General features: G+C 37.4%; 2 protein-coding genes across 2 annotated transcripts; both read left to right on the forward strand.

Annotated features, from left to right (window-relative positions):
* The first annotated feature begins 13,214 nt into the window (after positions 1-13,214).
* Positions 13,215-47,131, forward strand: LOC127104267 (uncharacterized). The gene is made up of 3 exons (XM_051041457.1): positions 13,215-13,971; positions 14,292-14,559; positions 46,477-47,131. The coding sequence occupies exons 1-3, from the start codon at positions 13,215-13,217 to the stop codon at positions 47,129-47,131; spliced, it is 1,680 nt and encodes a 559-aa protein (XP_050897414.1).
* An 11,869-nt stretch (positions 47,132-59,000) lies between these two features.
* On the forward strand, positions 59,001-59,780 carry LOC127104268 (uncharacterized). Its single transcript, XM_051041458.1, has one exon. It carries the CDS (start codon positions 59,001-59,003, stop codon positions 59,778-59,780), a length of 780 nt encoding a protein of 259 aa, XP_050897415.1.
* The last annotated feature ends 12,309 nt before the right edge of the window (positions 59,781-72,089 follow it).

Consider the following 72,089-nt stretch of genomic DNA (forward strand, 5'->3'; position numbering starts at 1 on the left):
GAGGTGGGACGACTAGATAGACCGGCTTATGTGTTTGCTGTCGACACATCGCCCGATGATGAAAAGCCGTGGTATTATGATATCAAGCGCTATCTGGAAACCCAAGAGTATCCCGATGGAACGTCTAAGAAAGACCGAAAGACTCTGAGGAGGTTGGCCATGGTATTCTATTTGAACAAAGATGTGGTTTTGTACAAGAGGAATTTTGATTGGGTTTTGCTTAGGTGTGTCGATGACAAAGAAGCAAGCCAATTGATGAAAGAGGTGCACGAGGGGTCGTTTGGTACCCATGCCAGTGGGAATGCAATGGTGAAAAAGTTGTTAAGAGCTGGTTATTACTGGATGACAATAGAGGCTCAATGTTTCAACTTCGTGCGAAAATGTCATAAATGCCAGATTTATGCTGATAAGGTGCATGTGCCTCCAAACCTGTTGAGTTTGATGTCATCTCCGTGGCCGTTTGCTATGTGGGGCATTGATATGATTGGAAAGATCGAGCCTACGGCTTCGAATGGGCACCGGTTCATATTAGTGGCTATTAATTACTTCACCAAGTGGGTGGAAGCGGCGTCTTATGCAAATGTGACGAAACAGGTCGTTGCCAGGTTCCTCAAGAGAGACATCATTTGCAGATATGGGGTTCCTGAAAGAATCATTACTGATAATGGTTCTAATCTCAACAACAAGATGATGAAAGAATTGTGCCGGGAGTTCAAGATCGAGCATCACAATTCTTCTCCTTATCGTCCAAAGATGAATGGGGCGGTCGAGGCGGCTAATAAGAATATTAAGAAGATTGTGCAGAAGATGGTCGTAACCTATAAGGATTGGCACGAGATGTTGCCATTTGCATTGCATGGGTATCGAACCTCGGTGCGTACATCTACTGGGGCAACGCCTTTCTCGCTTGTGTACGGGATGGAAGCCGTGCTAACGGTTGAGGTCCAGATTCCGTCGTTGAGAGTCCTGATGGACGTGAAACTGGAAGAGGCTGAGTGGATAAGGACTCGGTATGAAGAGTTGAGCCTGATTGAGGAAAAGAGGCTGGCGGCCATTTGTCATGGGCAGTTGTACCAGCAGCGAATGAAGCGTGCTTTTGACCGAAAGGTGCGACCTCGTGTATACCATGTAGGAGATATGGTGTTGAAAAGGATCCTTCCTCCTCAAAACGATCGTCGGGGGAAGTGGACACCTAATTATGAAGGTCCATTTGTGGTCAAGAAGGTTTTCTCTGGCGGAGCCTTGTTGTTGACGACCATGGATGACGAGGATTTTCCATCACCTGTGAATGCGGACGCAGTTAAAAAATACTTCGTATAAGAGACCCGTTGGACGAAAAGAATAAAATAGTCCAGGCAAAAATGGTCATCCCGGCGAACCAAAAAAGAAATGAATGAAAAGGTTCGGGCAAAAATTAGGGATAAAAAGAGAAAAAAACTGTACACCCGGCAAGTCGAAAACCCCATGAGGGCGACTTGGGCAAAAAAGGGTATCACAGTGGACTGAATACCCGAAAGGGCAATCCAGGAAAAAGAGGGAATGAAACGAACAACTGCGTCTAGCATGATCGTTTATACTGTGGATATGATACCGTGGATAATCCCCGGCAGAGATCGGTTGGAAGCGTCTTGTTCAGAAGGCAGAAAGCGCGGAGAGTCTTGAGGACATATGGGTTGTAACCGGGTTGGAACTCAATGAGATCACGAGTTCACATTGCCATTATGATAGATTTTCCTTTTGTGCGCAATTGCCTCCTTTTAGGGATTGCTTCATGTGTATTGCTCAGTTACGAGCCACCTTTTTCAATCAATAAAATGCATATTCAGTCAAATAATTTTGTTTTTTATTTTCATTATCGCTTTGATTGCAAAATCATCCGTTTATTTTGATAAAGAATCTTTGCATTTTGCGAACATACGGGTCCCTTCCAATGCATGTTTATAGGATTGAGAATTGAAATCTTATTCGGAAGGTTGAGTGATCTGGGTGTTGAAATTTTGGCACGCCTAGGGCACGTTTTTATCTAACGATCTCTTTTGCAGGTGCTCTTAGATATTTTCACTCACTTGCAGGTTGTGAGGTGAAGCTTTTTGACGAAAGGTTCCTTGAAGTCCGATCAGGGACAAGGAGTTGAAGAATGGTGTAAAGACGGCGAAGGAATTGCGACGATCCTAGAGGGTTAATCAAAAAGACTCTTCAAAGTCTGAAGAAGTGGAAAGTTGACACTATGGTTAGAGGGTGAATGTCGGTGTTCGACGAGTCGACGAGTGTTCCGTGTCAAATATTCCGTATCTCCCCAGCGGATTCGAGGTCGGTGTTTCCTCGGCAGCCAAGTCTGAAGGTTGTTGTTTCCCCTAGCAGGGTTGAGATTGTTATTTCCCCAGCAGGTCTGAAGATTGTTGTTTCCCCAGCGGAGGTTTGTGTTGGTAGCTGTTTCCCCAGCGAAGTCCCCAAGCGGATCGGGTTCAGTGGAGGTCATCCTTAGTAAGGGTTGTCCTTTCCCCAGCAGCGGTGTTATCCCAAGCAGGGTTGGAGATTGGAGCGATATCGAGTTCCTCGGCAGAGTTACTCGTGTCGTCCCGTGAGGGGGATACTTTTTATACATTCATCATTGAGAAAAGCATAGCATATTGCATAACTCATTGCGTAGCATTTCCATGGTTATGGAGCATTACGCTGTAAAAAATTCACGCATCAGCATATAAAGCATAAACTAGTCTCGAGCCGTGGTTACCGTTTGAGAATTGGTTTAGCTGGTTGATGAAGATGTTACTCTGAGGAGCTTAGCATCATGACGTTGGATCAACAACATTCCCCAGTAGCGCGATATTGGAGGAAGAGTTTCTGTCGGGCGGAGATGGAAATGAAGATCATATAAAAGCATAAGCTAGTCTCGAGTCGTGGTTACCGTTTGAGAATTGGTTTTGCTGGTTCATGAAGATGTTACTCTGAGGAGTTCAGCATCATGATTCTGAATCGACAGTATTCCCCAGTAGCGCGATATTGGAGGAAGAGTTTCCGTCGGGCGGAGATGAAAATGAAGATCGGAGAACGTTACGCGATCAGCGCGACAATCGGGGTTCAAATGGAGAAAAGGAAGTGCTGCGGCATTTTCTGGAGAACGGGGTTCAATTGGAGATGGAGATTGAAGATTGCATCCGGGATGAGGTCCTCAGGATTGTCTTCTGATCATATGTCACCTTAAACTTTGGCTCAGGCCAACAGAAGTCGTTATGGGTATCTTCTGAGGAAGAAATGCACATGTTACCTTCCTTTCGTGAAGGTGTACCCTCTGGTATGTCACCATCAGAGTGGTGTTTGGTGTTATTTCCGGCGTTGCCAACGGAATTAGCACGAGCAAATGGAGAGCAGGGTTCAAATGGAGAAAAGGAGACATGGGGTGTTTTCTGGAGAATGGGGTTCACAACAACGATCACAAGTTATCGTCAGGCGACTGGGGTTTAAATGGAGAACGGGGTTCATTGTTTAGCAGCAAGAGTGACATGAAGTTTTCGGGGTTCAAATGCGGTGATCAGGGATCATCCGCGCGAAAGAAAAAGTTTTGGGGTTCAGCTAAAAAACAAAAAAACAAAAAAGAATAATAATAATAATCCCCAGCGGATGCGGCATTCAGGCCGTGGTTATTCCTGTGTTACCATTTATTTTGGTATCCAGGTTAAACATTCTTTTTCGGTATTCAGGCCGACTCTCACCGTACCAGACGAAGATTTTTCTTTCAAGATCACTTCTTTTCCGATTCTGACAGGCATTGTTATTTAATTCCCAGCGGAGTGCAAATTGTTCGTCTGTTCTTTGGTATTCAATCACTCTTCACCCTGATCATCTGAAAGCCGAGGCTGTTCATATCGACAAGTTCACAGTGGATTGAATAGGGGCAGCTGTAACACCTCAAATTTGCCCTCCTCTTCTTGGGACTAGTTTGACACATTGCATTTCATATTTTAGGGCATTAGGCATGGCATAATGCATATCATATGGAAATAAGATAGTCATTCTCCAAAGTCTTTTCAAAGATGGAGAAGTTATATGATTCAAGCCTGAGGGTTTTTATGAATTGGTGATCAACCATCTGAGGGTTTGCACTTCAATTAGGGTTTTACTGGTTCTTCAAAGGTTGAGCATCATCTTGTTTGCAGGGATATATTACCATCATCATGGCTCTAGCATCATCAAGGGTTTCATGATTCATTCTCAAGTTCCTTTGGATTAGGGTTCTGACCTCTGGTCAACCCTAATCAATGCCAGTCTTCCAGCTAGGGTTTCTCAAGGAGATGAGGTATTTCCTTGGGATGAGGATCACATGGTTGTCATAAGGAGCTTACATGAGCTAGGGTTTCATTTTTGAGCAATTTCCCCAAGTGGTGGAGGCTCAAGCTGATCAGGGCATTTCAAGGTCATTTGTGGATCAGAAAGTCAACTGTGCAGTCAACTGAGGGTTATGAGGTGGGGAATGAGTTGAGACACCTCAATCATGTTCAAAAGAGGTCCATTTTTCATTCTAAACATTTATCTTAAAGATTTTGAAGTCATGGCAAAAGTTTCCAAAAATGGAAAGTGACCTGTAATTTCAAGTTTCCAAAAATGGCAAGTTTTTGGTTCACATTCAATTTGACTTTTCAAAATCAAATAAGCTTCAAATGGATTTTTGGTGAACATGAAATTTGAAGATCTTTCTCTCCCCTTTTCAAAAAGTCCAATTTCATGATCATCTGATGATTGGTTGGGAAGTTATGGCCAAATTATCACAAAGTATGCATGGAAGTTCAACATGGCATAACTTTTGATTCAAAACTCCAAATTGGTCCACTCTTTTTGCAAAATGCTTGTCATGACCAAAAGATTCCAAATCAACCCTTGCCATGCATGGAAGAAGCTCACATAATCACTTGTTCATACATGTGCATTTTGGAGGGAAATTTAATAATTCAAATTTGGATGATCATGCAAGCCAAATACCATTCAAATCTTGTTTATTAGTTGGTATTAAGTGAATTTGAAGCATAACATGGTACTGTTCACGTGCTATATGACCATGCAAGCTCATTTTTGCATTTTTGCATTTTACTTCAAAATCCACTAATCATGATTAACCAAGGCCTAAGTGGATTAGCATTGTGATTAATACCTCATATAAAAGCCAAACCCTAACTGTTTTTTCTCAGAACTTACTTTTCAGATCCAAAATCTCATTTTCCCTCCAAAATTCTCTCACTTTGATTTTCAATTTTTTCACATAATTCTTCAATATTCTTGCATAACCATGTTCAGCATGCTCCATTGAACAAGAATCAACCATTGGATTGGACAATTGAACTGGAATTCGAGCCATTCAAGCACATGAACATGTTAATGGATTTTTGAAATTCAGCTAGATCTAGGTGGTTTCAAGTGGTGATTTATGCTTAAAGCTTCAAGGCAAGGTTAAGGAAGAAGATCTGGAGATTGTGAGAGCCTAAGGACACGAATTCATCAACTGCCATTTCCAAGTAGGTTGAATTCGACCTCTCTTTTTTGCCAATTTCTTGTGATAATTGTGTAGATCTCACTTAGGTGATCATGCTAATATGTTTATATTTGAAAATGGATGAGAAATGAGCATGTGGTGATGAATTAAAGTTTTGATGTCAAATATGTTCTTGCTCGATCTGGAAAAGTTAGGAAGAATTAGGTGATTTGAATATGATATTTGAGATGTACGTGGAAAGATCTTTCGATTGGTATAAGCCTTGCCGGATTCTGCACTTTTGCACGGCGGCGCCACCGCCTGGTTGGTCGGAGAAGACGACCGGCGCCGCCGTCTGACACGTTAGGGTTTTAGTCCACTGTGGCGTCCACGTGCGTGCTGGCTTGGCTTTTCCATTGGTCCTATTTTGTTTGCCCGTGCCACGTTATGTTTGAATTGCTGTGTGTGCATGTTGAATCAGCAAATGAAACGCGGCGTTTCATTTAACTGAGTTAGATGCTGATGATGCGCTAACATGTCCGTACCATTGGCCTGCGTTTGGTTGACCTCGCTTGTGTGGCATTGACTGATGATGTGTGCGCCATGTCACTTAAGTGAAACGCAGCGTTTCACTTTGAGCGCTCTTGGAACCTGGCGTGCGTGAGTTCGATACCTGGCCATGGCATTTTCTGAATTAAGTTTGAATTTTCGTTCCTTTGTGCATGAGTTCGATTCCTGGTGGTGCACATGTTGAATTTTATTCAAATTTTCTTTTCCCTCCATATTTCTTTTATTATTTCATTTTATTTCTTCAACTTTAAAAAATCATAAAATATGGAAAAATGCTTCAAATTAATCCCAATTTTTTTTCACATTTTTGTTTTGATCTCTAGTTTTTTAAAGCATTTATTTCATGAATTGTTTGATTCTGGATTTTTAATTTGGAATTTTTTATTTGAACCATGTGCTAACTTTATATGTCATGATAAATGCTTTGTGAAATGCTCATCGTTTATCCAATTGATCTGAAATTTGGTGTGCTTGATCCTCACATGTGATATGATTTTTGAGCTTTGGTTTGGGATTTTTATCATAAGCTGTCACTGTTTTGGACACATGAAGATATGTTGTGACAATTTGTGTCACATTTTGGATGTAGCATTTGTGCATTTTTGTTCACCTATCATTTGAGCTTTTCCGGATCTAATTATTTGCACATTGCTTATTCATGACATGAGTAGCTTGCATAAAAAATCTCAAGGCCATTAGATGCATTTCCGTTTTGATTTGGATTTTCTAATTTGGATGTCCAATTTATGCACATTGTCTTGTCTTTGCTTTACATGGATCATTTGAGCTACTTGCCTTGTGATTTGATCTTGGTCCTTTTGAGGACATTTTATTGATTGTTTGAATGAGCAATATGCAAAAGATTGACTTCTGTTTTGATCATTTGACTTGATTTTGTACCTAGTCTTTGTACTAGTGTTTTGTACATAAACTAATTGTGCTTTGTGTTTCAGGTTTGGACATTTAGCATTGATGTTTGGGTTTGGTCTCATCTTGTGAGATGCAAATACCTTTGAGCACTAACTAGTGTTGTTTTGTAGGTCAATTGATGTGATGAACTTATTTGAGTGCTTGCATTTGTGCCTTGCATTGAGTTGTAAAATATTGGAAAGTTCCACTGTTTGTCTGTTGGTTTTCTGATTGAGATATTAACTGTGTAGTTTTTGTACAGGTACATTAGTTGCTTGCTAGCTTTGCTTTTGCTTAAGCTTTGGATTATGGTTGATACACCACTGAGGTAGTTTAGCCTTCTTACTCCATGTAGTCTGGAAGTCCTGTCACCTTTTTGGCAGGCATTTTGGCTGAAGTCCTCCTTAAGAGGCTCTGTTTGTGATTGTTTACATTTGTGCCAAAGATCTCTAAATGAGGCATGTTACTTGATAAGTCCTCCTAAGTGAAGAGGCAATTGACAGATAGAAGGGATTAGCAATCAATCCCCTGTTATTCAGTGAGTCGTTCTTTATGCTCGCACTACGTGCTGATGCTCTAGAACATGTACCCAAGATCTCTGTATAGAGTCAGTCAAGTGGAATAGGGTCCCTCTTTCTGGATCCCCACGCTTTCATTGTCATGAGCTCACCCAGACCAGGGTTAAGAGCATGAGGTCTCATCCTCCTTACCATTTTGATATGCTCACCCTAACTCTCAATGTTAGTGGTTAAGAGCTTCTGTTTACCCTTACAGTTTGGTTTGTTTGTCGAGGTTGATATGACCCCTCTTGACTAAAGCCTACCCATTGTTTGGGCCTCTTGTGTGGATATAGTGTGTGATACTTGTTCACTGGTGTTGATGTTTTTGAGCTGACTTGCTTCCTGTGTGAGTTAGGTTCTGATTAGAGACCTTAACTTGGGGATTATTGTTTGCATGACAACTATTAGGCTCGAGTTAGTCTCCCTATTAGTCTGTTGTTTCCCTGGTCTCTGGTTAGGAGAGAGTTTCTCCTCTGTTATGGGGAACTACGTCGCCCTGATTCTCATACCAGATGAGATACGTAGGCAGGAGATCGAGCGAGATCTCTCCGGGCAACCTTTTTGTTTCTTTTGACGTCTCAGCGTCTCTTTGTGTTTGTGTGACAACTATTAGGCTCGAGTTCCAGACTCCCTATTAGTTTGTCAATCTGATAACCTTTTTCTTTGGTGTTCGCTGGTTAGCGTGTGCTTTTGTTTGGAGTCGGATGTAAGTCCATGATTTGGCATTCTGTTTCCTTTTTGTTGTCAGAAGTTGGGTGTAAGTCCATGGATTGGCATTCCGTTTCCTGTTGAGTGTTTCTTTTGACGTCTCAGCGTCTCTTTTTGGTGTTTTGTTTCGGCGTGCATTAGCCGAGCTACGAGTGCTCTGATTCTTCCTCCGGATAGAGAAGATACGTAGGCATAGGATGCGAGGTCCTAGCGAGCATGTTTCCCATTCCCCGAACTACGTTGACTCTGATGTTTGTTTCTGACAAACTACGTAGGCCCAGGATGCGATATCCTGCCGAGTCCCCTTCCTTCGTCTTCTTTCACCTGTTTATTCCAATTTGTGCAATTTCTTTGAGCAGTTTTTATTAGCAACCTTATCCTATTCTTTGAGCTATCTTTTGAGCATGGATCCCGTCGAGTACGGCGGACGTGAGGGGTGCTAATACCTTCCCCTTGCGTAACCGACTCTCGTACCTTGCAATCTCTAGTCGTAAGACCGTTCCTTTTCCCTTTCTTAGGTTAGTCCTGCGCTTCCTTTCTGCCATAGGATGAATAGCGTCAGTGGCGGCTCTGTAAACAGTTTTTTTTCCGCCGGTTGTTTTTCGCGTTGCGACACCTTGATAACGTGCTGCTTGTTAAAGGATTGACTGCAAACCTGATCAGTATCGGTCAACTATGCGACCAAGGTCTAAATGTGAACTTCACAAAAAGTGAATGCTTGACTACTAATGCAAAAATGAGGTGATCATGAAAGGAGTCAGGTCTAAGGACAACTATTATATGTGGAATTCTCAAGAAACTAGATATTCATCAATGTGTGCTCTAGCTAAAGAAGAAGAAGTGAAATTATGGCATCAAAAACTGGGTCATTTGCATCTTAAAGGAATGAAGAGGATTATATTTGTTGAAGCTGTCAGAGGAATCCCAAAATTAAAGATTGATGAAGGAAGAGTTTCTGGTGAATGTCAGATTGGAAAGCAGACAAAGATGTCACATCAGAAGATCAAACATGACACCACATCTAGAGTGTTGGAACTTCTCCACATGAACTTAATGGGACCTATGCAGGTGGAAAGTCTTGGTGGGAAAAGGTATGCTTATGTTGTAGTGGACGACTTCTCTAGATATACCTGGGTGAATTTTATAAGGGAAAAAATGATGTGTTTGATGTGTTCAAAGATCTTTGCCAAAGACTTCAAAGAGAGAGAGAGAGAGAGTCATGTTATCAGAATCAGAAGTGATCATGGGAAAGAATTTGAGAACAGTAAATTTGCTGAATTCTGTTCATCTGAAGGAATTGGACATGACTTCTCTTCTCCCATTACCCCTCAGCAAAATGGTATGGTGGAAAGGAAGAATAGAACTCTCCAAGAATCTGCTAGAGCTATGATTCATGCTAAGAAGTTGCCTTACCACTTCTGGGTCGAAGCCATGAACACGGCCTGTTATGTTCACAACAGAGTAACCTTGAGGAAAGGGACCCCAACCACTTTATATGAAGTCTGGAAGGGAAGAAGACCTACTTTCAAATACTTCCATGTGTTTGGTAGTAAATGTTATATCCTGGCTGATCGTGAACAAAGAAGGAAAATAGACCCCAAGAGTGATGAAGGAATATTTATGGGCTACTCAACAAACAGCAGAGCCTTTAGAGTTTTTAATTCCAGAACAAAAGTTATGATGGAATCTATCAATGTTGTTGTTGATGATCAAGAGACTGATGTCACAGACGATGTTGAAACATTTCTGAATGATGTCCCAGCTGATTTCCTGGACAAAAGTAATGAGAGTGAGTCCACTCAAGCTGAACCTGAAGCTGATAAAGTTAATAAGGGACCCTCTATCATAATTCAGAAGGATCATCCTAAAGATCTCATTATAGGAGACCCAAATAAAGGGGTCACCACTAGATCCAGGGAAATGATCTCACAGACCTTGTTTTTGTCCAAGATTGAGCCTAATAATGTCAAAGAATCCTTAACTGATGAATTCTGGATCAATGCCATGCAGGAAGAGTTAGGCCAATTCAAGAGAAATGAAGTGTTGGAATTGGTTCCAAGACCTGAAGGAAAAAATGTTATTGGTACAAAGTGGGTTTACAAGAATAAATCTGATGAAAAAGGTGTGGTTACTAAAAATAAAGCAAGATTGGTAGCACAAGGATACACTCAAGTTGAAGGAGTTGACATTGATGAAACATTTGCTCCTGTAGCTCGCCTGGAGTCCATTAGATTATTTCTAGGAGTGGCATGTATTCTGAAGTTTAAACTGTTCCAAATGGATGTGAAAAGTGCCTTCTTAAATGGCTACTTAAATGAGGAAGTGTATGTTGAACAACCTAAGGGGTTCACAGACCCAAATCTTCCAAAGTGAAATTCTGGTATCAGATATGAGACGTCGAAGGTAATGTCACGGCACTAATATCTGAACAATACAAGCAGGATAAAAGATAAAGAACAGTAATACAAGAAACACACGCAACTGTTAACCCAGTTCGGTGCAAACTCACCTACGTTGGGGGCTACCAAGCTAGGAAGGAAATCCACTAAATAGAATCAGTTCAAAGACTCTCAGTAAACAACTTCAAGTTATAGTCTTTTCACCTAATCTCTACCCATGTGACTTCTACCTAAGAACTCTTAGATATGAGATCCTACTCACTCCCCCTCAATCACAGCAGTGATATAAAACAAGAATTACAATGAAAAGAAGACACTCTTCAAAGACACATACTTGATCTTACTTAAAGCTTCAATCAAGTAAACACACACTCATGCTTAAAAGCTTAGAGTGGCAAATTACAACTCAAAAATCAGACCAATTCAATCATCTATGGATGTATTGAATGGCTTATAGTTCACACGACCACACAAGACTAAAACCCTTATTCTCTCTCAATATTTCGTTCGTTATTTCTTGTGTATAAAATCAGGTTTTCCATGTCCTTTTTATAGAAGCATTTGGCTGGGCTTGGACATCATAAAACCCTAAAACTATTTTCCATTCATATCTTCTCATGACAGTTGATTAGATCTCTTTGGAAAATAAGTTAATCTCGTTGTAATTATTGATTGATAGCGTGTTCAATCATCTCATCAATCATACACAGATTGGCATTAAAAACGCAATCACATAATACATAACATTCAGACTGAATGTTCTGTATACAGATGTCATGACATCGGGTCTGACATCTCAGTAAAAGTCCTGCATAATCACATTTTAAACATCCAGCAGGTACAAGTTATCTTATGTCAAGATAACACATGTGACAACTCGTGAACACTCTAGGTTTTACCAAAATTGCTGCCAACACAAGAACCAACACAAAGCATGTGTATAAGTTGAGGAAAGCTCTCTATGGGTTGAAACAAGCTCCTAGAGCTTGGTATGAGAGACTCACAATGTTTTTAATTGACAATGGATACAAGAAGGGAGGCATTGATAAGACTTGATTTGTCAAAGATGAAGGAGGAAAGCTCATGGTGGCTCAGATATATGTGGATGATATTGTGTTTGGTGGAATGTCAAGTAAGATGGTTCAACATTTTGTTGAGCAAATGCAGTCTGAATTTGAAATGGGCCTTGTTGGAGAACTAACCTATTTTCTTGGCCTGCGAGTCAAGCAGATGGAAGATTCTATCTTTCTATCTCAAAGTAAATATGCCAAAAATATTGTTAAGAAGTTTGGCATGGAGAATGCAAGCCACAAGAGGACATCTGCTCCTACTCATCTGAAAGTGTCTAAAGATGAAAATGGTGTCAGTATGGATCAAAGTCTCTACAGAAGCATGATAGGGAGTCTGCTATATCTCACAGCAAGCAGACCTGACATTGCTTTTGTTGTAGGTGTATGTGCTAGATATCAAGCTGAACCAAAGGTGAGCCACATAAACCAAGTGAAAAGGATCCTGAAATATGTCAATGGCACTAGTAACTATGGGATACTATACACTCATGGATCTGAATCCGTGTTGTTTGGATATTGTGATGTTGATTGGGCTGGAAGTGCTGATGATAGGAAAAGCACATCAGAGGGATGCTTCTTCTTGGGGAACAATTTAATATCATGGTTTAGTAAGAAGCAAAATTGTGTGTCTCTGTCTACTGCTGAAGCTGAATACATGGTAGCTGGAAGTAGTTGTTCTCAACTGGTGTGGATGAAACAAATGCTAACTGAATACAATGTCACGCAAGATATCATGACATTGTACTGTGACAACCTGGGTGATATAAACATTTCTAAGAATCCTATTCAGCACAGCAGGACAAAACATATTGATCTCCGTCACCATTTTATTAGAGAACTCGTGGAGGATAAGATTGTAGCCTTAGAGCATGTTGCTACTGAGATGCAGTTAGCTGATATTTTTACAAAGGCATTGGATGCAAATCAGTTTGAAGTCCTGAGAGGAAAATTAGGGCTTTGCATTTATGAAGACTTGTAGCAATTAATATGGAGTGGGAAAAGTAAGAAAAGTAGTGTCTATGTGGCTAAAATAAAGCGCCCCCATTATGGTAAATCATCACCTAGTTTTGGAAATACCATCTATTACCTTTTCACACGTAACCCCCACAACCTCACTACCTACTCCAACTCTTCCAACTTCCTGCTTCTTCCTCACACTCCTCTGATAGGGCAACCGCAACTTTTCCACATAAACGTCAAAATGTCACAACATCAAACTACTTCTGCTTCAAAAACTACTAAGTCCACTCAAAAGGTTAGCGCTCCTTCCATGGACTTTCACGATGATGAGATTCTGGATGTGGTTCCTCTATCAGTCATTCCCTGCGAGGCCCTTGATTTGAACCATCCCATGGATGCATCAACTTCTGCATGCCCCAATCAAGGTAACATCTCTAGTATCCCTTCTAACTCAACTCATGCCACTAGTTCTAAGGAAGATATACACCACACTGATCGTGTCATAAGAAACCTAGTCACTAGAATCCTTAATGAAGGACATTATGTGAAGGGAGTCTCTACTCCCCTATTTAAAATGTACCTCTCTCCTGAGGTTGAACAACATAGTGAGAAGAATGATGATTCCTCCAGTTCTGAGAAGGACATGGCTGCTAAAGGTTTGTGCTCCCTAGGGCAAACTGTGTCTGGTAAAGGAAAATTTGTGGCATCTAAAACTGCCAATGCTTCCCATTCTGAGAAGCATGATGTTGCAAACGATGCGATTGACCTAGAGGACGATAGGTCTGATGATCAAGAGGATAACTTACTTCATCACTTAAAGTCAAGTGTGGCTAAGCGTATGAAGAACAGAAAAGGAAGATTTGTGGCTGAACTGATGTCAGCTAGAACAACTAAGAAGGTTGCTGGTGTTGGTCCTTCAAAATCTTGGAGCAAGGTTGAAGTGAAGAAGAGGATGGTTAGAGAAGTTTCTGAGTATGAAGAGGATGTCGAGGAAGATGTCCCTGACATCTCTCCTGTGAAGAAGACCCCTGTGAAGAAGTCCCATGTGAAAGTTGTTGCTGTGCATTTGGATAATATTTCTTTCCATCTTGAGGATGGAGCTGCCAAATGGAAATTTGTGATTCAAAGAAGGGTGGTTGTGGAAAGGGAGTTAGGAAAGGATGATGTTGAAGTCAAGGAGGTCATGGAACTGATAAAGACTGTTGGGTTAATGAAGACTATGTTTGGGTTCTCTCAGTGCTATGAGGGTTTAGTTAAGGAATTCATTGTCAACATTCCTGAGGATATTGCTGATAAGAACAGCAAGGAATTTTGCAAAGTGTTTGTGACAGGTAAGTGTATCACATTCTCTCCCACTGTCTTTAACAATTTTCTGGGAAGAAGAGTTGAGGGTGCACGTGAATTGGAAGCTACAGACAATGAGGTCTGTAGAAAAATTACAGCAAGGCAGGTGAAAGGATGGCCTATTAAAAAGCATCTTCCTGCTGGGAAGTTGACTGTCAAGTATGCAATATTGTATAAAATAGGAGCTGCAAATTAGGTGCCTACCAACCACATTTCCACAATTGCTAATACCCTTGGAAGATTTATTTTTGTTGTTGGAACCAAAATGAATTTTGACAAATTATCAAGCATGCATCTACTAATACAGTTAAGCTGCCTATTGCCTTTCCCTCTATGATTTGTGGGATTATCCTGAATCAACACCCTGGTATTCTGAGTTCTAATGACTTACCAAGTAGAAGAAAACCTGCTTTGTCAATGCATTATAAATCGTTTGAAGGCAGTCATGTCGAAGTCATTGTCATGACATCTGCTATGAAAAAGCCAACCTCAAAAGTTGGAACTATTGCTGAGCTGAATGAGACTTGTAAAGAGCTGGGTGAAGGGATAAGGGTAGCAACAGCTAGGAAAGAATCGTTGGAAGCCCTGATTGCAAGCTTGGAGCAAGATGAAGGTGAGAATATTGAACATGCTAAGGAAGCTGAAGCCCACACCTCTAGTGAGAGGTCTGCAAATAATGATGAGATAAGTGGCAATTTTTTTTTTGATGCTGATGAAGCTGCAAGCTCAAGCTCCCCTGATTAGCTCCTTTGACTTTGGTCCCTAGTGATGTGATGGTGTTTATTGATGTGGTGGTTTTTGTTGCTATTTTGATGGATTTTCTTGATTTTGGCTATTATGTTTTGCTATATTCATGTTTTGTTGGTTTGTATCTCAGCTTGCTTACAGCTGAATATGTACTTGGTTTTGCAACCCTTAACTTTTGAAATTTTGGTTTATGAGTGAATAGACATTTATTTTGTCTCTTTAGTCTCTTTTGGCTAAAAAGGGGGAGAAGTAGCTATAGCTATAAATGATGTTGGATGTTTGATACAAAGAGGGAGAGGAGGGGGAAGTGTTTTGTCTGTGTGAAGCAGATTGGTGCTTGGTGTGGACTAGCTGAAGGGGTGGTGTGTTGTGTTCTGAGCACAAACGCATGTGTGTTTACTAGTTGCTATTTTTGCTAGCAATGTGTGTATGTTTACTTCAGTTTCTGCTGAACTGATACTTTGATTGATTTTTTTATGAACATATGATCTATTGTATGTTTTAGCCAAAATTTGCCAAATGGGGAGTTTGTTGGTTATTTGTGTTGGCATCAATTTTGGTAAAACTTAGTGGAGATTGAATGTGCTATTCAAGGAGTAATTTGATTTAAAACAAGATTGTTCTATTTTCCAATAAGGGATGATTAGCTGTTGTTTCTTAGAAGATACGCAAGGAAAATAGAATTAGGGTTTTATGTTGCCCAACCCCATTCAAAAGCTTTTATTTAAAGGCCATGTAAAACCTGGTTTAAACACACAAGACACGAACGATAAAGAGAGAGAGTTTTAGGGTTTTATCCTTGTGTGAGCTTGTGTAGTGTGAGCCATTCATTCATCTTATTGATGTTTGAATTGGACTGACTTTTATGTTGTAATTTGTCCACTCTAAGCTTTGAAGCATGAGTGTTTGTTTACTTGGTTGAAACTTTTAAGGAAGATCAAGTATGTGTCCTTGAAGAGTGTCTTCTTTCTTTGTAATATTTGTTTTTATATCACTACTGTGATTGAGGGGGAGTGAGTAGGGTCTCATATCTAAGAATTCTTAGATAGAAGTCACACGGGTAGAGATTAGGTGAAAAGACTGTAACTTGAAGTTGTTTACTGGGAGTCTTTGAACTAATTCTGTTTAGTGGATTTCCTTCCTGGCTTGGTAGCCCCTAGACGTAGGTGAGTTTGCACCGAACTGGGCTAACAATTGCTTGTGTCGCTTGTTCAATTGTTTCTTTGTTTTTATCCTGTTTATATTTTAGTTGTTGTTCAGATATTAGTGTCGTGACATTACCTTCAACATCTCATATCTGATACCATAATTTCAATAAGTTTTAATTAAAAATGGTTAAATTCAAAATATTTATAAATATTTTACAAAAATTATTATTTTAAAGTAAAATAACAATAAAAAAATCAATCAATATCAGCATCCTCATCCATAACTTCGTCCACGTCATCATCATCATCCACATCACCCCATTGAATTATTTGTTTGATTCCCTCGTTGTGAGAATAATTGTCTCATTATTTTCTCCATCTCAATTTGTCTCTTCTTCACTTCCACCATTCGGGCATTTATCGCCGCCTCACGTTCTGTCGCCTCGCGTCTCGCCTCAGTTAACGCCAATTGTCGCACTATTTTCATCATTCGGGGTGTCAATTGTTGTGGATGTGACTTTCCTTCCCCATCAGCAACTCTTTCAACTAATGTTCTATTCCCTAGTCTGTAGTTTTTTGCCAAAGATCCAACACCAAATAAACATCGTTAGGCCCTCTCCCGCTAATTACTAAATTCTAAAAATAAAGACCCACACGATGACCAATCGAGTTTGAACCTATTGGATTATACTGAGGATTTTGAACTAAAAATTCTGCAAGCAATGTGTCATAGTCCTTCTACACATACTAGAAAAAAAATTTAGGGAACTCTATATATGATCAATTTACTGGACGTATGTCAAGATGTAAATTATGCTGAAAAATACTCGTTTCTTCATAATTTCTTCCCGATTTCTTGAGTTTGCATTGTTTCTTCATACTTCTTCATATGTAGCTCATCTTTAACTTGGAATTTCATTGAATTCATCGCAAATACTCATAAAAATAATGTAATGACAAACTGTCATGATCGATCTAAACATGTTATGTGTCGACCTAAGGACATTGTGTGTCGACACATAGAAGACAACAACTTTGTTTTTGAACAACATTCAGTATGTGTCGACCTATGGCTTAGATGTGTTGACATATAACCTTGTTTTTCACATAAAAACATAAATTTGACTTGTGAAAATGTTTTTAACCTGATTTTAAGTACTCTAAGATTAAAATGAACATCTCGACATAGAGGATAAGATCCAAATTACGCAAATACTAAGTGTCTTGGTTTTGACATCATTCAAGACATTTATAAGAGGACAATGCACTCACAACTTTTGATGTGTGAGACCAAGAGCAGTGGCAACCAAAATAAATGACCTCAAGAAAAATTAACGTACACATAAAATAATGTTAGCGACCACTTGAGTAAGAAACAGATAAAATAGGAGTACACATATAATATGTTTACCCAGTTCAATCAGAATGACCTACTATGGGATAGAGAGGAACTCTCCAGTTGATTATACTTCAAAAGTTGTTAAAGGAGAATACAAATGAGTTGCGATAAAATAGCCTTCAAAGATCTCAAGAACAAACCGTATTTTCAACCTAAGTGTTTTCCAATATCTCCAACTATAAATATATGAATCAAACAAATTAAAGGTATTTAGATGTATTTCCCAATCCCCATAGATTTCTCCAAAGGTCTGTTAAATTCTTAGAACAACGAATCTTAACAATATCCACCATTATCTCTCTATGTTTTTCTCACTATGATGACCATATCTTCAATTTTTATTTCTCATGCTAATAAAAGTGACAGAGATCCAAATTTATAACCTTCAAAACCCTAAAGATTAAATTCAGACCCAAAACACGACTCAAATGAACTCATCTACAACCGGACTAACCTGTGACCTGACAAATTTCATCGACCATTTCTCGCTTATAAAAATCCATTTTTATGCAAGAAGAACTCCCTTTAGAACTATTTTGTGGCTCCTTCGTTGATCCACGACTCATCGAAAAAAATAGACTTTACAAAAATGTTTTTTTATACTTCAAGACTCGAGATTTTGAGGTTTACTTCTACAATTATCCATTTTGACCCAAAATCAATGGTGATGTCAATTAAAATCAACCATCTTGGTGATCCTTGAAAAGCTTAAATTGTTATCCAAAAAATTGATCAAGCCCAAGAAGTACTTGAACCTTGATTTAGGAACTTGCATTCAATCACCCTTTGTTTCTTAGGTAGTCTCACGAGACTTCACTCATGATTTTTCACCATTTAATCAATCACCATGTTTAACCATTTTTGACTCTCTTTTCATTTTAATTCCTCCTTAAAGGTATTTAGTTTCATGTCTTATAACCATTCACTTAAATTCAAAGTATAAAACTTAAATTCAGCATAAACATATATATGTGATGACGCAATTTCCTTCCTTATTCTATCATGAATCAAATGATAATAGGGGTCATTGTAAACTTCTCCTCAGTAGAGCTAGGAGTAGGAGCCTTACCTTCCTCTTTATATTTAGTATTCCTATAATGAACCTCCACCTCAATCTGAGTGTTCTCCATTAGAGTTTTGGATTCTTTAACCTTTAGGTCTTTACTCTTCCTCCTCGTACGGGTCTCATCAAAAGTAACATGTATAAAAATGATAAATCTTGATCCTCTAATTTCCGTCTTCCATTATCTGTAACCCTTTAAACCTTCATAATAACCAAAAAATGCACACGTCACATCCTTAGAATCAAGTTGGTATATATTGATTTATGAAACAGAAAAGCTTTGAAGACCTTTAAGTTAGAGTACTCTACTGGTTTCCTACTATAAACCTCTAAAAGTGTCTTGAATTCTTTTCTTGTAAATGGACATATGTCGATCATATAAGGTAATTCATCACAAGCCTTGCCCCGTAAACTCTTTGGAACCCAACTTTAAGAAAAATGCCAATAACAATTCTACGCCTCTTTATAATTTATTTCCTGCAAAACTGATCAAAATACTCTGAAATAACATCCAAGACCTTTGTTAGATTTTCTCTCAATAACATGCCCTGATCTCAAATCCCACAAATTGTTTTTTTCCATGATAGTCTTCAATAGCTAATGATGTATGACCAATACAAAAGTGGAACCATCTAAAATATATAACTCATACATTTTAAACCCTTCAACCATAGTCCATGCACCATACAACTAATTCAACACCCCATGTTCAAGTCTAGTGCAATAGACTAGATCATCAACACACCTCACACTATGAAGAAGGAACTCACGATCATCAAATATATTAAGTATGATTGTATAAATACCATGAACTTTGCAAGTCTTATTGTCACCGAGTTGAATGACTTCACATACTTTAACCTCTAGAGTATCAAGGTATTCTTTCATTCGGAACATCTAATAAGAACATCTTGAGTTCTTGACACAACTACTTTTAGTATGTAAACTTGACACCACTAGTACGACAACTCTCTCATAACCATCCAAATCTGAGACAACTACAATATGAACAAAAGCTTAATTTCCCTCCCTTAGGATATCCATCATGAAGAGGCCAATTTTATGAAAAATAATACATTTTAACCTTGACTTATCAAAACCCTTGGATTTGGACTTCCCTCCACTCTTACCCCCCATCTTAAGATACCTAAGTCTTCACAATTATTATTGACCTTCAAATATTTCATAATTTAAGCTCCTTGGACATTGTAACTATTTTAATTTCATCCATGATGATAGTATCTTCCTTACAATAAATAACAGTATCATATGAATGCTCAAAGGATCTGTCTAATAAAGTTAATAATATTAGATTCTTGTCCTCATCATCAATCTTCGCTTCAATATTCTCCAGGAAAATGACATTGTAAAATTCTATGAATTACTCCCAAGTGGATTTGTTCTCTACCATTTATAACGAGTATACTTGTTGTTTCAGACATAATTTTTGAGCCAGGAAATTAGTTATATACAATGATTCAACTTGACACATATCAAAGTCTTAGTCTTCTCTCTAAAAACATCCCTTAAAACTCCATTTTTGAGGTGCAAGATATTGGAACTTAGAGTCTTATCCATTATTTTGGTTTTTCCTGATTGTGCTAGGAGTGTGAACATCAATGTCTCATCCTACAATGCTTATGCACGTTATTTTAAGTTAAGATTGCTTTCATCTTTATCTTCCACAGTTTAAATCTTTGTCTCCATAAAAGTTCTAGATGTCCAATTTAGAACTCACGGTGCTTATTTGTAAACATAACTCATTTTCCCTCGGTGGGTGCCACTTGTTGTAAAATTTAAAGGTTCAACCACACGTATACCTTTTTTATGTGTGGGACAAAGAAAAAAGGTAACCAAAATAAATGGCCTTAGAGAAAATTAATGTACATGTAGAAGAAAGTTATAACGATTAAATGAAGATTACACAAAGAAATTATTTACCTAATTTCATTAAACCAATATACTATAGAGGGGAGTAACTCTAAATTTCACTATACTTAAAATGTTATTACAAAAATATTACAAGAAATTAGCCTTAAATATTCCTAAGAACAAATTCTATTTTCATCCAAGTGTTTCTTAACCTCTTCAACTCTAAATATATAAATCACTTAAACACATGATATTTAGAAGTGTTTCTCAATCCCCTTAGACATCCCCTATAAATTTCTCTTACTAGGAGTACCATTTCCCCCCTCTTGCTTTCTCACTAAATTATGAGTTAACTAAGCAAAATTAGAATTAACTAAAAGGGGATTTTGTAATTTAAGTTTAGGTTGATATAATTGGAAAATAACAAAAGTAAGGTCATGTATGATAAATTAACTAATCCATTGATTTGACAATCTCAAACATATCACTAATTATTTAGGATTCAATTTTTAAATGAGATTCTATTTCTATTTAACTATAGAATTGATCAAATAATCATCAATAGATCCTTTATGTATATCTTTCCTATGATTGGACTAAGCATCACATTGGAAAAAAAATCATAATTAATGATCTAACATCTTATAATTATGATTGAATTAAGGAATAAGATTCCATGAATATCAGAAGGTAAACTATCCACTCCTTAAATCATTATTATTTCTAAGGAAGTCTAAGATTTATGATCAACATGAGTATAAATATTCCATCATCTTGAAGGAAAAAAAAGACCTAACTAAAACATGTAAAACACAAATATATAAATCTTTTAACCTCATGCGAGATAGCTCTAAATCTGACAACATATGACAATCACTAGAGGTTCTCTTCATCTTCAGTGTTGGATACAAAAGTTATGCTCTTATTCTTCTTTTTAGATCTTTCACTAATACCCAATTCAAAATTTTGGAGTAACCCAACAAGTTAATCTACTCTCATGTTGTCGATGTCTCAGGCTTCTTCAATGGCTATGACCTTCATATCAAATTTCTTAGGTAGGGACCTGAGAATTTTTATAATATGACATCTTCTCTCCAAAGGCACTAGATGAATTTACAATTTCAAGAACATTCATGTGAAAATCATAAATACTCTCATCATCTTTCATCTTTAGATTCTCAAATCTGGTAGTGAGAAGCTGAAGTCTAGACATCTCCACTTTAGATGTGCCTTCATGGGTGATTCTGAGAATTTCCCATGCATCTTTGGCCACAATACATGTGTTTATTAACCTGAATATGTTTTTGTCAACTTCATTGAATAAAGCATTCAAAGCTTTGGAGTTTCTAAGAACCATTTCGTCTTCTTCCTTAGACCAATCCTCTTTAGGCTTCAAGTCAGTAGTAGTCTTCCCATCTTTGTCCTTCACAATAGGATGTTCCTAACCCTTGATGACATCTTTTCAAGTCTTGCTATCCATAGATTTTAGGAATGCCACCATATGTGCCTTCCAATAGTCATAAAAACACAGAACTAACAAGTACCTTTAAATTAATTTTTCTACCTTAAGAAACTTTTCAAGTAATTAAAAGAAATTTATTTTCAAAAAGACTTTTGCACTATAACACGTTGTACATGTAAAAGCGGGCAATTAGATTATAGGCTAAAATTCGGTTCCGACTACGTGAAAGAGACCAATTACTTAAAAATTAATTATTTTTCTACAAGAAAATATTGTCCCATATTAATTATAATTACCAAATTTGTGAACGCCAACAATTGACGAGAGCCACATTCTGGTCACTCGTCTCGTAATTAATTTCAAAGCAACTTATTTCTTATCGTTTGCAAACCAAAACAATCATTCATAGTCGTTGATAAATATAATATCAATAGATGACGGTAGGTTGACATTGGTCTCTATGGGTTCAATACTTTTTATATTATAACTGATATTTCCCTGCATTTGCAGACTGTAAGACCCCAATTTTGACCCTAAGATCCCTCATGCCATCATATCATTGCATTTTGCATTTGCCTCAAGGATCATAATATCTTGGCTCCTTAACCTTTAGGTTGGGACTTGTGTGAGTTGGTTTGAGACCACCAAGCATGCTTGAATTGTATATTATTGCTTTTCTTATTTTTTTTACTAACCAAAAGCACAAAAATATGTCACTAACATCTCTTGTTTTATAACTTGAGCAATCATGTGATCCAAGGCTCCTAGGAGGCCCCTATGCCCATTGAAGTGGCCAGTTGAGGTGAAAGCAAGCATGACAATGGTTCCCAAAGCTCTCAATCATCATATAGGCCTCCCAAGTGTCTCAATTTTTCAATTTTATCAAGATAAACCAAAGGGCTTGAGGATTGTTTCCCAAGGAAACCCTAATTCAACTGTGCATTGATTGTGCCTTGCTCATGAAGCAACCTCAACCCATGATCAAATACAATCACGGGAAGTCCTTTAATTCATCATATTATGCATATTTGAGCTTATGTGAGTGTCCTCAATCATCAATTCATTAAGATTTGAAGTTTGGACTTGAGAAGTTGATCAGTCAATTCATCTAACTATTTTGAAATCCACTGAGACCTACCTTTTTATGTGTTTGTCAAATGAAGATGACCCCAAGCGAAAACATGTTCTTACGAACCATATGAACAACTTTCATGTTCATCAAAAATCCATTTGAAACTTGGAAGGTCATAGTTCATTTCAAAACATTATAGGTCATTTTGACTGAAACCCTAATTTTGGGTCAACTTCCCAAGGACCTAACTCCTTCATTTTTCAAGATTTTGAGGTGGGATTAAACGCATTGGAAATTTTAAGATGTTTACTTCATTTCTTATGTTGGACAAAATTTCATAATCCTAAAATAAACACATTTTCTAATACAAAACATTATAGGTCACTTTGGACCAAAGCCATTGAATCTTGAAAAAGTCCAACTTCAAGTGCCCATAACTTTCTCATAAAAACTCAAAATGATGCAAAATTTAAGTCCAAATTGATCATCTTGAAAATATATACAACTTTTATGTTGAAGGTTTTGTCATTTGAGGCTTGCATCATTGAAACAGAAGGGCTTGAAGTTGGTCCATTTTGGCAAAATTCTCATACACATGTTTTGCACCTTGAACTTCATGGCCTGTTTTCATAAATTTCCCAACTCCAAATGGATTTTAGTTCAACATAACATTTGTTCCTCATGTCAAGACATTTCCAACCATTACCCACATGGCTATGTTTCAATTTGGAAAGTGGTATTTTCGAAGAGGAGAAGATTTGTGTTCAATTATGCATGACATGATTAAATTGCTTGCACACCACATTGCCTTACCATGTACACGTCCAAAATCATTTGTTTCATCATCCGCATGCAAAACCAATCCTGCTTGGGCCTCCCATGCGCCTGTACAAGCCCATGTATGGAGGCCCCAACTTCACATGCACATGAGCATTTCATTGCTTGCATCATGCTTGGCTATAAATAGAAGCCTCCTTCCTCTTCAAAATACAACCTCAAGGCGCCTGAATTGCTGCAGAACTAAAATCCTAACCTCCATTAAAAGGAATTTTGCTTTTCTCTCTCAATTTTCAAGTTCAATTTTCAACTTCATTGGTTGATCATTGAACTTCAATTCCTAGACCTTGCTTCCTTGCCATCTCAAGAACAAGCTGCATCAAAGAATTGGAGTAGATCAAGTGTTTGAAAGCTTCTCTTCAAAGGTTTGCCCTCAAACTGTTTTGATTCGAAACTCCTTGGATATTGATCATTTCTCGTGTTTGTTGGTACCTCTGAAGTACTCATGTGAGAGGCAATTGATCTGTGCATTTAATTTCACGAATTGAACAAGTTCAGTATGAACACCACAAATTTCTATCTCAGATTTCTCTCTATATAGAGATCTTGAGTGGAAACCAATGGCACAGGGGTGATGTACATCACCCCAGCTTTCCAAAGATATAAGGATCGTGCAAAATGATGAAGGTTTGAAAACCTGCAAATTCTGGCCGGACGGTGAGTCTCACTAGAGAAGACGGTGGTTTCCACCACCGCCCCCACGTGGACGAGTCCATGGCCATTGGATCCTTGGCTTCTAATATAATCCCGACGCTTGGTTTGTTTGACCTCATTTAATGCTCCATGTTTCGTTGCTGACTTTGGATCACCATGAGCGCGCACTTTACAGCCTCCTGATTAGCCACGTCATTTAATGAGGCAAGATCAGACGCTCCATGATTTTTCTTAATTTCTGAATTTCATTTTATTTTCTTTAATTCCATTTTATTTTAAAAATTCATAACTTCTTCATTTTTAATCCAAAAAATATGGGACCAATTGCATCATTTCCCTTTTTAATTCTAGTTTCTGAAAATGATTTTTAATATTTTTTATGTTTCCATTTAATAATTTTTGTGAATTTTCTCTTTTCTGGTTATTTTTAATTCATTTAAAATAGTTTCCAATATTCAAAAATGCCAAAAATATTTTCTTAACATCTTTGAATGATGATGAATCTATGAAAAATATTCTCATCAATTTCTTAATTGATTTGAGATTTATTTGAGATTTTAGTTCAATTATGTTACATTTTCTTCATTTTTAATTGTTTAAAATTAGTTTTCTGGTTTCTAAAAATGATGAAATTTTTTTTCAAACCTTGTTTGACCATGTTGAACTTAGGATGATCCAATTGGACTTTTCCAAGTTGATTTGAATTGGATTTGAAGTTTGACCTTTATTTGTTTATTTTAATTCAAGTATTATTTTAATTCCAAAAAACACCAAAAATATTCTTATTGTTTCTTGACTTCTAAGCTTCATCTCACTTCTGTTTACCATTGATTGGTGTTGATCCATTTCATATTTGGTCAATGTATTTTGCTTATGTCATTTTGAATTTGAATTATGTACATTTCCATTTCTTCTTCTTCTTCTTCTTCTTCTTTTTTCTTTTTGATCAATGAGTTAATGATTGGTGGTTAGCCTTGACATATGAGGGGCTTAACCTTCTTTAATTCAAATAAAATTCATCTTGATCAAAGATCAAGTGAACTGCTTTGCATTAGAGTGTAAGACCCCAATTTTGGCCCTAAGATCCCTCATGGCATCATAACATTGCATTTGCATTGCCTCAAGGATCTTTAGCATCTTGGTTCCCTTTGCCTTTGGGTGGGACTCCTTGTGATTGGTTTGAGATCACCAAGCATACTTGAATTATACATCATTATTTCTCTTACTTTTGTTTACTAACCAAAAGCACAAAAATGTGTCACTAACATCTTTTGTTTGAAGCTTGAGTATCATCCAAGACACTTTGTGGGTTCAATTTAGATGATCAGTCAACACAAGGGAATGACTTGAGATACTTCCAACATGTCAAATGGGGTCTGTTCGTCAGTCAAAACGTTAATCTTGAAGGAGCAAAAGTTTGTTCATGAGCTGTCATGCTCGCTAGGCGAGCAGAATGGATCGCCTAGCGAGTCCCAAGAAAAGCCACCAGAATCACCTATGCTCAGAGGAATTTCTTGAACTGTCATGCTCGCTAGGCGAAGCCCACGTGTTTAAAAAAAATAAAAAAATAAAAAAAATGAAAAAAATGAAAAAATAAAATAAAAAAAACGAAAAAAAATATAAAAATAAAATATAAAAAAATAAAAAAATAAAAAAAATATAACAGAAAATTTTTGGACTTGGGCCTCTCTCATTTGAGCCCACAGGCCCACAAAAATCAGGTTATAAATTCAGAGTTTCAGTGAAACAAAATTTAATTCTATTCATATTACCCTGGCAGGAAAAAGATAGTGAGAGAAGAGCTAACAGAGTTCAGAGCAACCTCCAGAGACTGAAGGGAACTCATCTGCAAAGAACCAACTCCCTCTCATATAAACCCTAAGAGTGCTTTGCAAACCCAACCGGGCAATTCAATTTCATTCGGTCTCTCCAATCAGGTTTGCCCTTATTCCCATTACTTTATGCTTTTAATTTGAATGCTCTGAATGTATGAGGTATTATGGGTGAATTTGATACCCTTTTGATGCATGTGTTTGACAAGAGGTTTAGGCCTCCTACCCTTGGTTGCTTTTTGTGAGCTTTTTGTGAATTTTAATGGCATGATTCATGTGGCTACATTTTGATTTGGGGGCAACTCTTGATTACCCTATCTTGTCTCTCTAACCTGTTTGTTGAGTTTTGTTTTGTGAGGGCTCATATGACTCTTGCAGAGATGGCTTGCCTGGTGTTCCACTTTATTTGTGGGATACCACCTGGAGGTTTATTCTGATTACCTGTACTGACTCGCTTTCTTTGATGGTGCTAGCTTGAGAGATCTCTGGGTTTCTTATCTCTTTATTTGCTGTTGCTTCGGATCTTTATCCGTGTGGTAGATCTCTTAACCCCCTTTATCTTTCCCGCATTTTACTACTTTTTGCCTAAAGACCTCCATGAAGAGGCAATTGACGGATAAAAGGGATCAATAGTCAATCCCCCGTTATTCAGTGCGTCGTTCTTTAAGATCACACTACGTGTCGATGCTTCAGAACAAAAACCCCAGATCTTTTGTCCGGTCAGTCAGTGGAGAGGGTTCCACCTTTCTGAACCCCCACTTTTTGTCATGAGCTCACCTTGTCTTGGGTTAAGAGCTATAAGGTCTTATCCTCATTACCCTTTTTGCATGAGCATCCCTAAAACCCAAACCAAACTCATTGATTTTTCTTCTCCTAAGAACACGTTATCTCCTTCTACTACAGGCGAGTAAGTCTCCAAAGGTCGAGCATCCGGTAGATTGCGTAGTAACGTCGTTCACCCCAAAACACAACCCTTACCCCATAGGTGGTCGAACTACGTTTTACTCTGATTTTCATCCCATATGAGATACGTAGGCATAAAACGCGATGTCTTAGCGAGCACACTCCTCTTTAACCCCTAGGTAGTCGAGCTACGAAGACTCTGATTCTCAGATTCAGATGAGATACGTATGCAGTGGATGCGATGTCCGTGCGAGTCATTTTCTTTTGACCCTTCTTTTAGTAAGTAGTACATTAGATAAACATACACGCTTTTCTCATCCCTTCAGTCATGTTTGCACAAATGAATTTTCAAAAAAAAAAAAAAAACCTTTGCAACAAATGTGAAAAGGGCTCCCTAGGAGTACCTAGGATGCTTTGGGTGCCTAACACCTTCCCATTGCATAACCAACCCCCTTACCCAGATCTCTGACATTTTTACCAGTTTTTGATTCGATAAAACTTTTAGGTTTTTGATCGCTTTCTAACCATTCCTTTGGATAAATAGATGTGCGGTGGCGACTCGACTTGTATGATTTACCTTGGATTTAGTCAATATCTCTAATGGTAACGAATACCCCGCTACAGAAAAATGGCGACTCTGCTGGGGACACAAATCTTCCTAGTGGGTTTTGCCTACTTTTCATATTTGTTGTATTGTATTGTATTTTTTTTTGTGACATATTTTTGTGCAATTTGGGATTACTGTATTGTATGTAATGATTGAATTGTTTGAATATTAATTCCTTGTATGCTTGGTGATCTTTGTGAGATGAGTTCTATACCCGGACTCGAGTGCACTTAGGATAGGAGAATGACGTAGTCTTGTTGACTTGTGTGGAGTTATTCCTTAGCAAGTTGACTTGCAAGTCCATTCACTTGGTGGAGGTTATGTTGGGATCAATAATGTCACACAAGTAAGTTGTGGTTAGACATTACTCTTTCCAATATAGACCTTAGATGCCAAGGACCTTAGTTTACCAAACTCATCTTGGCCTATTCGTAGGATGTAGTGTGAAGGTCGTTCAAGTGTAAGATTTGATAGGATTGTTACGCGATACTACACTCATAAGAGTCTCTCTTGAGAATATTGTTGGACTACGAGTAGTCGTTTCTCCGATAATATCTGAAAGATGGGATGATGACTATGGGAACCTCTTGTAGAACATGTTTGGCAGGTTTAAACCTTAGTACACTCCCTTTGGGTGGTTCTTAACCTAAACTCCATGCTCGTGACTTACAACAAACCCTTGATTCATGGTTGATCCATTCAGGTATCCTTAATATCAATGGAACTTGGGTGTTGATAAGGTGTAAACCATAATCCACCAAAATGGATGGTTGATATTAAGGATAACATGATCCATCCCATGACCTTTATTTGGTGTGCTTTGCTTGATCCTTGAGTGTGATTTATGCATTCATGCATTCATGCACCCATTTGCATTCATATCATCAATAAATAAGAAAATTTTCAAGGAACTTAAGGGGTTTATTTGCAAAATTTTCAGACATGGAAAAACAAAGAAGGAATACAAAGAAGTACAGTTTCAGACAACCAGACTTGAAAGAGTTAAGGAATCTGACATCCTATGTATTAGATCCTTTGGGTTTCAAGACTCGTTTTGGGAAGCTTCTTCCTCTTATGACTACTCAGGTGGATGAAGGATTGATGAGGGTATTGGTTCAGTTTTATGATCCCTTGTACCGTTGCTTCACGTTTCCGGATTTCCAGCTTTTGCCTACCCTTGAGGAGTATGTTTACCTTGTGGGTATACCTATTCTAGACCAGTTGTCGTTCAGTGGCTTGGATAGTATTCCTACTTCTCAAGAGATAGCTGACATGTTACACATAGACGAATCTCTGGTTGGTACTCATATGACTACCAAAGGTGGAATTCAAGGTCTCCCTTCTGAGTTCCTCATTGCTCAAGCTACTATGTATGGAAAGGCCATGAGTGAGGAAGCCTTTGAAGCCACATTTGTACTTCTCATCTATGGATTGGTATTGTTCCCCAACATCGACAAGTTTGTGGATGTGAACGCTATTAGGATCTTCTCTACTCTTAATCCCGTTCCGACTCTGTTGGGCGATACCTACTTCTCTTTGCATATGAGGAACGCAAAGGGTGGTGGCGCCATTGTGTGTTGTTTGCCTCGGTGGTATAAGTGGTTTATTTCTCACTTACCTCAGACGGTCACTTTCAAGAAGAACAAGGAATGTCTACGGTGGTCCACGAGACTTATGTCTCTCACTAATGATGATATCTCTTGGTATAACCGTGTGTATGATGGTGTGCAGATTATTGACTCTTGTGGCGAATTCTCCAATGTACCTCTTCTTGGTACATGTGGTGGGATTAACTGCAATCCTGTTTTGGCACGTCTGCAACTTGGGTTCCCCTTAAAGGATAAACCCAATAACATTCTGTTAGAGGGTGTATTCTTTCAGGATGGTAAAGATCCCCAAGGCTTGAAAGCTAGGATGGTCCGCGCTTGGCGCAAGATTCATAGGAAATGAAGGAAAGAGTTGGGTCCTAAGAATTGCATCGCTTTGGAGCCTTACACTGTTTGGGTTAGAAAGAGGGCGTATGAGTATCTCATGCCTTACGAGTATCCGAGACCTACACCTATGATTATGGCTGGGCCTTCAACCCTCTCTAATCAAGGAGTAGAGGAGTTGCGAGACGAAGACCGTTCACGTGCCTGGATCCGTGAACGTGAAGAGTTGCTTCAGCAGATTAAGGAGAAGGATGCGTTGATTGAGTTTCTTGAGCATCAGGTTATTGATGACCCTGATGATGTATGGACTTCTCCACTTCCTCAGTCTTCTAAGTTCTGGAAGAGGAAGTATGATCGACTCGCCAAAGAGAAGGCCGATATGGAGGCCGCCTACGAGAGGGAGGTGAAGAGGCTTCGCGCATCTTATCTTCCTGTGTCCCGAGCTTTAGATGATTGTTTCTAGGGATCCATAGGATGATTATTTTCCTTTCCTCTTGTACATGATTGACAATACTGCATTTCTTTTCTCTGATACTATCTGATGAGATATTTCCATATGTGATAAAATGCTTAATATTTCCAAAATTTGCAAATAAAACTCTAAAGTTCCTTTGAAATAAAAAATAAATCATATGCACAAACATTGCATGCATCATATGCATAAGCAGGTTTTGTTTCCGGTCCCTTGCCCTGTGGTCTAACTCTGTGTCCTTCATTTATTTTGAAGACAAGTTGACTCACCGGTACTACATTAGAGCCAACATTTCAAGACTGATGGATCACATAGAGCAAGAGAACCGCGAGCTGAAAGAGGAAGTGGCCAGATTGACTGCCCTAATGGAGTCACCCACGGCTGCCCAAAGCCAGTCTTCTCTGACACCTTCAACTCCTCCCCAGAGGACAGTTATCTCCGAGATTGTCTCCTCTACTGTGCCCGCTGCCAGTGCACACTTTGTTCCAACAGCCATGCCAACCGGGTTCCCGTGGGGGATGCCTCCCAATTTCATGCCTGAGGGTCCTGTTCCCGCCTTTGCTTCTCTGCCGGCATCTAGCCCGGTCCTTGCCGTTCCTCCTCCTGTCGTGCATACTTTTCCCAGGGTAGACGACACCATCTATCATTCTGATTCGTCTAAGGGTCCAGATGTTTATGAGAAGATGGATGCTATGAACGATCAATTTCCTGAGCTTCGCAAGGAATTGAAAACTCTCAGAGGGAAGGATCTTTTCGGCAAGTCTGCTGCCGAACTCTGCTTGGTTCCAAATGTGAAGATCCCTGTGAAATTCAAGGTCCCTGATTTTGAAAAGTATAAAGGAAATACTTGTCCTCTCAGCCACCTGGTCATGTATGCCAGGAAGATGTCGACTCAAACCGATAATGACCAACTACTCATCCACTACTTTCAGGACAGTCTGTCCGGTGCCGCTTTGCGTTGGTACATGGGTTTAGACAGCGCGAACATCCGATCCTTCAATGATCTCGGCGAAGCCTTCGTCAAGAAGTACAAGTACAACGTGGATATGGCTCCCGATAGAGATCAATTGAGAGCCATGTCCCAGAAGGATAAAGAAACATTTAAGGAGTACGCCCAGAGGTGGCGAGAGGTGGCAGCACAGATCGTGCCTCCGCTAGAAGAGAAAGAGATGACTAAGATCTTTTTGAAGACTTTAAGTTCTTTTTATTATGAGCGGATGATTGCTAGCGCTCCTTCTTACTTCACCGAGATGGTGAATATGGGGATGCGTCTAGAAGAAGGGGTCCGTGAAGGACGGTTAACCAGAGAAGAAGGCTCTTCTGCCAAACGTTATGGGGCGTTTGCAAAGAAGAAAGATGGAGAGGCACATGCTGTGATCTCCCATGAGAAACCAAGAAGACCCTCTGTGAGGAGGAAGACTGTGCGTCTCGCCAGTAACCAACACCAAGTGGCTCATATAGCACCTATTTTCAGAGACAATCAACAGTATCAGCAACATAGTAACAATCAACAACCACATCCGCAATATCAGCAACAACAGCATCGACCGCAGTAGCAGGCCTACCAGCCTCGAAACAGTAATCAAACCAGCACGAGTTACGAGAGGAAAAGGGTCACCTTCGATCCTATACCTATGACGTACGCAGAGTTATATCCCTCTTTGATAGAAAGGAAGCTGATTACTCTGAGAGACCCACCGGCTATACCTGCTAACCCCCAGTGGTGGTATAAGCCTGATTTACATTATGTTTACCATTTTGGTGCTCCCGGCCACGACGTGGAGAATTGTTACCCTTTGAAGACCAAGGTTCAAGACCTTGTGAGGTGTGGTATTCTATGTTTTGAGGACGTAGGCCCTAATGTGAAGAAGAACCCATTGCCCGAACATGGGAAATCTGTCAACATGGTCCAGGGTTGCCCTGGAAAATACAAGGTCAAATATGTCAGTCATATTCAACAGTCTCTGGTCTAGATGCATCGTTTGTTGTGTGACTACAATCATTATATGCATGACCATGATAGATGCCGAGTCTGCTATGTTAACTGATTGGGTTGTTGCCAGGTGCGCAAGGATGTTCAGGAAATGCTGGATGAAGGAGTCATTGAGATCCTTCAAAACAGGAATGTTGATGAAAATGAGCCCGAGGTCAACGTGATTTCCCCAGTGTTCCGGATACCCGAGCCTGTTATCATCAAGTACAATGGTAGCGAGCAGAAGGCTTCTCCCGCTTTGATCATTAAGCCTGCTGGTCATATGCCTTAGTCCTCTGAAAAGGCAGTCCCCTATCGCTACAACGCCGTAGCAGTAGAGAATGGGAAAGAGTTGTCCTTGCCCTCTTCTTCTGTTGTGAATATTGCCGATGTTAGCGGTTTGACCCGTAGTGGCCGTGTATTTTCAGCACCGCCGAAGCCTCAAATTAATGCTGATTTTGTTGAACGCCCGATTGGGAACATTGTGAATTCTTCGAATCCGGCACTTGCTGTTAAGCCCTCCTCCGTACTGAAAACTCCTACTTCTGTTGGCCCGAGTGGCAATGTGAAAGAAGACTGTGATGAGATGCCGAGACTCATCAAGAAAAGCGAGTACAATGTTGTAGACCAACTTCTACAAACGCCATCCAAGATATCCGTGTTATCGTTACTTCTGAATTCAGAACCACATAGAGAGGCTCTGCAGAAGGTGTTGGATGTGGCATATGTGGATCACGATGTCACTTTGGAGCAATTCGATATCATTGTTGCAAACATTACTGCTTGCAACAACCTGAGCTTTTGTGACTCTGATCTCCCTGAGGAGGGAAGAGACCACAACTTGGCTTTACACATATCTATGAATTGCAAAGACGACGCCATGTCCAATGTGTTGGTGGACACCGGGTCATCATTGAACGTATTGCCAAAGTCCACTCTCTCAAAGCTATCATATCAAGGGCCTCCCATGAGGCAGAGTGGAGTAGTTGTGAAGGCTTTCGTTGGGTCTCACAAAACTGTGATTGGGGATGTTGATCTCCCAATCAAGATCGGACCAAGTGATTTCCAGATTACCTTCCAGGTTATGGACATTCACCCATCATATAGTTGTCTCTTAGGCAGACCATGGATTCACGAGGCAGGCGCCGTGACGTCCACCCTACACCAGAAATTGAAATTCGTAAAAAACAAGAAGTTGGTAGTGGTAGGGGGAGAAAGGGCTCTCCTGGTTAGCCATTTGTCTTCCTTCTCTTATATAGATGTTGAGGTTGAAGTTGGAACTCCTTTCCAAGATTTATCTATTGCTGAGCCTATTGAGAAGAGAACTCCTTTATTTGCTTCCTACAAAGATGCAAAGCTGGCCATTGAGCGTGGTGCAACCACTGGTTTAGGAAAAATGATTGAGTTAGAAGACAACGAGTCCCGGGCTGGCATAGGTTTTTCTTCTGGTACTTTCAACAAGCAAGGGTTATTCAAGAGTGGAGGTTTCATCCACACTGGTCTAGATGAGGAGGTTGATGCCGTTTTAGAAGAAGATGTAGAGGATTCTGGCAATTTCGTCATCCCTGGAGGGGTCTGCAACAATTGGGTCGCTGTGGATATTCCAACAATTGTCCATAAGTCAACGTAATAATCACTTTGTTTAAAAACCCTTCTCCCATGCCAAAAGGAGGAGTGATGACATTGTTGGCGCATCAGTACAATGATATTTTCATTCAATAAATTCATGTTAAATGTTTGTTTTTCCCATTTATTTTCCCTTTTTGCTTTTTGCATGAAATTGGTGATCACATAAAACCCTAAAAAATAGAATAAAATCAATCTTTTCATCTGCATAATGATTTGCCTTGTTTGATTTCTAAAAGCTTTTCATATCCAAAAATCATTATGCAGGTTGATTTCTAAACCCATTGAACATAATGACCCAACACCATCTCCCAATTTTGAATTCCCTGTATTTGAGGCAGAGGAAGATGATGTTGAAGAGATTCCTGACAAGATTACCCGTCTACTTGAGCATGAAGAGAAGATCATTCAGCCGCATCTTGAGAATCTGAAAACAGTCAACTTGGGGTCTGAAGATTGTGTGCGAGAGGTAAAGATTGGGGCACTTCTTGAAGAATCTGTTAAGAAGGGGTTGATTAAGTTGCTACGAGAATATGTTGACGTCTTTGCCTGGTCATATGAATACATGCATGGTCTAGATACTAATATTGTGCAACATTTCCTACCTCTAAAGCCTGAGTGCATGCTTGTAAAGCAGAAGCTCAGAAGAACTCATCCTGATATGGCAGTGAAGATCAAAGAGGAAGTTCAGAAGCAAATTGATGCGGGGTTCCTGGTGACTTCTATATATCCTCAATGGGTGGCCAATATTGTGCTCGTGCCTAAGAAAGATGAAAAGTCCGGATGTGCGTGGACTATAGAGACTTGAATAAAGCTAGTCCAAAAGATGATTTCCCTCTGCCACACATTGATATGTTGGTAGATAATACAGCTAAATTCAAAGTCTTCTCGTTTATGGATGGATTTTCCGGATATAATCAGATTAAAATGGCACCTGAGGATATAGAGAAGACAACATTCATCACACCTTGGGGAACATTCTGTTATCGAGTGATGCCCTTCGGTTTGAAGAACGTCGGAGCCTCGTATCAACGAGCTATGACTACCTTATTCCATGATATGATGCATAAGGAGATTGAGGTGTACGTTGACGATATGATCGCTAAGTCAAGATCGGAGGCTGTACTCCCTGTAGAGGTGGAGATCCCATCAATGAGAGTCTTGATGGAGGCCAAGTTGATTGATGCCGAATGGGTTCAGAGTCGTTATGACCAACTAAACTTGATAGAAGAAAAGAGATTGACTGCCATGTGCCACGGTCAGTTATATCAGCAAAGGATAAAGAAAGCTTTTGATAAGAAGGTCAAGCCTCGTGTGTTCCGAGAAGGTGACCTTGTGCTCAAGAAAGTCTTGTCTTTCGCGCTCGATTCTAGGGGCAAGTGGACTCCAAACTATGAAGGTCCATATGTTGTTAAGAGAGCCTTTTCAGGCGATGCTTTGATACTTATAACTATGGATGGGGAGGATTTCACTCGTCCTGTGAATTCAGATGCAGTCAAGAAATATTTCGCCTAAAAAAATAAAAACTGAATAGCTCGCTAAGTTAAAAACCCGAAAGGGCGGCTTAGGAAAAAATGAGCGTCTCGGTGGATTGAAAACCCGAAAGGGCGATCCAGGCAAAAGTTAGAGACACAAAAAATATATAATAATGATATATGTATCCCGCTAGATTGAGTACCTCATCCTGGGGAAATCTAGGCAAAAATTAGGGATTTGGCAAGTAACTGCATCCTGACAAGACTTTGTTCTACAACTGTCATCCGTCAGAGATCCTTGCTCATTATCAGCCAAAGCTTCAAATACATCAGATTCAGAATTGGTGGAGAAATGGTCATTATGTTCAATGTAGCCCCTTTCCAATATATATCACCAATTTTAAATTTGTAAAGATCTATGGAGTCTCGCCATTCACAGACTACCATTCTATCAAATAAATTTGAGCCTTTTATCCCATTATTGGCACTCTTATCTGTTTCTATTCAACAAATGTTTTACATGTTTTGATTAAGAAAGTATCATTGTTTTAAACGATCAAATTTTTTATAATTTGTTTTTACACAAAGTGAACATTCACAATGACGAAAGGATACTTAGGAGATCCTCAGTGCTCTCCCAAGGGTGGTACGATCCCCAACAGGGTAAGATTTTTGTCCATATTCCTGGCATGACTGTATCTCCTCCCTCCGGAACCCCTTGTGGTTTATCCTACCAAGTGGATTGCTTGTTGAGAGTCACCTCTCTTCCCTTCAGCAGAGTAGCAATCTTTCTTCCTCAGCAGCTTGGATCTCTTTGGGCAAGAGCGGTATTTGGTGGTTGATCCCGATAAATCCTTCATCTCCTCGGATAGATTTCCCAGTAGAGTTGTTGGTGTGGTGGACCTTGTCTGTGATAACTCTCGTCCCCAGTTGGAATGATTGATGATTCATCCCCTGCAGAGTTCTTTGCTTCCTGGTATCTCTGATCCCCAGCAGATTGGATACTCTCCGGTGAACTTGGCTTTCTCTCTTGAGATGTAGTACCGGGTGGTTGATTCCTAGACCTGATTGTGTTAAATATGTCTGTTTGTCAACATACATCATACATAAACCACGCACATACATGCATAATTATAACATTCAGATATTCATGTTGCATTCTTTGCCATATATCATTGTTTGCTGTCTCCTGCTATTTGGTGATATACTTCCCCAAGCAGACGTGTGTGTCTGATCTCTCCGTATAGAGTCAGCTCCATAGGCAGAAAGCGTCTATCCTTTCTTCCATATTCCCCACCGGGTTATATCCTCGTGGATGTTGATTGTTTTTGTTCCTTCCCAACACATATATTGGGATGGTTTTCCCCATTGAGTTATATCCTCACCGGGACAAGTCTTGATTTGGTGTGCCTATCTAGTTTGAGCCTAGATCGGTCTCTTGAGACTCTTTTCTTGTTTCCCCGTGGTAAATGAATAATTGCTCAATAATTAGTAATTATTATCCCCGGCGGAGTCTGTGTTTCTCTACCCTCATACCGGTAGTTGTAAACCCTATTTCTTCCCTTTTTGCAGAGTAACTATTTTTGCTCATCTTTAATTGGTGACAGTTATCTTCATCAAATATTCAGTGATGATATCCCCTCATCTGCTTGGATAATTGCCCTGATTACGCAATTTATCCCCAACGGGTCATCTCTCGTCTACCTTGTTGTTGTTGGTAACGATTGTTTCTCCCCTGAATTGGTCATCATTACATACCTAGTTTCGGTATCCCGATGCCTTTTCTTTTCGGTCGATTTATCCTTTATTAACCCAGTAACCGGTTGTGGATAATCGTCCATGCGAGTATATTACCTACGTTCTGACGGTAATAGATAGTATATCTCATGCACTCTCGGGTCTGAAGCCTTTTGTTCTTCCTCAGTTGAGTAAGATTCGTATCCCCTTTGTGGAGTCGAATATCCATCCTGTAATCGAGTTTGCTTTCAGCCCTCTTTTGGATGATGAGTGTTTTGGGAATATTCCCCAATTCACGCCTTGGTTGGTCACCTATTATATGCCCAGTAACCGGTATCCCTGGTGTTCCTTCCTCTCTGCTCCCTATTATGACTTTTTGTCCCCTGTGGAGTCAGAATCCCTAAGTTGAAGTATACCTTTTAGGTTTTCTTCAGACGTTTTGAAGTTTTGATATCTCTCACCCTTATGCCGGTCTTGGATATTCATCTCTTCCTGAGCATGTTGTATCTCTCACCTTCATACCTAGCGTTCAGATCACATGTCTCCTTTAGCTTATTACCCAGTAACCGGTAATACCTCGTCCCGCTGCTTCCCCAGGAGTGTCCTTGTGGACATCCCCAGCGAAGTCCCTTAGTGGATTGTTTTCATCCGGATTTTATCCGAAGTATCCGCTGTGGATAGTTTTTTGTTGTATTGGCATATTCCCCAATACATGCATCTTCGAGTCAGCTTGAGTCTTTCCATTAGATCTTTTCCCTTGGGAATTCTATTCCCCACGCTTTGAGTCGTGACCTGCTCACGCATTTTTATCCCTTTTCTATCCCCAGGAGAGTCCCCAGGGTCTTGGTCCCATGGAGTGAATTGCTCATATGGATTATCAGTGGCTTCTGATTTCTTTGCTTTTGTGGACACATATCTCCACGGAGTGCTACCATTTTTCATACCTACATTTGCATCATGAGGTCTCTTAGGGACCAAAATTCGTCTCTTTGTTATTATTTAAGCCCATTCTACCTCGTCGAGACGAAGATTTTAACCTTCTCTTCTCCCGCTAGAATGACCTTAAACAGGGGCATCTGTAAGACCCCAATTTTGGCCCTAAGATCCCTCATGGCATCATAACATTGCATTTGCATTGCCTCAAGGATCTTTAGCATCTTGGTTCCCTTTGCCTTTGCGTGGGACTCCTTGTGATTGGTTTGAGATCACCAAGCATGCTTGAATTATACATCATTGTTTCTCTTACTTTTGTTTACTAACCAAAAGCACAAAAATGTGTCACTAACATCTTTTGTTTGAAGCTTGAGTATCATCCAAGACACTTTGTGGGTTCTATTTAGATGATCAGTCAACACAAGGGAATGGCTTGAGATACTTCCAACATGTTTAAATGGGGTCTATTCGTCAGTCAAAACGTTAATCTTGAAGGAGCAAAGGTTTGTTCATGAGCTGTCATGCTCGCTAGGCGAGCAGAATAGGTCGCCTAGCAAGTCCCAAGAAAAGCCACCAGAATCACCTACGCTCAGAGGAATTTCTTGAACTGTCATGCTCGCTAGGCGAAGCCAACATGTTTAAAAAAAAAATAAAATAAAATAAAAAAATAAAAAAAACGAAAAAAATGAAGAAAAAAAAAATAATAAATAAATAAATAAATAAAATAAAAAACGAAAATATATATATATATATATATATATATATATATATATATATAACAGAAAATTTTTGGACTTGGGCCTCTCTCATTTGAGCCCACAGGCCCACAAAAATCAGGTTATAAATTCAGAGCTTCAGTGAAACAAAATTTAATTCTATTCATATTACCCTGGCAGGAAAAAGATAGTGAGAGAAGAGCTAACAGAGTTCAAAGCAACCTCCAGAGACTGAAGGGAACTCATCTGCAAAGAACCAACTCTCTCTCATATAAACCCTAAGAGTGCTTTGCAAACCCAACCGGGCAATTCAATTTCATTCGGTCTCTCCAATCAGGTTTGCCCTTATTCCTATTACTTTATACGTTTAATTTGAATGCTCTGAATGTATGAGGTATTATGGGTGAATTTGATACCCTTTTGATGCATGTGTTTGACAAGAGGTTTAGGCCTCCTACCCTTGGTTGCTTTTTGTGAGCTTTTTGTGAATTTTAGTGGCATGATTCATGTGGTTACATTTTGATTTGGGGGCAACTCTTGATTACCCTATCTTGTCTCTCTAACCTGTTTGTTGAGTTTTGTTTTGTGAGGGCTCATATGATTCTTGCAGAGATGGCTTGCCTGGTGTTCCACTTTATTTGTGGGATACCACCTGGAGGTTTATTCCGATTACCTATACTGACTCGCTTTCTTTGATGGTGCTAGCTTGAGAGATCTCTGGGTTTCTTATCTCTTTATTTTCTGTTGCTTCGGATCTTTATCCGTGTGGTAGATCTCTTAACCCCCTTTATCTTTCCCGCATTTTACTACTTTTTGCCTAAAGACCTCCATGAAGAGGCAATTGACGGATAAAAGGGATCAATAGTCAATCCCCCGTTATTCAGTGCGTCGTTCTTTAAGATCACACTATGTGTCGATGCTTCAGAACAAAAACCCCAGATCTTTTGTCCGGTCAGTCAGTGGAGAGGGTTCCACCTTTTTGAACCCCCACTTTTTGTCATGAGCTCACCTTGTCCAGGGTTAAGAGCTATGAGGTCTTATCCTCATTACCCTTTTTGCATGAGCATCCCTAAAACCCAAACCAAACTCATTGATTTTTCTTCTCCTAAGAACACGTTATCTCCTTCTACTACAGGCGAGTAAGTCTCCAAAGGTCGAGCATCCAGTAGATTGCGTAGTAACGTCGTTCACCCTAAAACACAACCCTTACCCCATAGGTGGTCGAACTACGTTTTGCTCTGATTTTCATCCCAGATGAGATACGTAGGCATAAGACGTGATGTCTTAGCGAGCACACTCCTCTTTAACCCCTAGGTAGCCGAGCTACGAAGACTCTGATTCTCAGATTCAGATGAGATACGTATGCAGTGGATGCGACGTCCGTGCGAGTCATTTTCTTTTGACCCTTCTTTTAGTAAGTAGTACATTAGATAAACATACACGCTTTTCTCATCCCTTCAGTCATGTTTGCACAAATGAATTTTCAAAAAAAAAACAACAAACTTTGCAACAAATGTGAAAAGGGTTCCCTAGGAGTACCTAGGATGCTTTGGGTGCCTAACACCTTCCCATTGCATAACCAACCCCCTTACCCAGATCTCTGACATTTTTACTAGTTTTTGATTCGATAAAACTTTTAGGTTTTTGTTCGCTTTCTAACCATTCCTTTGGATAAATAGAAGTGTGGTGGCGACTCGACTTGTATGATTTACCTTGGATTTAGTCAATATCTCTAATGGTAACGAATACCCCGCTACATAGAGATAGGTGGCTTCTTGGTCAAGCAAAAAACCTAAATCCATACAAGATCATTCTTCTTTTCTTTTGGCATGGCAAGTTGTAGGAGCTTGACTTACTAGTCATGGTCTCTAACTTGTGTTTGTTGCCTATAGTTTTATTGACCGACCTCAGATAGGTGTGACTACTACATTAGTCCACTTACGATTGCTTAACATAGCGCTAAATTGCCTTATGGCACACTAACACTAACTACTAATCACTAACTTTTATCTCAAGCATTTAATTCTTGAAATTTATCTTAATGCAATTTATTTTCTTGTACATTAATTCATTTTCCTTTGCCCTTTGCTCACTTGAGCTCATGTTTAAGTTAATGCAATTTGCCTTTTGCTCACTTGAGCACATTATTGTGTATATGCTATTGTGTTTGTTTTGTTTTGTTTGTGTGAACCCAATGCAAATGGAGAAAGGACTTAGATTTTAGGACCTTACCTATAATAATGGAGTTTGAAGAGCAACTAGGCCTTATGCCTTTAGAATGCTATAAATTGTCAAAGAGCAACTACGCATCATGCCTTTAGAATGCTTAATCTTGAAGAAGGCATGGAAAAGTCCTAATTCTAAACTCACTCTTGTCCATTCTTTCTATTGCATTGTGGAACTTTTTGATTTGTGTGTTCTTGTGTGCTAGGGATCCTAAACTTGAGCCAAGTAGAAGAACCATTGTCATGAGCATCCAAAGTGAGAGATACAAAAGCCAATTGGAAGATTCCTAAGAGCTTAATTGATATTTTCTTATTGATTGCTAAATCCAAAGGAAGGGAGCAACTTGGATCATCTTTATGATCTCAAGAGGGGAACTGCATATGGTTTTATTTATCTTCCCTCATCTTTGCATGTTTAGGACCTAGCCATTCTCTTCTTCTCTCCACTCTAACCCAAGCCAAACCTTTTGTGTAAACATTAACATTGTTTTTAAAATTAGAAACCTAAGCACTATGCTTTTGATTTTTCAAACTCTTTTCATAACACTTATTTTGAATTGAATCTTAAGTCAACTTTAACCTTACTTTGTAAATACTTTTCATTGGTAAATACAACTCACTCAATTGTTTTTGTGGTTTCAATGGCCACTTCTTGCCAAAGTTTTTTTCATAAACATTAGCTATTAGGTTTGAGTTATCCTAGAGGTTTATATAATACTCACCTATATCCTTAGTGATGGACTATAAGTCTTCCATGCTTATTATAGGGTTAACCCCTCACTAGCATGTTGAAGCTCTCCTCACATGGTGGATTTGTGGTTTCAGGTTGAGTTTTCTCCCTTTGATAACAAAAGACCTTAAGGCTTTTGACCAATCAATTCACCAACTTCTTTTGAGATTTTTACCCCGAACTACGAGGTTTTGATCCTACCTTTTAAGATAGTACGTAGGCAATGGGTTTATCCATTCAAACACAAAATTGTAAATAACTTGTATATTCTTTTCTCATCTCCCCAATCATGTTTGCACAAATATATTTTCACAAATACCAACCTACCATACAACATTTGTAAAAAGGGCTCCCTTAGAGTACTAAGGATGTTTTGGATGCTTAAAACCTTCCCATTGCATAACCAACCCCCTTACCCAGATCTCTGACATTTTTATTAGTTTTTGATTTGATAAAACTTCTCGGTTTTTGTTCGCTTTCTAACCTTTCCTTTGGATAAATAGAAGTGCGGTGGCGACTCAAATTGTATGATTCACTTTTGATTTAGTCAATAAATCTAAAGGTAACGAATACCCCGCTACATGGACCTATCAAGTGGATCTGAGCATCTTGAGTATTTTCTAAAAATCATGAGTTGGTTGTCGTTGTCCTCTCTCTCTCTCTCTCTCTCTCTCTCTCTCTCTCTCTCTCTCTCTCTCTCTCTCTCTCTCTCTCTCTCTCTCTCTCTCTCTCTCTCTCTTTCTCTTTATCTATCTATCTATCTATCTATCTATCTATCTATCTATCTATCTATCTATCTATCTATCTATCTATCTATCTCTCTCTCTCTCTCTCTCTCTCTCTCTCTCTCTCTCTCTCTCTCTCTCTCTCTCTCTCTCTCTCTCTCTCTCTCTCTCTCTCTCTCTCTCTCAAATCTTCCGAGCCACAAGGATTATGCTCAAGGTGGAATTCGTCGTTGTCGCTGTAACACTTTTCGTCAATTTATTTTCTTTTTGTTTCCTATTATTTGATTTTGTTTAAATTCATGTTTTGTTAGCATTGTCGTTCGTTGTTGTTTTTGCTGAGAGAGTACCATTCCATTTTTCTTTGTAACCATGAGTTATTGTTATGTTTAAAAGAGGAAGGTTTACTTTGGGTTTGTTTTTGTGAAGGAAGGACGTTTTCTTTCTCTAAGTTGATTTCAAGTGATATTATATATATATATATATATATATATATATATATATATATATATATATATATAATATATATATATATATATATATAGATATATATATATATATATATATATATAGAGAGAGAGAGAGAGGAGAGAGAGAGAGAGAGAGGAGAGAGAGAGAGAGAGAGAGAGAGAGAGAGAGAGAGGAGAGAGAGAGAGAGAGAGAGAGAGAGAGAGAGAGAGAGAGAGAGAGAGAGAGAGAGAGAGAGAGAGAGAGAGAGTAATAGGAGAGAAGAAAGTATGAGATACACGAGAAGGAAAAAATGGTTACCTATTTTTTTAGAGCATTTTATGATTTTGGGTGTGTAAAACTTACAAAAAGTCACCGAGGATTCCTCCCAATAAACGTGATAATCAAATCTTTCTAGAATGAGCTATCTAATCAATTAAATTAAGTTTCTAATAGGTTAGATCCTGATATTTTTGGATACTTCGTGCATTTTCCATTAACACACATATTTGATTGACTTGGAGATGAAGTTTGAATATGATTTGATCTGAAATTCGAAGCACATTTTCGATTAGCTTATTGCCCTAATCGATTAGGTTTTCCCTCTTCAGCCTCCTTGATGATTTTTTTGGGCCTTGGGTTGAACTTTTTATTTGGCCCCCTTCTTTTTGCACCCCTGAACAACTTGTTAGTACCTCTTTCTTGACAAACACTAGAGAACTCGTCTATTTGGTTAGTAAAAATATTTTTAAAGGATGAGCAAATTTTAAATGAACTATTTTAAAGGGTTAATTAGACTTTTCCGATTATTCCATGGTTAAATAATATTTTGTAGTGAGAACATTTATATATAAGTCGATTCATTTTCTTCAAATTTAATTCTTTACTATATGTTCTACTGGACTTAAAACATAATCCAATTTTAGTTAAGGAAGACCTTTGACTTTATAGAATCAAGTCAATGTTCTCTTTCCCCTTAGTAAATTTACTTAGCATTTTATGCAATTTTGTTACTCCCTTTTTCTAGAAACTCAATATAATCCTTAATGTTTCTAATATCCTTTACTTAATATAATCCTTCACACCAATCTATTACTTCCTTCTTATTATCCTTTTTCTAAAAATTCAATATAATCCACAAGTCTCACACGTTCCAACTAGGTTTCTAATATTAGTTATTTTGTGCTTAAACGTTTTATTACTCTTATCTAGAAACTCAATATAATCCTGAAGGTCTAAGTTACACTTCTTAATATTATCATTTCCTCAATTAACTTAGAACTTCATTTAAACAAATGCTTATGATAACTTTGTTACCTCATGGCATCTTTTTTGTGAGATACTTTCAAGCAAACTTCATCTTGTTTGTGGTGCGAGGATTCTTCAAAGGTTCTTCCCGAGGTGGACTATTCTTTGTAAATGATCTATTCTCCTTTCTTTTAATGAAGATTCCACAAGATGATGGTTTTTCTTTACATCATCTCCTAGATGAAGTTCTTTCATTTGTTGTTGGATCCTTAGAGTATTGTTCAACGTACCGAGACTATTCTTTCAAAGATCACATGAGTTATATTGCTTTCACACGAGTTTGTTGATAAATTTGCTAAGTATTCTTCTAGACTTGAGTTCATGCCTTCTTCTTTCAGTAGCTGAGTTAATTGATTCATTTTCTCGACAGTTTCCTCCTTTTTGGAATTTTCCCTAAATTCATAAACACTTCCATCTCTTGATTCAAGGATTGGGTCAAATTTATGATTCCAATTCTTAATTATTAGATATTGGTTAGTGACCTACGTTCTATAAATATTTCCATTATTTCTAAACTTAGAGAGACATTTTTGAAGGAAGCATTCATCTTCTTCGCCTCTTGTGTTCATTTGCTCTTGTTCGACACTTGAAGAAACTCCATATATCATTTCAAGAGTCTCTCATATTTCCTTGGAGGACTTACAATTCTGAACATAAAATAATTAATTATCATCTAAAGACACAACTAAGAAATTATTTATTTTTAAATCAATTTCAAACTTTATCTTTTCCTTTATTGTCCAAAGGAAATCTGGTTTATCTACTACTTCTCCATTAATGTGATAAGTAGGGATAAATGGACCGTTAGTTATAGTTTCCCATGATTCAAACTTAAAACTTTGAATGAAGGTTTTAAATCTAGATTTCAATAGTTTTAACCTATCACCATTAAATGGTGGAGGTGTGCTTAGGAAAGATCTCTTCTGAAGAACATCGTTGGAAGTCATCCTCCTCCTGAAATGATTAGTCTTTGATTAAGAGTTAGATTCTGATGACACTTGTCTGGCCACCTTGGGAGTCGATAACGGTTTGTTAACATTGATAGATCCTTTGAGAAGTGGAACACATAAGTAAATATGGTTGAAAATAGAAGGATAGATATATTCACTAGATTAACTACTTTAGACATAAAGGGCTACAATCATAGATGATATTTTGAATGAAACCAGACATACATTAAAGTTACAAGTGGGACTTAGAGATTTGTCCCCTAACTTTAGTGTATATGTTACAGATGTTATAAAGATACACCATAAGATGATGTTCTGACTTCATTTGTCATGACAACGCATATCAGAATCATACATTAGATGAATTCATTAAATGGATTATTGTCCAACATATTCGTTCTCTCTGTGTTAAACCTTAATTATCTTCTCTAATTTTTCCACTTTCTTAACCACGTGACACACACCATTATTTTATTACCTTTGCTCATGTTTACTGTACAACTTCTTGTATGAAAATTATTATGCTCAATACAATCTTTGTGGGATCGATACTTTTTCTTATCACTTACTACTAATTTGACCATATATACTTGCATTTACAAAAATGAGCCAACACACTTTTTGAAAGCTAAGATTGTTTTCATCTTTAACTTCCATAGTCCAAACTGTTGTCTCTAGAAAAGTTCTAGATGTCAATTTAGAACTCACAGTGCTTATTTGTAAACATAACTATTTGTAAACATGTCCAATTATGAAAATTTAAAGGTACAACCACACGAATACCTTTTTTATGTGTGAGACAAAGAGAAAAGGAATCCAAAATAAATGGCCTTAAGGAACTCTCCCCTGCTAATCTCAATTCGATAATAATTGGTTCAACTTAAAACTAGATTCGAATTCGACATGAATTTTTTTAAAACTCAAATTCGACTCATTTTAATTTCACGAACAGCTCGATTCATCTCATTATGCTCATCTCATTAGATTCAGCTCATTTGCTTCACAAATTTATAACATATTTTTAAAAAAAATATTAAAATAAAATAAAAATCATAAAATTAGAAAAAAAAAGAAACATACTCTTATAATAAATATAATAATATACTTAACTTGTAAATTTAGCCTACTTGTAACGCCATCAAATCTTAATTTGATATATAATCAATATTTTAAATATTGTAATGTGATATTCAAAATGGTTTATTAAAGATGTTTAATTAGATATTTTCTTAAAAATAAAGATTTATTTTAAAGTGATTTTAAAAAGTAGAAAACCCTATAATTAAAGCCTAGAAATAAAATAAAAAGCTTATGTTTCCATAAATCTTAGTTTGCGATATGTAATGAATATTTTAAATATAATTTAATGTGATATTCAAAATGGTTTAATAAAGAGACTTAGTTAGATCTTTCTTTAAACCTAAAGATTTATTGCAAAGTGATTTCATTAAGACTTTTAAACTAGAAAGTAGCAAACCCTATACTTAACCGACGCTTTGTGTTTTCTTTTTAGGATTCTATCTCATCGTCATCATGGTGAAATCTTCTTCACCTCCTTCATTTCATAAATTCAGAAACAACAACAACGTCTTCTGATATGATGAGAAACGACGGCATGTCTACAAATGCGAGTTCTGTCCCAAAGTATTCAGCATAGGCCAAGCACTAGGAGGTCACAAGACTTGTCATCGCTCCAACAAGCAACAGATACATGATGATAAGGCTCACAAAACTATCAAGATCACTTTCTTTTTATCTTCTTCTCCAATTTATCCTAATAATCATGATGCCAAACTGAAAAGACATTCATGGACTAGGGTTTTCAAAGGTACCGTTCATCATCCACCTGCTGCATTGAAACCTCTTCAACAAGAAGAGTTACCAGCTGTTGACTTGGTAAGTTTGCTGCCACCAAGATCGTATAATACAAAGAAAAAGAGCCGGAGATATCTTATTCATGATGGAGTTTCTAATAATACTGCTCCAATACCGTTGTTGGATATGTCTCGCGAAGTTGCGAATCTTGATTTGAATCGTTCTGAGTATAAGAGGATGAAAATTTCAAGCAATGGGAATGAAACTGAGATGACGCAGAAACCATTTGTGCCGCTAACAAGTGATGGTATTGATGAAACAGTGGGGAAGGAGGAGAAGAACTTGAGCGAAGGTGAAACAGCGGAGTCAAGAGTTGTTGGAAACTTTGATTTGAACGAGCTCCAGATGCATGATGTTGAAACAGGCGTGTCAAGAGTCGTTCGAGACTTTGATTTGAACGAGCTCCCGACTAATGATATTGAAAAAGAATGAGTGATATTGTGCCACTGCTTGTCACTTTTTGATGTTTATGTTGAAAGAGAATGAATTATATTCTATTGTCATGTAATTTGATGCCTTAGAAGTATATATAAGTTTTAGATTTAATCTGATTATAAATTTTCACATGTTGATTGTGTTATTTTTATGTTATTGAATGAATGTGACATAGTCCTTCTACACATACCAGAAAAAAATTGTTAGGGAACTCAATATATTATCAATTTATTAGACATACGTCAAGATGTAAATTATACTAAAAAATACTCATTTCTTCATAATTTCTTCCCGATTTCTTCGCTTTGATTTGTTTCTTCATATGTAGCTCATCTTTAACATGAAATTTCATCGAATTCATCGCAAATACTCATAAAAATAATATAATGACAAACTGTAATCATCGATCTAAACATGTTATGTGTCGACCTAAGGATATTGTGTGTCGACAAATAGAAGACAACAACTTTGATTTTGAACAACATTCATTATGTGTCGACCTATGGCTTAGATGTGTTGACATATAACCTTGTTTGTCACATAAAAACATAAATTTGACTTGTTAAAATGTTTTTAACCTGATTTTAAGTATCCTAAGATGAAAATGAACATCTAGACATAGAGGATGAGGTCCAATGTACGCAAATACTAAGTGTCTTGGTTTTGACATCATTTAAAACATTTCTAAGAGGACAATGCACTCACACGTTTTGATGTGTGAGACCAAGAGCAGTGGCCACCAAAAAAATGGCCTAAAGAAAAATTAACGTAGACATAAAATAATGTTAGCGACCACTTGAGTAAGAAACAGATAAAATAGGAGTACACATATAATTTGTTTGCCCAGTTCAATCAAAATGATCTACTATGAGATAGAAAGGAACTCTCCAATTGATTATACTTCAAAAGTTGTTAAAGGAGAGTACAAATAAGTTACGATAAAATAGCCGTCAAAGATCTCAAGAACAAATCATATTTTTAACCTAAGTGACAGAGATCCATATTTATAACCTTCAAAACCCTAAAGATTAAATTCAGACCCAAAACACGACTCAAATGAACTCATCTACAACCGAACTAACCTGTTACCTGACAACTTTCATCGACCATTTCTCGCTTATAAAACTCCATTTTTGCTGCAAGAAAAACTCCCTTTAGAACTCTTTCGTGGCTCCTTCATTGATCCATGACTCATCAGAAAAATTAGACTTTACAAAATATGTTTTTTTAAACTTCATGACTCGAGATTTTGAGGCTTACTTCTACAATTATCCACTTTGACCCAAAATCAATGGTGATGTCAATTATAATCAACCATCTTGGTGATCCTTGAAAATCTTAAATTGTTATCCAAAAAATTGATCAAGCCTAAGAAATACTTGAACCTTATCTAGGAACTTGCATTCAATCACCCTTTGTTTCTTAGATAGTCTCACAAGACTACACCCATGATTTTTCACCATTGAATCAATCACCATGTTTAACCATCTTTGACTCTCTTTGAATTTTAATTCCTACCTAAAGGTATTTAGTTTCACGTCTTGTAACCATTCACCTAACCTCAAAGTATAAAAATTAAATTCAACATAAACATATATATGTGATGATGCAATTTCCTTCCTTATTCTATCACGAATCAAATGATAATGGGGGTCATTGTAAACTTTCCCTCAGTAGATCTAGGAGTACGAGCCTTACCTTTCTCTTTATATCTAGTATTCCTATAATGAACCTCCACCTCAATCTGTGTGTTCTCCATTAGAGTTTTGGATTCTTTAACCTTCAGGTCTTTACTCTTCCTCCTCGTACGGGTCTCATCGAAAGTAACATGTATATAAATGATAAATCTTGATCCTCTAATTTCCATCTTCCATACTTTATAACCCTTTATACCTTCATAATAATCAAAGAATACACACTTCACGTCCTTAGAATCAAGTTGGTATATATTGATTTATGAAAACAGAAAAGCTTTGAAGACCTTTAAGTTAGAGTACTCTACTGGTTTCCTACTATAAACTTCTACAAGTGTCTTGAATTCTTTTCTTGTAAATGAACATATGTCGATCAGATACGGTAATTTATCACAAGCTTTACCCCGTAAACTCTTTGGAACCTAACTTTAAGAAAAATGCCAATAACAATTCTATGCCTCTTTATAATTTGTTTCCTGCAAAACTCATTAAAATACTCTGAAATAACCTCCAAGGCCTTTGTCAGATTTTCTCTCACTAACATGCCCTGATCTCAAATCCCACAAATTATTTTTTCCATGATAGTCTTCACTAGCTAATGATGTAGCTAATGATGTATGACAAATACAAAAGTGGAACCATCTAAAATATATAACTCATACATTTTAAACCCTTCAGCCATAGTCCATGCACCAAGCAATTAATTAAACACCCCATGTTCAAGTTTATTGCAATAGACTAGATCATCAACATACCTCACACTACGAAGAAGGAACTTATGATCATTAAATATGTTAAGTATGATTTTATAAATACCATGGACTTTGCAAGTCTTATTGTCACCGAGTTGAATGACTTCACACACTACTAGAAAAACTGTTTTTAGCGTCGGCCATTTACAGACGCTAACGGTGAAAAAACAGACACTAATATGTGGTTAGCGTCGGTGTCGGGCCTTGAATAAAAGTTGCGAAGCTACTGTGTAACGTCGGCTAAAGATACACCGACGCTACGTAGCCTCGGGGAGACGGAGGCTAAAGCGGACACTAATGGAACCGACGCTATGTTGTTTCAAAATCATGAAAAGTCAATATTATGTTTAGCGTCCGTGTCACCGACACTAAAGTCAACAAAAAAAGTCAACAGATAGCGTCCGTGTCACCGACACTAAAGTCAACATAGAAAAGTCAATATTATGTTTAGCGTCCGTGTCACCGACACTACAGTCAACAAAAAAAGTCAACAGATAGCGTCCGTGTTACCGACACTAAAGTCAACATAGAAAAGTCTATACTAATATTTAGCCTTGCATACACCGACTCTAAAGTCAACAAAAAAGGACAATAACGGGTTGCAACATGACAACCTCACTCGAACAAATTTTTTCAATCCACAATATCATATTTATGGTAAAACATTTGGAAACAATTTTAAACATTCGTGAAAGTAACTACAAAAGTTCTACCCACATTAACTTTCAAAAAACATACACAAAAAGTAATCACATCCGAGATTAATTCATTCTACTAAAAGTACAAGATCAATCTTCATCTAATGATTGATCATCCAAATCGTCATCATAATGATGAGAATGTGATACAAAAGTTGAAGTGTCAAATTTCTTCATCATAAATTCCTTCCAAGCATTCATCTCCCTCTCCATCCTTTGTGCAGTCTCGGTAGCAGCTTTTGCAGCCTCGGTAGCAGCTCGCATTGCTTCGTTAGCCTCTTGTAATTGGGTCGTTGCAGCCTCGGCAATTTGTTCAGCTCTAATTCTAGCTGCTCTTTCAGCTTCTAATGACATCCCAAACATAGAGTGTTGAGGAGTTTGAGATTGTTGGGTAAAACTTTTTGATCCACGTTTTAGATTAATAGCTAAATCTGCAGCGCCATAAACCCGACCACGGTTACGGCCCCCAGCAGCCTCTGTCCATAGCTGATTTACACGCTCTCCATCTAACACCTGAACAACCTCTCCATTCCCTTCTTCAGTTGGCTGAAGTTCTGCATCAAACTTCTCTTTAAAAGTCTTCTGCATAACAAAACATTATAATGCTAAGTTAGTGCTCTGTTAAGAATTTAGAGATGATATGTTGGTTAGAAGTTAGTGCTCTGTTAAGAATTTAGAGATGATATGTTGGTTATAACAGTTCATATTAGCTTCTATCCAAGTATTTCACCATTTCATATTAGCTTCTATCCAAGTATTTCACCATTTCTATAACAGTTCAATAATCAAAATTTAACAGGTTCCATTTAACATTCAATTCGTAACCAATTTACACTTCATAGTCATAAACTAACATACTAACTTCCTAATAGTTTTTTGATGTCAATAACCAAACAAGCCAAACTACTTTCATTTATTTCCAACAATTCAAACCATGGTAGCCAAATTCTTTCCCTAATTGAAAGCCAATACTTTACTTCATTTTCTAACAACTGAAATAATAATTCAAACCACTCAAATGGTGAAGCATTTGGTTAATCAATTAACATTCAGTTCGGCTTCAAATTGCATTTGGTTCAGCCCAACATTACAACTAAGGTTCAACATTAAACGAATTCACTGCAGCACCAGTCTGAAACACTTCCAAATCACATAGTTAGTAATAGTTAGTTTCCTAATTGATTTTTCAACCTGCGTTTCAATTTCATAAAAAACTGCAGCAAAAACAACTTAACCAAATTTGTTCAATCACATTCATTTCCTAATTGATTCAATAACTTCGTAATTCAATAAAATGCCAACAGTAATAACCATCCTATTTAATATTCAAATAAGTGTGACAATAATGCATAATCAAATAATATAAATGAGGTGGATTATTATAAGACACGTGTCTAGTGTTCAATGGACCACTCAATGTTCTCATTGAGTTCCTACCAATCCGAATCCTCAATGAGAATTATAATTCATAACCACAGCTTTCTCTACTAACTTACCAAATAAATAGTGTGTGTGACTAGTGGATTAAATTGTAACCACAACTTACTCCATCAGTGTAGGAAAATGAAAGACTTACAAATATAATGTTGAAGCAAATTCGAATATGCAACAATATCTCACGTCTTGATTCATGTATATTCAACCAAACATAGCATGTTGTAGTTTAAATTTACAATCAAACAAACATTTACAAACCAGCAAATCCAAAACCATACAATACAAGAAAACAAAACAAAAGAACATAACAGATTCATAATTCATGTTTTTCCTTCAATCCTAGCATAAGTCAAACCAGCACAAGCATCAACGAAATCCTCATCAATAAAATCAGTAGAAAAAACCTGAATCCTATCTGCATAACCTTTCTCAAAACACTGAGCAATAAACAATCTAGCATATCATCCTGATGAATTAACAGTAAAAATAGTTCGAATTAGTGGTTAGCATATGGTTAATTGAATGTTTGATTTCTGTTAGTGTTAGGAGTCGGATTAGTGAGTAATGTTGAGTTGTTAGCACGTCACTGTCAGTAGGTTGAAAAAGTAAGGAATATTTAACAGCAAGATAACACAAGTGTGCAAATATGAATTGACCGTTTTATTTCAGGCTAGTGCAAGTGTGACAGTTACACTGATAAATTCATTTTAAAAATTGTAATAATAAGAAGAAGAAACAGTTCAGTACAAAAGCATAAATCCTATAAAATGTTTGTATTCCAAAGACAACACTAGACCTTTTCTATGAAGTCTGCATTTAAATTTTTTGTTACTAAAATTCAAACCTGTTAATCAATGGAGGCCAAACTCAAAAAGTGGTTCTCACCGACTAATTGTAAGATGTACTTATTTGGAAGATTAACTGGACTGGCCATAAGCCACAAAGTTATGAGAGAGTGAGGTTATAGTCATTTTTCAATTCTGTTTTCCTAACTAATTAACTCTCACAATTTTCACTTAACCGAAATTTAACAAACATTAACAGTCATAACAGAATTCAAAACAACCTACTAACTGATAGCAGACTTAACTCAAGTAAGAAATCTAACAGAAACTTAACTCCATCCTAACAGAAATTCAGTAATCACCAAACAGTTCGCTAATAGCAGTCCACAATAAAAGCATATCATGGTTTCATTTAAGTCATAACAACTCAACATTAACATTAACAGAAGCAAACTATTAGACTTTCAACAATAGTTCACAACTGACATTACTAATAAGTAATAACACATTCAACTAATTAATTTCCTAACACTTAATTAGCTAAGAAGTTCATAACAGAAACTGTGCAGCAATTTTGTTTCTGTTAGAGGTTATTAGTTAGTTAGGATCTGTTATGAGAAGTTATAAAATCTGTTAGAGGTGGATTTGGTGAGTGAAATGTTTAACTCAAATTCTGTTTTGAAATTAAATTCCATTGTAAATTCAGTTAGTTTAGAAATTCAAAAGTTAGTTGAATCGAAATTGAGATTTAAGTGGAATGTAACTGAAATGAAAATTGTAAAATTTTCCCTCCTTGTTTTATGTGAATGTAGTTATGCAGGTTAATTTCAGTTAGTAAAAAAAGACTGTGAGGATGTAAATATCTCATCAAGCATGTTTATACTCTAAATTCTAAGCCGTAATGATCTAATGACTGAAAAATGGCATATCAAATAAAATGTCTAAAAGGCACTGAGCACAGGCCATAGGGCACTAAAAATGACATGACTCAACAAAATGAAAGCTAAAACCAATGCAGAGAATCAACTCCAACAAGGGATGCGTACTGTTCCTGACAAACTCAAAGATCGCAATTCTTAAACAAAATATATGACCAAAACCAAAGCATAATACATAATTTAAATAAACAATCACTTGGAATATATATGATAACAGCTTTAAATTGTTTGTAATCATACCTCTGTCCTATAGCGTGTATCAGCTGGTGGAATCTTTAGTCTTGCCTTCCAATCTTGTGAACTAACATACAAAATCAATTGAGAATAAAATTAAAAGACATTCTTTTCTTAGGGAAAAACAATCACATTAGCTTTATCTGGCAGTAGAATAATTGAATTTTACAAGCTATTTTCAAACCTTTCATAAACACATGATAGAGCAAACATCAACCAATATCATATTAGATTTGCAATAGCAAGGCATTAGAAATCATTGTAAATATCATCAAATCAACTTTACATTAGAGCACTATACAGAAATTAATGCAATTCTGGTTATGTTGGACAGAGATAAAACACTCAGAACCTAGAACTTCATAAAACACTATCAAACATTCAGGTTCCCTGCTCAAATTTGAGTTTCAGCGATCATTTACAGACCATGATAATAACTTTCAAAATCATATAAAGCTCTTGATTAAATGAAAAAAAAATCTAATTTGATTCTTCACTAGATAGAAAAAGAAAATAAAACCAATTTACTACATAAGACAGGAAAATTAAGCAAACCACAGTGGAAGGAGACAGATTGCTATCAACAGTTAAGAAAAGAGTTGGCGAGCTAAAATAATCAAGCTATCAAAGTTACACAAACCATATCAACGAACAAACATTAACAGCAAATACCCTTTATAAGAGGAGAGGATTCCCTCCTACAGCAAGATATCACCGAATAGACAGCCTGGGCAAACAACCACGCACACAAATGTATAAACATCGAAAAGGATTCACGGATTAGGGATTCACCGAATATGCATTACCTTTGATGATTCAGAAACCCTTTAACGAGGGATTTTGAATTAGGGATTCTTCAATGGATTCACGGATTAGGGATTCACGAATCGGTTCACGAAATTGGGAAAAAACGGATTCACGATTTAGCATGGAATTAGGGTTTTCGTGTTGTGAAATGAAATGGAGGGAGAGTGAAAAATGACGAGGGAAAAGGAAAGAGGGAAATAAGCTGCGCGCAATTTTTGGTCAGAAATAGAAAATTCCTTAGCGTCCGCCAAGCGGACTCTACTTAATAAATAAAATACTTAAACCTTAAATATATATACATATTATAGATAAATAAATGGAAAAATTATATGTAATAATAATAGCGTCGGCTACGCGGACTCTAAGTAAATAAATACTAATTAAAAAATAATGCTACTAGATAGAGTCGGTCACACCGACTCTAAATAAATTAATCAAACATTCTTCAAAGGTAACATAACAAGTAGTGTCGGTTTTGCCGACACTGATAAAAAAAATAACTTGTCTTAAATGATGTACGTAGATAGAGTCCGTTAGTGTAGGCTTAGCCGACACTAATAGTGTCCGTGTCGGTGGCCGACTCTAAACTAGGAGGCTAAAATGACTTATTCTAGTAGTGACATGCTTTAATATCTAGAGTATTAATGTATTCTTTCATTTGGAACATATAATAAGAACATTTGGAGTTCTTGACACAACTATTTTTAGTATGTAAACTTGACACCACTAGTACTACAACTCTCTCATAACCATCCAAATCTTAGACAACTACAATATGAACAAAAGCTTAATTTCCCTCCCTTAGGATATCCATCACGAAGAGGCCAATTTTATGAAAAATAAAACATTTTAACCTTGACTTATCAAAATCCTTGGATTCGGACTTCCCTCCACACTTATCCCCCATCTTAAGATACCTAAGACTTCACAATTATTATTGACCTTCAAATATTTCATAATTTAAGCTCCTTAGACATTATAACTATTTTAATTTCATCCATGACGATAGTACCTTCCTTAAAATATATAACAATATCCTATGAATGCTCAAATTATTTGTCTAATAAGATTAATAATATTAGATTCTTGTCCTCATCATCAATCTTCGCTTCAATATTCCCCAAAAAAATGACATTGTAAAATTCTACGAATTACTCCCAAGTGGATTTGTTTTCTACCATTTATAACGAGTATACTTGTTGTTTCAGACATAATTTGTGAGCCAGGAAATTAGTTATATACAATGATTCAACTTGACACATATCAAAGTCTTAGTATTCTCTCTAAAAACATCCCTTAAAACTTCATCTTTGAGGTGCAAGATATTGGAACTTAGAGCCTTTTCCACCATCTTGGTTTTTCTGATTGTGCTAGGAGTGTGAACATCAATGTCTCGCCCTACAATACTTATGCACGTTTTTTTAAGTTAAAATTTCTTTCATTTTTATCTTCCACGGTTTAGATGTTTGTCTCCATAAAAGTTCTAGATGTCCAATTTAGAATTCACAATGCTTATTTGTAAACATAATCCATTTCTCCTCAGTAGGTGCCACTTGTTGTAAAATTTAAAGGTTCGACCACATGTATACCTTTTTTATGTGTGGGACAAAGAAAAACGGTAACCAAAATAAATGGCCTTAAGGAAAATTAATGTACATGTAGAAGAATGTTATAACAATTAAATGAAGAGTATACAAAGAAATTATTTATCTAGTTTAATTAAACCAATATACTATAGGGGAGAGTAACTCTAAAATTCACTATACTTAAAATGTTATTACAAAAATATTACAAGAAATTAGCCTTAAATATTCCTAAGAACAAACTCTATTTTCACCCAAGTGTTTCTTAACCTCTTCAACTCTAAATATATAAATCACACAAACACCTGATATTTAGAAGTGTTTCTCAATCCCCTTAGACATCCCCTATAAATTTATCTTACTAGGATTACCATTTCCTCCCTCTTGCTTTCTCACTAAATTATGAGTTAACTAAGCAAAATTAGAATTAACTAAAAGGGGATTTTGTAATTTAAGTTTAGGTTGATATAATTGGAAAATAACAAAAATAAGGTCATGTATGATAAAACAACTAATCCATTGATTTGACAATCTCAAACATATCACTGATTATTTAGGATTCAATTTTTAAATGAGATTCTGTTTCTATTTAAGTATAGAATTGATCAAATAAGCATCAATAAATCCTTTATGTATATCTTTCCTATGATTGGACTAAGCATCACATTGGGAAAAAATCATAATTAACGATCTAACATCTTAAAATTATGATTGAATTAAGGAATAAGATTCCATGAATATCAGGAGGTAAACTATCCACTCCTTAAATCATTATTATTTCTAAGAAAGTCTAAGATTTAGGATCAACATGAGTATAAATATTCTATCGTCTTGAAGAGAAAAAGAAAGACCTAACTAAAACATGTAAAACACAAATATATAAAGCTTTCCACCTCATGCGAGATAACTCTAAATCTGACATTCTTTACGATGTGTTGAAAAGTTATACTTTAAAATATAATTATTTATCAATTAGAGTTAAATCTTTTTTTAAAAGAATTTTTTGAACATTCAGCAAAAAAATCAATGTAAAAAAAATAAGTCAAAAATAAAAAATTAATGGAAGAGAGATAACATCGGAGATTCATAGAGGTCTGGTCTAAAAGAAGTGACATACTCCTCTTCTCAAAAATTGATCTTGAGAGCTTCCAATAACCAGGGTTGGAAATGAGTCGAGTCGAACTCGCCCAGCTTGGCTCGAATCGATAAGAATTGGTTCAGCTCAAAACTCGACTCGAATTCGGCATGAATTTTTTTTAAAGCTCAAACTCAACTCGGGTTCATTTGTTTCACAAAATAATAACACATTTTTCTAATATCTATTTTTTATTTTATATATATGACATTTTAAATTAATATATATATTTTTTGAAATATTAAAATAAAATAAAAATCATAAGATTAAAAAAAGAAAGCAAACCTTTGGAATAACTCTTTAAAACCTACTCATATCTTACTTTGTAATATGAAAATCACATACATAAACATAATTTAAGGTGATATTCAAAATGATTTAATTAGATCTTTTCTTAAGTATAAAGATTTATTTCAAAGTAATTTTAGTAGTCATAATTGTGTCGGTTAATACAACCGTCATAATCAATCGTAAATTGTGGAGGTTTGTACTAAATGCCATAATTAAATCATCACAAATTTACACGTTTTTTTAGTGAAAGTACTCTGACTAAATTTATGTGAGAGAATTTGAAAATATTTTAGAGAAAAAGAGGGAGAGAGATCTCACATTTCTAGAAATGAAAAAAATAAAAGGGAAGACCTTTATTTATAAACCAAATGACGATTCAAAAAATAAACAATCAATGATTAAAATTAATCATCTAATCGATTATATGACGCAAATATCGATCATTTGTGTCCATTGGAAAAAAATTAAGGGCATTTTATCCCTCTTTTGTTGAACTCAGTCCTAACAGGAATAACATTATTTGTGATTTGCAACAAAGAGTACGGATTAGAGATTTAACCGTTTATTTTCCCCCTTGTTGGGTATTCACATAAGACTATCATTTTTGTCTTGAGATTAAAGGAATTTGAAGAATTATGTTGCAGTCATAGTCATAGGGGAAAATATATCTTTAACGAGGATAGTGTTCCACTATTGGTATCCTCTCTTCATCAATTAAGTCCCTAATATACATGACATTGGTAAAAATATATCTTTAACGAGAATATTTTTTCAAAGGTAGTTGTTATTTGGTTTACCTTTGACTTCTTGGAAGAAATAGTGTTAGGGAAATTCTTTGATTTTCAAGCATTTATGGATTAAAGAACATCATTAAAAATATTCATTTTTCTGAAACCACTTAAATCAAGTCCTTCTTTGTTCTTATTAAGGCAAAGCTTGTTTCAATTAGCCCATCTTATATTTCTTTCATACTTTTTTTAGCTCCCACCAATAATTGCATTACATGGATTTTCCTGTGAATTCAAAAACACTTAGCATAGCATAGATAAGAATAGTCTAAACAATGGTTTTAGTTAAGATAGGTTCAAAATAAATTAATAAATAATTTTATATATTCAAAATAAATTTGAAAATAATTTGATATGTTCTATAAATGAATTAAAAAATAATATTTTTTGAAAAAATGTTATTTCTTAAAAAAAGTCAATTTTTGAAAAAGAAATTTAAAATAATTTAACCGAAACTTTTAATATATATTTTGACAAGTTTTAATTAGATATAATTTATTTTCATAGGTATTGAAATTTGAGGCTTAAGTATAGGAATTATTTTAACTGAATCTTAGTTTCCTTAAAAGTGATTTTGGTAAGACTTTTAAACTAGAAAGTAGCAAACCCTATTACTTAACCGACGCTTTGTGTTTTCTTTTACTGTCTCTCTCACTCTCCACCGCTCATCCACATCACTTTCTTGTTTCTCCATACTCCGAAACCCTGCTATTGCTTCTTCATCATGGTGAAATCTTCTTCACCTCCTTCGTTTCATAAAGTCAGAAACAACAGCAAGGATAAACGACAATATGATGAGAAAGGACTGCGTGTTTACAAATGTGAGTTTTGTGACAAAGTATTCACCACTGGCCAAGCACTCGGCGGTCACAAGACTTGTCATCGCTCCAACAAACAACAGATACATGATGATAAGGCTCACAAATCTATCAAGATCACTTTCTTTTTATCTTCTTCTCCAAGTTATCCTAATAATCACGATGCCAAACTGAAAAGACATTCCTGGACTAGGGTTTTCAAAGGTACCGTTCATCATCCACCTGCTGCATTGGAACCTTGTCAACAAGAAGAGTTACCAGCTGTTGACTTGTTAAGTTTGCTGCCACCAAGATCGTATAATACAAAGAAAAGGAGCAGGAGATATCTTATTCATGATGGAGTTTCTAATAATACTGCCCCAATACTGTCGTTGGATATGTCTCGCGAATCAGTTGCAAATCTTGATTTGAATCATTCTGTGTATAAGAGGATGAAACTTTCAAGCAATGGGAATGAAACTGAGATGATGCAGAAACCATTTGTACCGCTAACAAGTGATGGTATTGATGAAACAGTGGGGAAGGAGGAGAAGAACCTGAGCGAAGGTGAAACAGCGGAGTCAAGAGTTGTTGGAAACTTTGATTTGAACGAGCTCCAGACGCATGATGTTGAAACAGGCGTGTCAAGAGTCGTTCGAGACTTTGATTTGAACGAGCTCCCGACTAATGATATTGAAAAAGAATGAGTGGTATATTGTGCCATTGCTTGTTATTTGTTTATGTTTATGTTGAAAGAGAATGAATTGTATTCTACTGTCATGTAATTAGATGCATGACAAGATATATGTAAGTTTTAGATTTAATATGATTTTTGATTTTCAGCTGTTGATTGTGTTATTTTTATGTTATTGAATGAATGTAGATGATTTGATGTTATAATAACTAGTTTTGTTTGGAAGTTTCAGTTTAAAAGATGCTCCTGTTGCTACTTCTGTATTCAATTTTATTCCATCTTTATGCTAAGATTATTCTTTCCATTGCTTATTGTTTTGTAAGTTTAAATATTCAACTCATGACAAAGGCAAAACAAAGTTAGCATTCTGTCAAATAATTGATTGTGTTATGTTGTCATATAAAGCTTCTGCTGAAAAAGTATCATCAAAATTTGCAGCTGTGAAAGATGTGAGTTAGCACTGCTTTTCATTTATAATTACGTTCCATAACTTGATAGGTATTTTTTATTATTATGAATTTGATTCAATAACTTAAACATCTATTGGGATATTTAACTGTTTATAACTATATTTATCAGTCACGACGTTGTTGTTAATTAAGGCCTTGACTACAAGAAAATTGATATTTTTTGTGATAATCATTGTTTGTAATTAAAAGTCAAATATCTGTAGGAAAAAGTGCAAAACTTTTAGTGTGTTTGCTTGGGAGTGAATTCATCTGGAATCTCAAGAATCAATATGCATTAATTATTCCTAGATGTATCAAAGTTATAGAAACATTTATGGAAAACATTTAAAGAAGAAACATTTCATTATTCTCACATATTCTAGAAAAGTTTATGTTCAAGGTTAGTTTTTTTCACTTTGTTTACTCAGTTGTCACTTCACCATCGCATGGCCTTATTCTTTTTCTTTTTAAATTTTTTTTTTTGTATTTTGTATTCATCCTTAAATGTTAGCTCTAGTAGCTGTGATTAGTTCGTGGTCGAGCCCAATCCATGCAAACCGAAAAAAGAAGAAGATTTGAGCGGGTCAAACATGCCATCGATTTCGATTTTACAGACCCAACTCACAATTTAGATTGGGTTAATATGGACGAGTCTGGGTTTTAGAAGTAGAATCGCGGATACCCTAACCCAGACATTGGAAATGGTAATATAATTGCTACAAAGTATTTCTATGTGATTGTTATTAACTAATTTTCACTAAAATTGTTAATATATTTATGAGTGAGGTTATCTACGTTGAATTATGACTGATTCATCTATTTATTTTATTTATTCTTTCTTGTAGTTGAAAATTAAAAGTTAGTATGAGATACTTGAAGATGAAAGTTATATGACACAAATTGTTTTTAACTTAGAATGTATCTTATTTTCTAATCGCAACTATATTTTTTTTATTAGTATAATTCTCTAAATTTGATAGTTGTTATTATATAATTGATATTACTTTGTTATTTTTATATGTTTGTAAGATTTGTTATTTTGATAATATAATTGGAATTTTTTGTAATGTTACTTTAAATTTTGTGAGGTGCATATAGAAAGTATTGCCAGAAATTTAAAAATATTAATTATAGAAAAAAATATTTGTTAAAAAAAAGATATATATATATCAATGGAAATATGTGGTGGATAAAGTTATTAAATAGTGTAATTAACCATTGGTATAGCCCTGAAATTTTGTCCAACCCCTGAAAATCGTCGTTGGTATAAGATATTAGGACGAAAAATTACTGTTGGTATATGGAATTATAGTTGACAGAAGCAAACGTCTATTGGTATATGTATTTTTCAACATTACCAACGGTTTTTGGACCTTTACCAACAATTTTTTTCTGTTGGTACATGTCAAATGTCTTGCAATGGAAGAAACATCCATCATATGTGCTCTTTCTATCATTAACACTTCCAGCCCAATCAACATCACAATATCCTACCATAACAATGTTAGTGCCATGTGACTAGAGAATACTATAATCACATGTCCCCTTGACATACCTCGAGATTATATTTCCTTGAGCAAGATGACTGGTCTTGGGTTTTTCTTGATATCTTGAACACACACCAACAGAAAATGCGATCTCATGTCTGTTTGATGTGAGGTAGAACAAACTTCTAATCATTCATTCGTATTGTCTTTGATCTACATTAGCTCCATTTTCATCTTTGGTCACTTTCACATGAGTAGCAACTCGAGTTCTTTTGTGGCTAGCATTGTCAATGCCAAACATCTTCACTATACTCTTAGCATACTTGCTTTGAGATACAAAGATATTGTCTTCCATTTGTTTAACTTGAAGACCAAGAAAGTAAGTGAGTTCATCTACAAGACTTATCTTAAACTCAGACTTCATTTGTTAGACAAAATGTTCCACCATCGAGTATGACATTCATCCAAACACAATGTCATCAACATAAATCTGTGTTACCATGAGGTTTCCTTCACCTACCTTCACAAATAGTATTTTATATGCTCCTCTCCTTTTGTAGCCATTGTTGATTAAAATCTCTGCCAATCTTTCATACCATGCTCTTGGAGTTGAATGGGGTTATTAGTTCTTTTTGCCTTTTTGAAATTAAAGTCAATATGGTTAAGTTCATTCACAAGTTTGATTTATGAAAAAGTTTGAAAATACAATGGCATAAGGCCAAAGTTTCTAATCATTAAAACATGTCTAAGTTGAAACACACAAAAAAAAGGTTTTGAAAAGAGGGATAGATTTTGAAATTTAAGAAGTGGGAGAAGATGAAGGGACTATCCTAGACAAAAATTAAAAGTTAAGAGTTGAAAAGATCTGACCAATGGGATGCAATCCAACAGACAAGAGTGCCATATAGAAATTCATTTTCCGTTGGACTTTAGTAAGCAACAAGCATAAGCAATATCCAAGCAAACCATATGAAGACCAAGGCATCGAATAAAGATAACCATAATATCCAAGCAAGCACTCTAATAGCTGGCAGTCTTCAAATCTCTTCTAATGCCTCAGATGAAATATTCCTTTGACAAACTCAGAAACAATCATCAGACATTAATAATAACAATATAACAATTAAGCACATAGTCAAAGTAACAGATGAATCAAGGGCACTCAAAGTCCTGCATCAGATGAAAGCACAATCAAGGATAGTTCAGTCTCAGATGATGGTATTGGCCAAGTCCTTTAGCATATGGAATGTTGCCTAATTCCAAGTCCAAAAGTTCAGATCAAGTACAACAGTACACCAAGATTTTTTTTAGGGTTTTTGTTGTTATTAGGTGTTTTAAGGTCTAAGACCACAAGCAAAACAAAGACAAACAAACAATATATACAATCACAAGATATGACTCAAATGAGCAAAGTGAAAAAGGACTTAAAACATAAACAAGTTGCATGAAATGTAAATGGCAATGAATGATAATGGTACTGAAATTTAAATTGCAATAAGTAAATGACTTGAAGGTAAAGCAACATTAATAAAAAGTTAGTCAATGGTTAGTCAAATGTTAGTGAATAGTTTTAATTGATTAAGTTATTCTTTGGAGAATACTCAACCATTCATTCACAAGTATGAATCCATGAACCAAGATATCATCCATGAGATGGGTGTCGCATTACGCGAAAAACCGGCGGGAAAACGAAACAACAGAGCCGCCACCGTGCGTTATTTATCCCAAAGAGGGAAAGGAAACGCTCGAAGTAAACCTGGAAAAGACATGGTCTCGTGACCAAAGAGAGATGGGATCGGGAGTCGGTTATGCGAAGGGAAGGTATTAGCACCCCTACGCATCCGTCGTACTCGACGGGATCCACGCACAAAAGGAAGGATAAAGGTTGCTAAAAACTGAACACAAACTGCACACACTGGCTGAAAGGAGACACAGAAAGACAAAAGAAACTAACTCGGCAGGATATCGCATCCTGGGCCTACGTAGTCTGTCAAGCACAGACATCAGAGTCGACGTAGTTCGGGACAGGGGGAAATGTGCTCGCTAGGACGTCGCATCCTATGCATACGTATCTTCTCGGACTAAAGAAGAATCAGAGCACTCGTAGCTCGGCTGACGCACGCCAAACAAAACCACACAAGAAACCGACTGCCAATCGCTGGACTTATGTCAGACTCCTACTCACGCAAGCAAACATGGAAACCAGATGCCAATCGCTGGACTTACATCAGACTCCGAACCAAACACACACACACTGGAAACCAAATGCCAATCGCTGGACTTATATCGGACTCCAAGCACACAACAACAGGATACGGAATGCCAATCGTTGGTCTTACATCCATCTCCTAACACACACAAGACAAAACAAAAAGGGCGCCCGGAGAGATCAGCTCATCTCCTGCCTACGTACCTCATCTGGTATGAGGATCAGGGCGACGTAGTTCCCCTACGCAGGGACAAAGGACTAGCCTAACCAGATACAAAGGGAAACACAAACTACTAGGGAGACTACGACTCGAGCCTAGAAGTTGTCATGCATACGATCCCTATGTTAAGGTTGCTATCTAACTTGCACAGGGAGCAAGCTATCCTAAATAGCACAGGCAAAGCAATCATACACACAATTAGCACACACTATATACAAACAAAGTGGGCTCACGCAAGGTTAGACTGTGAAACACAAGCCAACTGGAATCGGGTGAAGTTAGCTCTTAACCCTAACATTGAGAGTTAGGGTGAAGCAGATGAAATGGGAAGTGAGGGTAAGACCTCACAGCTCTTATCCCTGGCCTGGGAGAGCTTCAGACAGATGAAAGTGTGGGAGTTCAGAAAGTGGGAACTCTTCTCCACATGTGACTGACTCAACAAAGATCTTGGGTTAATATCCACAATGCATCAACACATGGTGTGAGCAAAGTGGATGACACACTGAATAGCAGGAGATGGATTGCACATCTCTTTTATCTGCCAATTGCCTTATCAAAGGTCTTTTCCTGCTTGGCACAAAGATAAACAAACACAAGCATTGCCTCTTAAGGAGGGCTTCAGACAGGTGCCTGCCCAAGTAACAGGACATGTCTTCCAGACTATATGAAGTCAGAGAAGTTATACCTCAATGCTTATGCAACCAAGCAAAGCAAAAGCAAGTTCACAATGAACTTAAGCAACTAATGTACCTGAAAACAATCTAACTTAATCAGTACACAACTCAAGAAGTCAAACAGGCAACCAATGGTCAACAATCAACAAACATAGTCAAACAAGCAATGCAACAAGGTGCAAGACACAAGATCAACTCAAATGAGTTAAGAGCCACCTACAAAACAAGTCAAGATTAGTCAACATCAACCAAATAATCCAACTCAAGCAAATGAATCAATCCTCTTATGGCCATGTGCTTCTTAACCTGAAAACAAAGCTCAAACATAAGCACAAACCACTAGGACAAGGCCTAGGGTCAAAGGGGGAGAAATAATTCAAAACAGAACATGAATTTCAACATGAATCATCCTCAATCAATTAAGAACACAATCCAAAAGGTCTCATATCAATAGCATCAACCAAATTCATTTCATAAACCAATCATGGCAAGGTATGCAAATTGAAAGCCCATTGAAGCAACAGAATGAACAAATGCACATCAATTCAAAAATGATTCAATAAATCTCAAGAAAAATCATGGATAAACAGAACACACAACATGATCAACACACCAAAAATCAAGGCATTTGGACAAGTTTAAGCATAGTAAAGAAAATGCATAAGGCAAGGAAAGCACAAACAAGCTCAAATGGGGCACAATTTGATACATCAACTTAACACAAGCCTAAAACAGAATTTGCAAATGATAAAGACCTCAAACCAAAGCTACAATAAACTTCAATATCTCTAGAAACAATGTGCAAAATTCCACATCCATATGATAAACAACCAACATTTCACAAATCATTGAAGTTCAAGACTATTCAAAAGTGCACAAATGACCATCCAGAAAGAAAAATCTCAAACAAATCAGAAATGATTCCAATAATTCCAAGAAAATTCATGATCAATCACAACATGCATAGGAAGCATCATACAAAAAATCACATCATTTGGAGTTCATTTGGCAAGGCAAAGAAATTCACCAAGTTGGACAAGCAAAGGTGTGACACACATTGTCACACCTACATTAACATGAGCATATCTCAGCAACCACAAATGATAAAAATGCAAACTCAACACAAAAATATCCAGCAAGATGTCTATTTTAAGCATGTCAAATTTCAAAAGCATTGGATTAAAACTCATCATTTCACAGAGCATATGGCAAGCAAGGTTCAAGATATGACACATGCACACAAACCCTAGGCCAAATTAATTTCCATCCGAGCACAATTTCTGGAAAAATAATGAAAAGAAACTAGACATAATAAGGAGAACAATGCAAAAATCCACACATTATTTGGATCAATATTCATTTAGTTATGAATTTTGGAAGTGAAAGAAAAATTAAAAAAAACATGATGAAGCATAGTATGAATGGATGAAGAAAATGAAATAAAATATGAATGTCATTTTGGATAGGTGCCTCATGCCGGATTCGAAGTGAGTACAATTTTGAATAATGGCGCCTGGTGCTAAACGCACCGTTTCACTTAAGATTGGCTCTGGCCAATCAGAGCGCTGCATGAGCGCTGCATGCACCAATCAGAAACTGGCTTGGGAAAAAACACATGCACAAGCTGAAATACACGCTCCAGTGGATCAAACGGATTTCCGGACACGAAACCCTAGCAACTTCATCGTGTTCTTCATGATCAAGAACAAATTTCTCAGAAATGCAAAATAACCATATCATTATGTTCATCTCTCAACATACAACATGAATCCAGACTTAATTTAACCTAATTCCACACATATTCAAAGAATCGAGCAAAAGAATGTTCATACATCAAACTTTAAATCACAATATCTACTTCAATACTGCATGGAAATCATTGATCTAAAGCTCAGCTTGCTCAGTGTTCAAGGATTTACAACTATCACCTATCAATTTCACGAATTAAGGGAATCGAATTCTGACCTTGTTGAAGATGCAGAAGTGAAACTGGTGATTTCAGGCCTTGAGAAGCTCAAACAGGTGATCCTTAGCTCTTGTATGATTGAATGGATGAAGGTTTATGAGTTAATCTTGCACGATCTTGCCAGAATTTCCAACTGCCATGGATGAATGCAAACTTCAGCTGCTTCGAATCTGCACGAAATTCCTTGGATCCTGCTTCAATAATGCACCACAGTGCTTCTAGGTGATGAATCAATCAAGGAAAAGGCAATGTGTTTGCAGAATTTTGATGAAAAGTTTGAGAGAACAATTTGTGAAAAAATCTAGATCTGGAAATTATGATGTGATAATGCAGAATTTGTTATGATTTGACTTATATATGAGCTCCTAATCATGTTGTTAATCATGTTTAACCATGTGGTGATTGGATTAGTGAGAATTGAGTGTTTTGGCAAATTTGCAATTCACCCTATGCATGAGATTACCAATGGAACAGTGCACGTTTTTTGCTTTGGAATCCTTTGAAATTCTGTTTTGAGCCAAATGCAAGTGGTAAAATGTGAAAACAATGCTTAATTTTCAAATTTGAATTTTCCCTCCAAAATTCAAATGAAAATGCAAATGTTTATGTGATGGAAATGCATGGCATATTATGCATGATTTGGATAGTGCATGTTAAGACATGAATGTTGCAAAAAGAACCACTTCATTTGGCCTTATGGTTTAAAAGTTATGCATGTTTGAAGTTCAAATTCACTTGGCCATGTTTGATCCATATCTTCTCAACCATACATGAGAAATTCATGATCTTGGACTTTTTGGAAATAGGAGAACAAGATCTTCAACTTTCATGTTGGACAAAATTTCATTTGAAGCTTGCTTGGTGATGTAATCTTGAGGAGAAAACCTTTCCATTTTTGGCAATTTCAAATTACAGGTCACTTACTATTTTTGGAAACTTTTCATCTGACCTCAAATTCTTCAACGTTGATGTTTGAAATGTCAAATGAGACTTGTATGGACATGAATGAGGCCTATCTAACCATCTCCCACCTTCAAATCCATGATTGAATTGATAGTTGACTTTGGTTGACTTTCTAGGGTTTCAGATGAATTGCCACTTGACTGATGAGCTTTGAACATCCAACCCTTGGCCAAACCACTTCAAAATGATCCCTAGGTCACATGAACTCATTGAACCAACCCTAGGGCTTTGCTTCCATAGGAAAATGCACTTGCTTGCTTGCACAACTGGACTTCCTGACCAGTCTTGACTGATGACTGATGGACTATGCAATGACCAATGCAAATGTTAATGACCTAAAATGAAAATGTATATGCAAAATGATAAGTGCAAATTTGAGGTGCTACAACTTCCCCTATTCAATCAACTGGGAACCCGAATGGATGAGAGCAACGGCTGTCAGATTTTCAGGGTAAACAGGGATTGAATACCAAAGAACTGTAGAAATTTGCACACTGCGGGGAATGGCTTATGATATTTGCACTCCGCAGGGGGTAATACAAGGAAAAGCCAAGCAACCAGACAAGACGTTTACTGACGACTCCTGGGGATTTTGATTTTTATCAAAAGAAAGGATACAACCAAACGTCAACGGACGAGAGGGAAAAACTCATCGTTTATCGAAACCAACGGAGAGGTGACCAGACATCAACGGATGAATGGGAAGACTCGACCAGACGTCAACGGAGGAAAGGGAGAAGCTCGATGTTTATCGACACCAACGGAGAGGTGACCAGACATTAACGAATGACTGGGAAAGACTCGACCAGACGTCAACGGACGAAAGGGAGAAGCTCGGCGTTTATCGACACCAACGGAGAGGTGACCAGACATCAACGGATGACTGGGAAAGACTCGACCAGACGTCAACGGAAGAAAGGGAGAAGCTCAACGTTTATCGACACCAACGGAGAGGTGACCAGACATCAACGGATGACTGGGAAAGACTCGACCAGACGTCAACGGACGAAAGGGAGAAGCTCGACGTTTATCGACACCAACAGAGAGGTGACCAGACATTAACGAATGACTGGGAAAGACTTGACCAGACGTCAACGGACGAAAGGGAGAAGCTCGACGTTTATCGACACCAACGGAGAGGTGAACACTTCCCTAGGGAAGAAAGACAAATATCTGCAACCGGAAACCAAATAGGACGTTTACCGACGACTCTACTGGGAATTTCTGGCTTGGGAATTACCAGAAATTTACCGACGACTGGGATGAGACTCGACGTTTACCGACATCGAAAGATGATGTTTACCGACATCCAACAAAGACGACTAGGCATTAACGAATGACTGGGAAATAGGATATACAACTAGACGTCAACGGACGACTAGGCAAAAACTCAACGTTTATCGACACCAACGGAGAGGTGAATCACTGGGGAAAAGTTAACACAACCAAACGTCAACGGACGATCGGGAAAAACTCATCGTTTATCGACACCAACGGAGAGGTGACTCTGAGGGGAAAAATATAACTCAACCAAACGTCAACGGACGATCGGGAAAAACTCATCGTTTATCGACACCAACGGAGAGGTGAATCTTCTGGGGAGAGAAAATATAACTCAACCAAACGTCAACGGACGATTGGGAAAAACTCGACGTTTATCGACACCAACGGAGAGGTGAATTCTGCTGGGGAGAGAAAATATAACTCAACCAAACGTCAACGGACGATTGGGAAAAACTCGACGTTTATCGACACCAACGGAGAGGTGAATTCTGCTTGGGGAATCAATAGACATTAGCAAATGATCTGTGGGGAACATGCAACCATACGTCAAAGGACGAATAGGGAAAACTCAACGTTTATCGACACCAACGGAGAGGTGAATTCTGCTTGGGGAGGGATAAGGGTATTACGAACATCGAAAGATGGTATTTACCGACATCAAAAGAAGACCAGACATTTACCGATGACTGGGTGGGACTCGATGTTTACCGACACCGAAAGATGGTGTTTACCGACACCAAAGAAGACGACCAGACATTAACGAATGACTAGGAAAGACTCGATGTTTATCGACACCGAAAGAATGGTGTTTACCGACACCAAAGAAGACGACCAAGCGTTAACGAATGACTGGGAAAGACTCGATGTTTACCGACACCGAAAGAATGGTGTTTACCGACACCAAAGAAGACGACCAGACGTTAACGAATGACTGGGAAAGACTCGATGTTTACCGACACCGAAAGAATGGTGTTTACCGACACCAAAGAAAGAACACACGCGAGTGCTGACATGACACTTACCAGTATCCCAAAAGGATGACATCTACATATGCCAGGGCAAGACTAAACACTTGCTGGGGATCTCACTGGGGAGAAACAAACTTTCCTTTCACACACGGGTGAGGAAATAAACTTCTTTGGGGAATTATCCATCCTGAATGCCGTCCGGAGCAACTGTAGCTAACGTGTCGTACATATGTTGAACAAATCCACCTCTGCCGGGGATACGGTCTAATTAGGTTTCCACACATGAATGCATATGTTTGAATTCTTTTTATGGCGTAATGCTCCATATTGAATGGAAATGCTACGCATTTTGAGGATGCAATGATTACTACATGCCGAATGCAAATGATGAACCCCTGCTGGGGAGCCACACTGATCAGATACTCCAACTCTGCGGGGAGACTCTGCTTGAGGAGTACTCTGCGGGGAGAGCACCGACTTCTCACTCATGCTAGAGAAATAAAACTGTTGCTGGGGAAAGGATCCCAATCCACTCGGGGACTCCGCTTGGGAAACAATCAATGTGACTTCGCTGGGGAATAAATAAGGCGACTTCACTAGGGAGAGTTGCCAATCCACAGGTAGGATAAACTCTGCTGGAGATAATTTTTACTAGACCTGATTCACTCGGGGAACCTGCTGGGGAAACCAGCAACACAAACCTCTGCTCGGGAGATCTGCTAGGGAAAAACTCACAACCCTGACGGGAACAGGTATCCACCACTCTGCTGAGGAAGAGCAATAACTCTGGTGGGGAGAGTATACTAGACCACGCTGGAGATAGATATCCACAACCCTGCTGGGAACAAGCGCTCACGACCACGCTAGGGATAACAATACTTCAAACCAGACTGCTGGGGAATATAGCTACTCCATTGATACCTCCGCTGGAGATACAACATCCTTCCAACTCAGTGGGGAACTCAACTGGGGAAGAATATCTGCTGGAGAATCGTCCCCACAGATGACAACCTGCAAAACAGCACAACATACATGCCCCAGGGGTTGCATGGACAAGATACGCTCAAGTGTCCTCAACATTCAAAATGATTTTCAAATGTTTTATCTTTCTGCACGTTATTGTTTAGCCTTCATGTTTTTATATGCAATGTTTATCAAAAATTTGGACGTTTTTGCAAACAAAACAGTAAAAATAAAAACAAGAGAGCTATTTATCCGAATAACGACTTTTATTGATTGAAAACGGGCCTGAAAAGGCGAATACATCGGGAAGCAATTCCTAGAAAGAGGTAATTGCGCACAAAAGGAAAAACCTATCCTAATGGCAATGTGAACACGACATCCACTATTTCCCAATTCTGTTATAACTCACAGATCATCAGTTTTCCTCCCAACTTCCTTGCTTTCTGAGAAGAATGACTGGACCGATCACATCCTTGGAGATGGCAGACGATGAAGCGTGATGAAGTACAGATAACTCAGACTGTAGTCTTCGCTTTAATCCCTCTTTTTCCTGGATCGCCCTTTCGGGTTTTCAATCCACCGGGATACCCATTTTTGCCTAAGCCGCCCTTGCGGGTTTTCGACTTACCGGGTGTACAAATTCTTTTCATTTTATCCCTAATTTTTGCCCGAACCTTTTCTTTCTGTTTTTTGGTTCGCCGGGATGCCCTTTTATGCCTGGACTCTTTTATTCTTTTTGTCCAGCGGGTCAATTTATGTGAAGTATTTTTTGACTACATCTGAATTAACAGGGGACGGAAAATCTTCACTATCCATTGTTGTAAGCATCAAGGCTCCACCGGAGAAAACCTTCTTCACAACGTATGGACCTTCGTAATTAGGAGTCCACTTGCCCCTGTTATCTGTACCGGGAGGAAGGATCCTCTTCAAAACTAGATCGCCATTTTGATAGCTTCGAGGACGCATTTTCTGATCAAAAGCTCTCTTCATCCTTCTCTGATACAACTGCCCGTGGCACACAGCTGCTAGCCGTATCTCTTCGATAAGGCTCAACTCATTAAACCTTGTTCGAATCCACTCGGCTTCATCAAGCTTGACATCCAACAAGACCCTCAGAGAAGGAATCTCCACTTCAACTG

This window comes from Lathyrus oleraceus, chromosome 7 (genome assembly GCF_024323335.1).
Source record: "Lathyrus oleraceus cultivar Zhongwan6 chromosome 7, CAAS_Psat_ZW6_1.0, whole genome shotgun sequence".
Lineage (NCBI taxonomy): Eukaryota > Viridiplantae > Streptophyta > Magnoliopsida > Fabales > Fabaceae > Lathyrus > Lathyrus oleraceus.

What these genes read in the sequence shown, in the direction of transcription:
- LOC127104268 (XM_051041458.1), top strand. Translation starts at nt 59,001, where the DNA reads ATGGTGAAATCTTCTTCACCTCCTTCGTTTCATAAAGTCAGAAACAAC.
- LOC127104267 (XM_051041457.1), top strand. Translation starts at nt 13,215, where the DNA reads ATGTACCTCTCTCCTGAGGTTGAACAACATAGTGAGAAGAATGATGAT. An exon ending in TTGCAAAGTGTTTGTGACAG is followed by an intron (nt 13,972 to 14,291) that starts GTAAGTGTATCA and finishes CTACTAATACAG; the next exon opens with TTAAGCTGCCTATTGCCTTT. An exon ending in GCAACAGCTAGGAAAGAATC is followed by an intron (nt 14,560 to 46,476) that starts GTTGGAAGCCCT and finishes CAAAGTATTCAG; the next exon opens with CATAGGCCAAGCACTAGGAG.